Source organism: Pteropus medius, unplaced genomic scaffold (assembly GCF_902729225.1).
Source record: "Pteropus medius unplaced genomic scaffold, Ma_sr-lr_union100, whole genome shotgun sequence".
Lineage (NCBI taxonomy): Eukaryota > Metazoa > Chordata > Mammalia > Chiroptera > Pteropodidae > Pteropus > Pteropus medius.
In genome coordinates, this window is record NW_024349800.1 from 21,668,337 (window position 1) to 21,740,425 (window position 72,089).

Here is a 72,089-nt window from a genome sequence, read left to right on the forward strand (position 1 = left end):
GGCTAATTAAGACATGCCAGTGAAGGTTCTGGCTGGCAAGGACATGAAAAGGCTGAGAACCAGAAAGAGCTAGGAGAGGGGAGGAGAAGGTGCTGAAAAAAAGTGATTTAAGAGTTAGAGGGACATTAGGCTGATTCTGGTTGTCATCATTCCAAAAAGTATTGGAAACATGCATGTGACGTGTTTGAGATTATGAAAGTAGTGTGCTAGGAAACTGTGTGAATCCAATTCCCAGGAGCTAAAAGGCACCAGCCAGCATAAACCTCCAGGTAGGAAAAAAGCCTGATTCTTGTTCAGAAACTATTGGTTTAACTCACATACCCAGACCATCCACCACAGATGAGAGTAATGCAGTGGACCTGCTTGCTTCACTCCAAACTTCTGAATTCACTCCTCTGCAATACTAGGGCACACTTAGTATAAAGGGACCCTCTCATAATTAAACTTTAGTCTTCAGTCAACCCAAGTCAACAGTTCAGCCTCTCACTGGGCTAAACTCACGTCACTGAAACTGCTTATGCAGGGGACAAACTGTTTTTCAATACTGACTTTTCAAAAATAAGAAATCCTTGAAAGGCTAATGAAATAAAGAAGGAATGAGAAAGGAAGAGAGGCGACACAGAGACAGAAGAAAGAAAAAAAGAGGAGGAAGAAGGAGGTAGAAGGAAGAGGAGGAAGGTAAACAGGAAGGAAGAAAGAAGGGAGGGAGAAATAAATTTGATGCTTCAGTCATAGTATTTTCATGATCTTATAAGTCTCCATGGGGAGGTATGGCCTGAGTTGAGTAGAAATTGATAGCAGACCCAAGAGGCAGAAAAACAAAGATGGATGCAGCCTTTCTCATGGCCACTCGAAGGTTCTAGCCTTGAGTGCCTTCTCCAAAACCAAATAGCCTCTCTCTCAGTGTTCATTAGCTTTGTCAGATACTGCCAGGGCACTACCTCTGTCAGCTAGATCTTTAGAGTATATGTACTTGGAATCTGCCTGGAGTGCTGGAAATTAAGGATTCCAGCAGCACAATTCTGGTTTTAACAGAAACATGAATCCTCTATGAATCCCAACTTTCCTGTCAAAGGAGGATCCTGTGTAAGCTACTATGTTTACGTAGTTATATCAGGCTTCTTCCAAGAGAGCCAGAGTGAGTTAACAGCTCTGTAAATATAAAAACTAGGGGCCTCTGAGGGAGAAAAAATCCTAAGGGATGAAAAAGGATTGAATTTTTTATTATGTATATTTATACATCTATAAGGGGGTTCTAACTGTGCTAATCTCTCCTTGTGCCAATCTCTATAACTGTTACCTTTAAAACAGTCCCTTCACCTTATACTTTCTATCATGATTGAGCACATGTGTTTTGAAGAGTAAGTCCTGGAAATTAACAATAGAATGTAAAAAGCAAATTGTGATACTCATTTTATCCAGAAGCTGTGATCCACATAACACACAATGTAGTGGTTCCATGAATAGGCTTCAAGGTCATCAGATATGGGTCTGAATCCAGGTACTGTGGCTAACCAGCTACATAACAGAGGGAAAGTTCTATAAGATGGCTAAACCTCAGTTCTTTATCTGTACAATGATAATAATAAAGAGCTACCTTATAGGGATGTTTTAGGGATTCAATAATTTAAGCAATATTTATTATGATGGTGACTACTAAGTCTTGCCAGGTCTTGGAAGCCCCTGTGGTACACTGGGCCAAGAGTCTGAAAGCCTACTTTCTATGCCCAGCTCTGCCATAAATTAGCCATGTGGCCTTCGTTTTGTCCTTTCGCCCCTAGGTTTCAGTTTTCCCATTTGTTAAATAAAAATCTTCAACTAGCTCATGCCGGACTAGCTAACTGGAAATACACTGATTCTTCTGCGAAATATATTCTTTTTGAAAGAAGTTGGAGAAAATTTTTATCACCATGGAGAGGTTACGTGGGGGAAATGATGACTCCTGGAAATCTCAAATAAATAGGATCTTGATAATCTTCTTCAAGGCCCAATTAGACATGAGTTAGACATTCTCAAACTTTTCCCAAAGAGATAAGTCTAAACATGGCATTTCCAAAATATGTTCTCCATATCCACCTTACCTGCTAGGCCCTTGACAGATGCCTCCCACCAATTAGTAGTTGCTAAAAATTTGATACAGCACCACCTGCCCCCATTCTCCCATCCCAATGAGCCAAAACCTCCTGTGGAACTGGTTTGGTGAAGCTGCTGGGTGGGGAAGTTCATTCCATCAGTACAAGATAGTTCAAGGAAACCACTCAGGTCTAGCATTAGGTGAAAAGTAAAAGCACTTAATAAAAGAACATGATTTGGACAGAATTCCAAAACTGACACAAACATCGTATTTCTCAATGATGAGAAAAGGATGAAATCAGAATCTCACTGGGTGTGGTACGATAAGGTGGGAGAAACAGAGATACTTTCTCTGAGGCTAAGAGCTCTAGAAAGCTGATACAGGGCGGGACCATGAAAGTGGATTCTTCAGACCTGAAGTGTAGATTCTCAGTAAATGCTTACCAGGCAGAGTTCGGAGCCTGAAATTTAGCTCTCTCTATAAAAGTATGCAAGACGAAATAGTTCAGAAGTGATGATTTTGAAAACACTCAAGAAAATTGTAATGAAAGTGTACCTTGATATGTATTCTTGTTTTAACCTTCCTGAGCATGTTAAATCAGAGATCAAGAACTAGCAAGTAATTTACACATTCATCTGTCCAAATTCCTGCTTCCCTATAGGCAAAATTTCACCCTCAATTACCCATAAAGAACTGAAACTGTGAAAACATTAAACTGAAGGTACATGGTCACACTTGCAGTTAACAATAAATAGCGGAGGAAGTGGAAGGTACTAGGGTTGATGTCTTATAAGGGCTCTTAATTTCTGCAGACTTCTTGGAATCATTTTGGTAATTACCTGAAAGAATTAGTATCAGTTTAGTTCTTCCAGGCACTAGCCAGGATCAGTGCTTCTCAAACCTGAGTATGCATCAGGTCACCTGAAGAAGCTGTGAAAATGCAGACTGGTAGAGACCCCAACCCCAAAGATTCTGAGTCAGCAGGTCAGGGGTGGGGCTCGAGAATTTGTAATTCTAACAATTTCCCAGGTGATGCCGCTGCAGCAGATTTGAAGTCTAAATCATTTCTTGAAGTCTGTTTCATTAGATCATTTCTTGGGGTCTGATCTTTGCATCTGGTGGCTGCATCGGTCCAACTTACTCCAACCAGGACAGAGAGGGGACAACTTCCCATGCATGTGATATCAATTCTGTGGCCAGTAGAAAGAGGTCCATGGCATGATGGTATAAGCAGAGTCAAGGAATTGATTCAATTCAAACACACCAGCAAAAAAGGGGGGGAAATTATGTATGTGTTTATCGGCTTTCAGAACTCCAAGAAATCTACAGACTAGCTTTGCCTCAACCCTATGCTGAACCTTATGGGGCTTGGAGTAGGTACTATTCATATCTTAGAAATAATACATGGTTTCTATAAATGTCTCCCTCCTTTCTTCCTTCCCTCCCTCCCTTTTTTCCTTATGGAATCATTTAATTAAAAATTTAAAAACAAACTAAATTAAATTGACAAAATACAAGTTGGAACACATATCAAGGCTATTTCCTCCGAAGGCCACCATTCTGCTTTTTGAGCTTTTTCCTAATGTAAAGAAATGGAGGTCCATCTTGGAAGTTTCCCAGCATCCTTTACAGTGGTAAACTCCTGTGGCTCAGGCCCTGACTCCACCCCATCATTAAGGAGGACTTTAGGGTCTGGCCAGCACAAAGACAAGGACAGCCATGAAAGTCAAGGTGGGGGGAATTATCCATCTCACTGTCAATGGCGTTCATCACTCCAATGCTTCAAGCCCTATATACACACATCATTTTGCGTGATTTATGGCCCTAATTAGATCCCAGTGGCAGTATTCCATCAGCTAACAATGCATATCCTAATCACCTTTTCCTCATAGAAATGATTTCCTTAACTTTGCATGCATAACTTCACAGCTTTTATTTTAAAAACTCATGTTAACAGCTTTCCTGTGGTAACCAGTAGGGGTGCTATGATAAGAATCTAATTTGCTGTAAAAATGACTCATTTGTCAAATAAGCATTAAAATAATTGTTCCCCTTTTGACTGTTACCCTGCTGTTTCCAGTCATTTTCCAAAACTAAATTATTTACTCATTTGAAAGTTCAGCTGTGCATATTTTAATTGATATTCCCTCATAGGACTCATATTGTTAATGACAATAATTAACCCGAAAAGGCTGCTAAATAATTATGCTGGAAAGATATGAAGTATTTGCACAGAAAGTAAAATCAGCATTTGAAAAACTATCAAAATACAAAACTTTCATATTTTATGGTAAAGCACGGTAATAGTTCATAATCAAATTAAAGAGAGGAAGGGAAAATGTAGATTATATGATTTGATGCAGAATACTTTATGTTTTCAATATAGAAAAGTAGTGTAGCTAACAAGATTACTCTGTCATCTCAGTAAGCTCCCAATATTACTATTCTAGCTGGCAATATAAATTGTTCTCCAGCATTTAGCATGGCTTGGAATGGGAGCAAACTAGCTCTTAATAGTAATACCTAACACATATCCACTGCCTCTCTGTTAGATAAATCTCCCTGTGATGGGTTCAACAAGTTCCACATACTTCCAACAGAGAGAGAAGCAATAGACAGATTGTACCTTTTCCCCAAGAAGGCAGCTGTCTCTCAACTTGCCAGGAAGTTCTCAGCAGAAGTGGCAAGTCCTTATTTTCTGGGACCCAAAGAGAATAGAATCCAAAAAGAGCTACTGTCACTGGCACCTTGTCAAATTAGACAAAAAAGGAACCATCAAGAGTCTTAGACTTGTTAATATGCAGTCTTCTCTGGCAAGTCTATCAGGCTTCTAGTCCCTAGAATCCTATAAGGCTGACATTCACACGGAGCTGGCTGGAGACCACTTACCCAAGTGGACAGTTAGGTCTTCTATATTCCTAGGAGTCTTAAAGGAGGTCAGGACAAGGCTATGTATGTTTCACAAATGCTTCTGAACTAAAGCAGAGAGCAGCTTTATAAAGCCACAGAAGTGCTAGGACTTCAGTTAATGTCTCCATTGGTATATTGGTATATGCTTCTCATATGGCAAGAGCAGCCAAACTGGACATCAAAAAATGCCTTTGTCACTGCTTCAACACCCTTTATTTTTACCTTATAGTTGATACCACTGGTAGCATAATAATGTTGTAATAAAAGTGATGATAATTCTTGGTATTTATATAGTTCTGTTTATTTTTGCGCACAGGTGCAAAGACTAATGCTAATGGGAGGCAGAAGAATAACTTATGAATACACAGCCATGCGCAACTTCCACAAATATCTCATGCAAGCATTGAATACTTGGAATAAATGGATAGGTGAGTATGGTGCTAATTATGCTGCCATCAAATAAAATTGCAACTTGCATAAAGAACAAGATTTAATTTTAATATATATCTAGATTGTTCATCTGTCAATATCTGTATCTCTTCTTCAATGATTATTCTTTTCATAAACATTAATTTAACAGCTACTCTGTCCTTAGCACTGGCAATACAGTGGCCAAGAGGGCAGACAGAGGCCCTACCTTCAGGTTGCTTAAATTCTGGTAGTTAAACCAAAGAGTATAAGTAAATTTATTTCTAGTCAAGATGGTGAAGAGTGATAATACTTACGATGCAGTCCCTCTCTCCAAATCTGTAGAAATAACAAAGTCATTTCTGAGCTCAATAGTTAAACATTCCTGAACTAGAAATGCAAAGAGGTGAGCTTGGCTAGAGCAACTGGTCAACTGGACTCCAGGCCTGGAAGCAAACGTGGGAGCCAAGAGTTTAGTTCCATATAAAATGAGAGGTTGACATTAGGGACTGAGCTGAGGCTCCCTACTGATGAAATGAAACTGAGAGTCGGAGTGGGAGACTACTTCCCTATTTTGCCTAGCTCTATGGGTGTGGATCTAAGGAGCAATGTAGAGGCATATTCAGCTTTACAAACAAGAACTGAGCTAAGACATTCTCTGACTCAGTTGCCTAGACCTGCCACATTCCCAATATCATCTTAAGGAGGAGTACAAAATGTTATTATTATAAGATCTGATCCTGAACTTGGGGCAGAGGGAGCAAAGAGTAAGGCACAGGCAACCACGAACCCACTAGACAAGGAAAGGTAATCACGGAGAGAGAGAAATATAGTTGAGAGAAACAACTCAGAATGAGCCTATATTACAAAATTCAAAAAAATGAGATAGTGTAATGCTAAGAAAGCCATGAAAGATCAGCACTAGGAATTCATGTCGCATAAAATTGATTTATAGAACAGTATAACGAAGATTTTAAAAATAAGTATATTTAAGGTATTCGATTGAAAATGAAATAATAGCCTTTGTTTAAAGAGAGCAAAAAAATGTGAAACAAGAACAGGCATAAATAAGAGAACATTTGAGTCTGAAAAAGAACAAATTAGAAATACTAGAAATAAAAATAAAGTCATTAAAATTATAAAAGAAACTACATAGACAAGTTAAAATCTAGACTGAACATAATCAAGAGCAGGATTCTGAAGCTGGAAGATATTATTAAGGAATCTGTCCACAGTAAAGCACAGAGAGACCAAGGCAACAACATGAACGAACAGCTAAGGGATACTGGTTATAGACCGAGATGCTCTAACACGGGGGTCAGCAAACTATGACCCACAGGCCAAATCCAGTCCTTTGCCTGTTTTTGTTCAGCATGTGAGCCAAGAGTGCTTTTTCAACTTTTAATGGTTGGAAAAAATTAAAAGAAGAACTTTTTATGACATGCAAAAATTTAGATTTCAGAATTTATAAATGAAGCTTTTTGGAAAACAACCATTCTCATCTGTTCACCTACTACTTATGACTGTTTTCAGATTACGATGGTAAAACTGAATTGCAGCAAGGACAGAACGGCCTGCACAGCCTACGTATGTTCACTATCTGGCCTTTTATAGAAAAGTTTGTGAGTCCCGGCTCTAGCATCTCAGTTTAAGAAAGAAAAGAGGAAATGGCATAGAAGTTATATTTGAAGAGACAATAAGTAAGAGTTTTCCAGAATTAAAGAAAGCCTTGGTAGTGACAGAGATTTAATACTCTGCTTCTTAACTGTTCCTTATTTTAAGAATATTGATGGGCATTTGTTGGGCCATCACTGAGTTTTACAATCTAAGGTTCAGAGCCAGTTGTATTATTTCATTGAAGTGACCAATTAATTAGACACATCATCAATCCAGTCAACCATCTGTTGTTGGTTCATTGAAATGATTGTTAAATTTTGCTCAGTGGCATCTGGTAGTTCAAATCCTATAAATCTCAAAAATTCTCTAGGCTTCTACCCATCCATTTCACTAAATCTTTGCTCTCTCCTGAGGCATTATGCCATGCATTATCCTGCTCACTCAATTCCTTTTGCCAGGCATGCCCTTCCCCATAGTTCTTCACGTTGCTATCTTTCAAGTTGCAGTCTTTCAAGATTTAGCTAAGACATTATCTTGTTCATTCAGTATTAATTCGGCAAATATTTATTGAAGTCTGCCATGTAGCAGGTGCTCTTCTAGATGGTAGGAAAACAAAGGTGAACAAGAAAAATCCCTGCCTTCAAGGACCTCACTGTAGTTTACAGTCAAGCAGATAAGTAAAATACACAATAATAAGTGTGTAAAATCAAGAGCGGAACACATGAAGAACACATAACACTTTGGGTTAGTAATAAATGAAGCTAGAAAAGCAAACCTGAGTTCGATCATTCACAACTATTTTAAGTCTTACCAAGAAACCCGATAATTTTCCACAGGCAGAAGGGGAGGTTTTGAAAGGCATTAGGCAGAGAGTAGTGTGATCATATTTGAACTTTAGAAAGACAGAAAGATTTCTCCAGCAGCAATGAGGAGAAAAGCTTTAGTGGGTGCAAGATAGGCACAGTGCAGGCAGATAAGTTTGGCTGCAGGAAGCTGAAGGACTTACTATCTTACACCTTCCATTTCTCTGTGAAGTCAGATACAAGGTCATCTACTAAGATATATGAGAAGATGGTTGGCTAGGACATGTAAAGACGGGAGAGGAGCTTTGTCATAGCTGTCATGAAAAACAGAATAAAGAGATAAAGAGTTGACTGGGAAAGTAGAAAAAGAACTGCCAAACACACTGAGATTAGAGATCTTGAATTTTTAACAGTCCCATCTACTCAGCAGCATGGCACGGAAAAGACAGTGGATCCAGAACCCATATTGGGGATTTTACTTGGCATATGTGATAAAACGATAATGAGCCCAAGGAATTTAAGATGCATTCAAGAGAGTGGTTGAAAATGGACTATGGAACCAGGATGAGTAGGACACCAGAATCTAGAGAGTAGCTATGGGAGTAGTGGAAGCTGAATTTGGGAACTGAAGTGATCAAGGAACTGAGTGGCCAGGGTATTACTGGATCATCATGTGGATGATGTTTTCTCCCTGGATGATGGAAAATCTCGACTTAGGGACAGAGGAGAAGAATGAGCCAGATGCCAGTGTCTTCAGTGGAATAATGCAATGAGGAGAGGCAGAGGGCAATACAATGGATGGCATGAGCCTCACAGGAGGAATAGTGATTATACATATTATAGAAGCAAGCTCATAGCCTAAATGCGACCCTGAAGGCATCAAGGAGATGTTGATGGTACCTCCCAGATCAGAGTCATGTCACGTGGGGTGGTGGAAACCAGGTACAGAAGGAGCCACATGTTCAGAGAAAAGTCAGGTTTTTAGCTAACTAGGAAGTGATTGACGGTTTAGAAAAGAGATTCAGAATGCAGAAGGAAGAATTTATCCCAAAAGGGAGATTCTAGGAGGCAAAGTGGAAAAGTTTAAAAGGGAGGAACCTCTGGAGAGGTTGAGTCATTTCAGTTTATATCATTTATTCATTCAACAAATGGTTATAGTGCCTTCCAAGTGCCATGCCATATGTTTGGTGCTGAGGATGCATAAATGGAGAAGATGTAGATTCTCTCTCCAAGGCATGATTCATCCTTTTATCATAAGCTACATTGGAGCTCCTTTGGAGCAGTCTCCCCATGACGTCATGGGAGACTTCTGGGAGGCTTCCTAGAGACTGCAGTTCACTGCCAGTTTCCTGAGCAAAGACATAAGATGGTGGAGGCACTGACTTCATCAGTCTCCTACAACGGTTCTAGGGCAATCAGACAAATAAAGTAGCACAATCTTCTGACAACTTTATGTATAAATGCAAGAGAAGTAGAAAATCCCACTCAAGGTGTCCCAAAATCTGTCTTTACCAAATCCTTTTTCTAAGGTGCTAATAATGAGCAGAGTGAAGAAGCATGAACTTCACCATCGAAGGAGCAAAAGTGCTCCGTTTGTGAGACTGCCTCTTTCACCAAATTAAGAGTTCCTCAGAAGCAGCAGTTGTACCTTTTTTTTTCTGTACCTAAGTGCACTTAGCACAGTGCCTGGAACACAGTAGATATTCAATAAGCATGTATTGAGTTGAAATGAACCAAACTGACATTTGTATGATATTTAACAGTTGACCAAGTAGCTTCACATTAATTATCCTAGTGTTATAAAAACCTTGCGAGGTAATCATTCCCATAGCTCTACTTTCTTGAATACTCACAACCAATTAGAATCAATCTAATTATTTCCCTCACTTTACAGGTGAGAAAGTTAAGTGACTTGTGCTGGGTGATACAACTAAGCTACTGGTGGAGAAAGAACTAAAACTCATCAAATCCTGGGCAGTTTCTATCATAAAATGTTGTAGCCCACGGGGAATTAACTCCTTGGTGGTCAGTAAGTATGAGAAACAAGTAATAATTATGTTGTGTGTTATAATAGCACTGATGATATAGCAATGATAATATATTCCTCACCACCTTTATCACCATCACTCTATCCTATGCCCCTCTATCCTATACCAGGCTTTACCTACACAATCTCCAATATAAAAACCTGTAAGATACCTATCATTATCCCATTTAATAGGTGAAGAAACTGATCATCAGAGAGGCTAATTAATTCAATCAAAGTCACAGAGGAACAAAGAGACATATTCCAGTTCCAAATTCAAGTCTGTCTGTGGCCAAAGTCTAAATTTTTTTCTGCTACTCCATTCTGCCTTACAAATCATCCCAAGTCATCCCCTGAATTCTGTCTTGCCTAAATTTTCACCCTATGTGTTCTGAAACTCATGGCCAGAAAGAATTTTGGCAGTTTTGTGATATGAGTACCGAAAGTCAACCATACTTACTGAGCACTATTCATTATTGAGTGAGAGGTAAATAAGAAAGTGAGGGAAAATGACAACAAAAAAGATATTCATTCATTATTTCTGCCTTTCATTAGATATTCGGTGAGTTTTCACCTTGCGCTGGTCCATGTTCTAAGCACTGCAACAAAGAAGGGAATGCAGCAGACAAAAATCCCCATCCACATGGAACATCTATCCCAGCAAGTTCTTGTCCTCTGTCATCCATAATCTGGTCAGGGGAACTCTTCCCACTCATACAGATATGTTCCTGCCTCTGCAAAGGACACTCATGCTCTCAGGCCCCCAGGTCTTGAGGAGAGGTAGGCCATCTTATAATCTGATCCTTCACAAAAGTGTCCAGGGACTGGATTTTATAGGGCTACAAAATTGTAACCGCACAGCCACTTGAGAGAATTTGCAACCATCATTTCCGTTAGTCATAGGGTTGTGCGTATAAGTAAAGAAAGTAGATGGTGAGCGATCCTCAAAACACTAAGGCTGAACCACACGTGCTCAAAAGATCCACTGCTCTACCAACCTCAGCCTCAAGTTTACTGTGTGCTGAACTAAGGGTTATGTTGAGTTTGTGCCTCTCAACCTCAGTCATCAGAAACGGTTGTTTCCTTTTAGAAGGGTTTTGTAATGCTGCCCACTCCTCCTCCCACAAGGCAGTCCTCCTCATTGCCAAGCCTATTTTTATGGTCTGTCTCCAAAACAAGTGCAAAATAGTGTTGGCCTCAGATGAGCTCTCCTTCTCTCTGGCCACTAGAACACCATCTGCAAGCTGAGTGGGAACAGTAAACACTGTAGGTTAAGTAACTCATTACTAATATTTTCCTTGAGCTCTGAAACTTTTTAAACAAACAACAACAACAATTGTATCATAATAACCTTCCAGAGGTTAAGAGCTGGCAGGTGGTCCAGCTTGGTTGAAATGCAAACCAGACAGCTGTTTGATTATAAACTGTTGATTCTTATGAATATCTGGGGAAAACTTCTTGTCAGAAAAAAAAGGGTCTTCTTTTAAAAATCCCTAATGAAACAACACATAAATGTCAAAATGACAAAAATAAGGAAGTGTGTCATAGACTAAGCATTTTAATGTCCTTTCTGGCTTCCTCCAGAGTGTATTCTGGATCTAGCCACATTTAATGGCACAGAGTCTTAAAGAGGTGGTACACAGCATGAATTTTTATGACCCAAATAAAACTTGAAGAGGGTTACTTTCTCTGCCATAGTCAGTGTCCTCTGCAGATGTGTAGAAGGCTCACGTTTCAAATCAGCCACCCACCCCAGCATTTTACCTGGACCTGGAGGCTATGCAGAGTGCACACGTGAAGATGTAAGGAAATCCCGAGGTGTGTAGCATTATCCTGTCTGTCTCTAAGCCATTAAGACGTTGCAAGGATTCCCTAGGGAAGCCTTTGCAAAACTAGAGAAAATTCCAAAGGCTGATAAAATGGTTTGAAAATGGCAGATGAAAAGTTTCTAATCAAAACCTTACCTTAGTACCACACGGCCCCACAGATTGATGGTTATGACCGTTTTCTCCCTTGATGATAAAATGGGGGAAAGGAAATCACTCCCTAAATCAGGATTTAATTACTGGTCTATTACATTACAATCAGAAACATTTCAGAAAGCTCAGAAAAGAAAACAAACTTGAACCATTTTATACTGAAATTTGCAGCAAGTGGTAAAATGCAAAAACCTTAGGAATCCAAGGAAAAGCAGCAATGGCAATCACCTTTTTAATTTTAATAAAAGAGATATCAGGAACAAAATTGAAAAGTGTAGTAGAGAGAATCTCGCAGCTCCAATTTAGTTAAGCAATAAGTTAGCAGAAAGGTGAGATCGCAGAGTGTGGAGGGGAAAAAAAGCTTTTTGGTTCAACCCATGTTTGAAGGGATTTTCTGACATGACCATATAAGGAAAAGGTGGCCATGAGCTAATCTCCAAAAGGATGGGTAGCAAAAAAGAAAAAAGTGGGGAAGCACCAAGATGCTTATGAGGCTTTTGACACTTTCTGTTAGTTTGGAAAAAGAAGAATATGAGGCTAATAGTATTTCACCCTGATAAAATAGAATTCAAAGCCTTTTGGGAGCTTCTTATACCATACTAAAAGTAGACCATGGCTGCTTCACAATTCCTGGAGGCTCTGAAGGTGAGACAAATATAATTCAATAAACATTTATTGAGGGTCAACATACAATGTATACTCTGCTAGGCAATGTGGAACTACAAAAATCAAGGCAGTTTTGACCTCAAACAGCTTTCTATCCCCAAAGAAAGAAAACTATCTGACTAACTGGAAGATAAAACATAAAGGCATGAAGATTCTTTCTCTCTACTTCATTAGCATATCTGTTATACCTATTTTTATTATTTAATTAAGGAGCTTCCAAAAATTCCACATGGGAGAGACTTTGAGCCTGACTTGAAAGTTTGAGGTGGATGTCAATCACGAAGCTTAACTCTAGAATAAGCTAAGAAGCATAAGTGCAGAGAGTAAAAACTGATAGTGAATTTACCTAGTCACTGCACATTTCTTATGTTGCTCCTATTCTTTCTAAAACTCTTAAATATAAGTAATTAATGCCCCTATACACATTTTTTTTTAGAGTTTTTATTTTTAAATATATTCATATGGCTTTCTGTCAGTAGCCTAGAAATAAGCTACTGCAGGTATGTCTATCAGCTAGCTATCATTATTGACAACGTAGCCATAACCCTACCTCAAGAGGGTTATCCCCCCGTGATTCTCATCCTACACGTGCAATAAAAATGTACAGTTCAGGCTCTCAAGCCTCATTAGTACACAACGATGATATCTGCATATTTGGCATTCCTTTCAGTACCTTCCTCATACAGTCTGGTGAGCACCCGGGCTCCATACTGTTGTTTGTTTGTTTTGCCTTTTCTACTCTCACTGCCTTCAAGCTCCTCCCACCACATGGCTTACCTCCCACTCCATCAGGGCCATGCTCTTATTGAAAACTATTAATTCTTGAGATTGGAAAGACTTCAAGGAAAGTTCTGCTGCTGACCCAAGGAAATGTATCTCTATTAGTTTTCTAGGGTTGCCATAACAAAGAACCATAAATTGGTGGCTTCAACAATAGAAACTTATTTTCTTACAATTCTGAAGCTAAGAGACTAAGATCAAGGTGTCAGCAGGACTAGTTTCTTTTTTCCTTGATTTGTAGATGGCCATCTTCTTTCTGAGTCCTTACATGGTCTTCCTTCTATGTGTGTCTCTTTCTTTCTAAGGACACCAGTCATATTGGATTATCACTTGAAATGCCTTATCTTCAAATACAGTCACATTCTGAAGTTGTATAGGTAAAGACTTCGATATATGAATTTGCAGGAGGATACAATTCAGCACTTGACAAGACCCAAGTCACTAAATTTCTCTGATTATACATTTTCATCTCTGCAGAAAGTGAGTCTTTGGAAGATGTCAGTTCTACAAGGCCATGGATAGACAGTTGCACTCCTACAGCGACGGGCTGTAGGAGTGCAACTGTCTATCCATGGCCTTGTAGAACTGACATCTTCCTATGGGTATCACCAGCCTGTCTCAGGGCCTGATGTCATTCATCATCAAATAAGGCACGACAGTTACCAGTTAAGGAGTTGAGATGCAGAACGGTTAAGTGATCTGACTAAAACCTTTTCAGTTAGTTGAAAAAGGAGGGGATTTTCTGACTTCTGATACAGAGTCACACATAAATGGGTAGAAGTAAGCTAACGTGTCATCTTTCAGGTGTAAAAAAAATGAATTTAAACATCAATTTCCTAGATATAATTAATTCCATGATAAGTCATCTAGCTGTAGACTCAAGATTTCTTTTTCAAAATATTTTTTTATTTTACCCATCCCTCACCTCTCTCCCTTTTGGCAACCATCAGCTTGTTCTCTGTATCTATGGGTCTGTTTCTGTTTCATTTTGTTAATTCATTTGTTTTGTATTAGATTCCACATTCAGTTTAAATCATACAGTATTTGTCGTTCTCTGCCTTATTTCACTTAGCACAGCACTCTCTAAGTCCATCCATGTTATTGAAAATGGCAAGATTATTTTGGCTATTGCTAATAATGCTGCAATGAACATAGTAGTGCATATATATCTTTTCAAATTAGTGGGGTTTTTTTTCCTTTGGATAAATACCCAGAAGTGGAATTGCTGGGTCATATGGCAGCTCTATTTTTAATTTTTTGAGAATTCTCCATACTGTTTTCCATAGTGCCTGCACCAATTTAAAATTTCACCAACAGTATATGAGGGTTTCCTTTTCTCCACATTCTAGCCTGCATTTGTTATTTGTTAATTTTTTGACGATAGCTATTCCGACAGGTGTGAGGTGGTATCTCATTGTGGTTTTGATTTACATTTCCCTGATGATTAGTGATGTTGAGCATCTTTTTATATGTCTGTTGGCCACCTGTATGTCTTCTTTGGAGATATGTCTATGCACATCCTCTGTCCATTTTTTAATTGGATTGTTTGGATTTTTTGTATGAGTTCCTCATATATTTTGGATATTAATCCCTTACTGGATATATCATTTTCAAATATCTGCTCCTATTTAGTAGGTTGTCTTTTCATTTGTTGATGCATTCAGTTTAAGATTTTTATTTTTGTAGTTATTTTTTCTATTAAAGTGTATTCCACTGGGGTTATCTAATCAAATCACTGTGTTAAAGAGTTTAGCTAATGTTTTGGTGAAACAGGACATTTTGACATGATCATTTCAAAACAACTCAAACTGTTGAAGCACTGTTTTTATTACCAAGTTATATCTGCAGCAGAAACCATGGATCTTCACCCCGTCTCTGAGCCACACCCCCGACAGGATTAGAGGTTGGGTGAGGCTCAGAAATGAGATGTGTTCATTGTATACAGTATATAAAACAAAACAAAACAATTTCTTAGGAGGAAATGTTATGTTCTTTCATTTTTTTTTTCAAAGTGCAAATTCTCCTAAGAGGAACAATAATCCAAGCTATTATTAGCAATTTTCCCTTTCATATTAATAGGCTCTGATAGAAACAGAGGAAGAGATCTGAAGTTACTACCTAACCAGGGGAAGGGTATTCAAAGAAGAACGTGAAGAAAAAGGAGCAGAGCATGAAGATCCTCAGATTTTAACTCAAAAATCTTTCTTTCATCTTACGTTTCCCAAGAGTCACCCCTTATAAGGCAATCAGATAGAGGAGTGGGAGAGATTTCATGGTAGTCAGCATCCTTAAGCCTCCTTTAAATCATCAAATTGCTTTTGAGAGGCATGACTTCTCTTCTCACGGGCACATTTCTTTTTCTTTCTCTTTTTATCTTCCCCTTCTCTCCTCTATTCTTTGAGCCAGGGGTTGGCAAACTATAACCAAGGGCCAAGCCCAACTGCCACCATTTTTTATAAAGAAAGTTTTATTGGAAGACAGTTCAAGCCTATTTGTTTATGTGTTATCAGTGGTGGCTTTTATATGCTCCAATGGTAAATCTAAATAGTTGAGAAAGAGACTGTATGAACCTAAAATATGTATCATCTGTCTCTTTACAGGATAAGTTTGCCGACATCTACTCTAAGCTATGGAACCCTAACTTCAGCCTTTCTGAGCTCAAAAGATTGCTAAACTTTCATTTAAACTTGCCAATGAGAATAAAGTCACTACCTAAACAGGGCAAAATATGGATTCTAGAAATTGAACTAAACTCAGGTTCAAGAGTGGTGCCTGCTGAGAGTGATCCAGAGTCAGGTTCAGCTTGCAATTTTTTGAGAATTCTGAAATGGCCTAAAACTTTTCTTCTAGGCACAACATAACCAGAATTACCCAAATATCTCAATTAAGGATAATAATGACTCTTATCATTATATACTTTTCATGTGCTAGGCATCATGCTATATACTTTGCAAGTAATATATTATCTTCTTTAATTCTTATATCAACCTTAGGAGGTGGGCATTATGATTATCTACATTTTATAGATGAGAAAACAGACTTAGAATGAGTAAGAAACTTGCCCAGGATCACACAGCTGGAAAGTAATGGAACTGAAATGCAAACTGAAGCCTTCTCAAACAGAGTCCAGTCTTTAAAACCACTAAGCAATGTTATCCTTAGCCAGAAAACTGAAGTCTGCCACAGTGTCAAGTCTAGAATCTGAAGGGCTCCTGAGAAAGGGCTGATCTTTCTTGCTTGGGCTCAGACTGCCTAGAGAAACTGCTGTGAAAGACACAGGAAGGAGAGGAATCTGTCATCAAAATCCTGAGGTAACTACTTTTAAGAGACTTCTAGTTAAATATGGCAACCTGACCACAGACATGTAACCTTCCTTCCTCTTGAGTCCCCACTAAAACAATGATAAAGGAATAAAAAAGAATATAAGTCCTCAAGGACAAGGAAGCAGGAGAGGAGACATCAGCAGATAATAAATGTAATACATTTTATAAGGAAAATATATTAAGAAGGAGTGGTGACCAATCTAGCTAAGCAGAAGAAGTCAGAAGCAGAAGTCTCTGCAAAGGGAGATACCACAACAGGAAGAGAATGATGATCCTCTATAGAATCCCTAAAAAGCATAGGAACTAACGGTGCTAGATATTGCACAAAGCAGGGGTCAGGTTCAAGTATAACACATATTTGGGGGTGGTGCATAAAAGTCTGCATATAAAGTGGTGATCTCTCTAAATTTCTTTCCTCACACCACATAATCCCCAGGCAGGAGACTGTAAGTGTATCTTTCTAAAAGGAATAAACTAAAGAGGTTTCATTCATAGGGATGGAGTAGGACAAAGAAATAAAGATTAGAGGATTAAAGAAGCTTGTGGGGCCAGTCGACTAGCCTATTTTACTTGAACTGTCTCAGAATTCTTACAGTGAAGTGTATGTCCCACCCTCAGAATTCCCACTGACAGACTCTTTGCTGGAGATGGTAGCCCAGACTTTCATATGATGATATGTGGGGCATTCTCCAAGGAAAATATTACTTTTTGTGCAGTGATGTTACAGTGAAGCCTACTGGTTAACAGGCCCACAAAGCTTTCAATCAGCCCATTCTTAAATAAGAACAGATATTCAAGGATTACCAGATTTGAGGAAAGCTCCAAAATAAAACAGATAAGAACAAACCAAGAGAAAAGAAGGAACCAAAATGAAAAATAGATAATGTAGAAACAAAACAAAGTTTCACAAACTATAATTAACATCCTCAGAGAGATAAGACAATGTTACATTAGTAAAAACAATTAGATACTATAGTTGAAGAACAATCAGAGAAAAGGATGAGTTCTTAATAACTAAATAATGATAAAGCTTTTTCAAAAAATCAGTACATCTGGAAGATAAAATTATGCAAGCCTCCTAAAAGAATATAAAAAAAGATGAAGTAATGGCAAATAGGAGAAAAACAGAGACATTGAAAACAAACCTGGTTAATCCAACATCTAATTTATAAAAGTAATATAAAAAGAAAACAAATAATGGTGATAAAAATTATCAAAGAGATACTATATGAAAATTTTTCTAAACAAAAATTATGAATCTTCAGGAGCCCCACACTCTTAGAGCCCCAGGTGAACATGAACTATCCAGGAAAAAAAAAAAAAAAAGATATTTTTAAAAGACTTGTACTAAAGCACATCATTGTTAAATTTCCGAATAAGAGTAAGGTGAAAAATTCTAAAAAGATTCCACTCAAAAAATCCAGGTTGCATGCAAAGGTATAAGAATTAGAATGACATAAGACTTCTAAACAGCAATAAAATACAAAATGGCAATGGAATGAATCCTTCAAAATTCTTAGTTAGAAGTGATTTTCAACCTCAAATTTTTTATGCAGCCAAACTAAAAATCAGTTGGAACAAAAAGGAGTAAAGACTACCATGAAAGACTCAGCTATAACTTCCCTGCATTTTAAAGTTCCCTCTATGCTTCTTTTAGGAAGGGAATAAACTAAGAAGGAGAAATATTTAAGGAGATCTTGAAGTAGGAGATCTAATCTAAAAGAATGGCAAAAGGAAGTCTCTGTTATGGCGGCTGTGCAATAGCTGTGCAGAAGGGCTCTAATTTTTCTGAAACGAAATTGATTAAATGATAAATTTAAACTTTTGGGGGAAACAAATAATTAAGAGATGTATAATAGATCTGACAGACTAATTGAAAAAAACTAAAATTCAGCAGTAATCTTAAATGCTTTAAACCAAATATTTTTAGCTCTCTGACTTTCAGATACGTGGTAGAATTGCTCTTCAAAGGTATCTTGTGGTTGGTGGAGCCATGTAACTACTTCTGGCCATACGAATTGTAAGCAAAAGTGATGTGCATCACATCTGTGCCAGAGCGTTTAAACGCCAGTTTGTTACCCTCCAGAGCACTTTACTTTTTGGATGGAAACTGACTAGGTTCAAGACAGCAGTTGCCCCAAGAGGCTAGGACCCTTAGTGACTATAATGAATAGAGTCCCTCCCCCATCTCTTTTGTCAACCCATAGTAGACATACAACATGAACAAGTAAAAAAACCTCTGCTGAGCCACTAGAATGTTGGGGTTGTTACTCAATGAAATCTAGCTCAGACAAGTACATAAAAAATTCATACATGTGTAAAATTAGGGTAATTATCAGACTCATAGTATACTACTAATTCTACAGTGATAATATTTGTATCATTGTGATGACAGAAATTCTGACTAATTAAAAATTTTGATACGACTATATTGAGGTTGGAAGAAGAGAAAGTAAGCTTGGTGGTGGTTTAAGAAACGTAAATCATTACCTATCAAAAAAAAGCCAATAGATAATGTATAAAACTGATAAATCAAAAAATAAGAGTTAAAAAATGTCATTTTAGCAATATAGAGACAAACACCAGAAGAAACAGTTTAGAGTATGGAAAGAGGTAATGCGTAATGGAAGTACTGGAAGTAAATGAGAATAAGAAAAAGGGACTGCTCTCTCTCCTATACATTAGAACATTTGATTTTAACTATATGCATGTACCACCAGAACGAAATGAATTTTAAGAATGATTCCAAGCACTTAGTTCTATTCGATATTTCTATCTTCAAAAGAGCTGAGTATTAGGTTGAGTTCTCCCCTATTTGACTGAATTCATGCCAAAGAAGGCAAGTTGTGTCTTTTCTCACCCGATCTCTTGAGCCTTCTCCTGCCCTGGTGTTTCCAAGGCCCTGGAGTAAGGCGGGGGTGGGAGGAGGTATATGTCAGGCCTGAGCAAAGGTATCTGGACTCCCCTGGGAGGGCAACAGTGTCATCACGTCTGATTTATCTAAAAAATAAACCCCTTGCAGAACCAAGCCTGGGATTGCTGCTGGGAATAAGGTAGAAGGAGCCACACCCTTTTCTGGATGGATTATAATGCCTGACAATACAACAAGCCCTGGTCTGAAATTAACTCCTGGTCTGAGAGTTCCGTCTTTGTTCACAAGTTCACCCATAAGTAAATATAAGGTCGGTCATGGTAGGTTTTCAACAAGACCTACCCTTTCAGTGGACTGCATCTCCAGTGAGGTAAAACCTCAAGGTCCAAACAGCCCAAAGTAGCCCGCAAGACCTTCCAATCTTCCCAAACTTCCCCCTGGGCTGGATTCAGTCTCTGGAAGAGAAGAGTGCTTCTCTTTACTCATGTGAGTGAAAACAGCAAGGCTCAACAAGCCACCCCAATAAATAGCTAGAAACACTCCAAGAATTATACGTTGTCAGGATGGCCGTTATTTCTTCAGTAACGATTGAAAATAGAAATGCTAGCCTTACAAGATGCTAGAAACTGTTCTAAGTACATTATGCATTAACCCATGTGGTCGGTATTATTATAATCATCATTTTACAAATAAGGAAACTAAAGCACAGAGAGGTTAAATATCTTGCCCAAGGTTGCATGACTAGTAAGTTGCAGAGATAATTCAAATACAGCTCTCACTGGACCCAGGGTCTAAAGAGAATCATTGGTAATATTTGGAGGAAAAATCATTTTCCAAAATTCCACCTCAAAATTCTGCACCAGATAGAGTAGGGGCTGCTTTTCAAAGATGCCGTTGTTAGTCACACTTCCACAAAACATAGATGTATATGTGAAACAATCATTCCCCACTGCATAGGTCTACTATTTATATGGAGCTATTTAACTTAATTACAAATAATTTAGGCTACAGATGGGAGCAAAGCAACATTAAGGATCTTGATTTTGAAACCGTTCTTAAATAGCTTTTAAAATCTAGGAGGCAAAATTGTCTTTCCAAATGGAAATGAATGTGTGACGCAGTGAACTTTTAAAGTTATTAGCATCTTTTGCTGAGCCCTCATCTATTTCCTTTGTCATTTATGCAATGCATAGTCTTTAATTTCAGCGCTATGATCAAAGACATGAAACTTGAGAAGCACATTATTAAAATCAATGGCTGTATTTGGTGAGAAACAGCAGTGATGTGATGCTTGCTTCTCACCTACGACAAGGGGAGACCAGACTCTCTTATGGTTTTAGGCAGAGACCCCCAGCCCAAGCTCTAAAGGAGGAGTGCGAAGTCACACACACACACACACACACACACACACACACACACACACACACACACTTACTTCAAGGAAGGCTCAGCCTCACCCATCCATTCCACCGTACCTGTGAGGGCTCCATTGCTGAATGCAATGCCAGGAAACATGTTTTTAGGAATTCAGAATATCACGTTTCATAATTTGATTTAAGTCAATTATCCCATCCCTCCCTGGAACAGGCACAAGCTCCAAAAATACAAAATGTAAATGGAACCAGCTGCAGCAAAAGCCGTTTGCCAGGATGGATTTCAGTCAACGTAATCAGCCTCCTTTTGGAAGCACATTATTGTTGAGACCCAGAGATTGTGTGAAACACTTCCAGTGTCCTGGGAGGGACCAGAAAGGTAACCAATTATGGGAGGGGAGAAATATAAGGAGCTAATCTTTTCTGTCCTGACCAGCTTTTGCCCCAAACTCTTAGGAAAAGTTAATTCACTCCTTTGGGGGATCCTGGGAGACAGAGGTCGTTATTTGCAGCCTTCAAACACTATCCTTAATTTATGGATATTTACTAAACCACATAATCTCCCCGAGTTATCCCATTAGAGGGCTCAGCAGAGCCGAGGCCTGCAGCCCTGGGTGTGAAGATCAATTGTGAAAGGTTTTGTGAGTGTGTGTGAGAGTGTTTATTAAAGAAGGCCTGAGTGTACTCAATTATTTAGGCTCCCGTAATGGTACCCAACAAATGGATCCCATGCGTAGGGTTTGGCATCCTTCCATTGAAATCCTTCCCTTTAATTGATTTAAAATGATAATTCAATTAAAATTATTATTCTAATCAAACTTCATATCTTTTTGGCAGGTTCTATGGGGGCCTCTGCCCTCTATGTTATTTTAGTATTTTCTTTATTTATTTTCTCACCAGGCTGACTTTGGCTCTTCGAATCTTTAAAAATTTTATGTCATTGGGTAATCATTGCACCTTATTGGAGCTTTCCACTCAAGACAGAGGAAACAAGGGAAACAAGATATCCTAGGAGATGTTGTACTTTGAATTTTAACCAAGTGGGAGCCAAGAAATGACTGAGAATATATAAAAATGTTTCACTCCATTCCCAGTCACCTAAAATGAGGACATCAGAGCAGCTGGCCAACCTGTTAAAGCTGTGAGGGGAGGATGAATGATAGTCCCATCCCTCTCACTCCTGTCTTTTTTTTTTTTTTGATGTCTTCACTTTTTTCCTAGGGGCTGTTACACTCTTAACATGTATAACCATTGCATCAGATCTCAGGAATTCTCATATAACTTTTCTAATTTTTGAAATATTATCATAATAGCTATCTCATTTCTTCTACACAACTATGTTGGACAGTAGGTAGGGTAGATCCTTTCAGGGCCTTTTTATAGATGAGGAAAAAGCAACACAGAGAGGATAGGCAGCTGTACCAACACCACATAGCTAATACTGGAAGGGCTGACTATCACTTTTCAATTAGAGAACCACACAGTCATGTGAGTAAGTGAAAAATAAACTACTTTTGTAGTTGTAACTTTTTAACATTAAGAAAATTTGCTAAAACATTAGGCCACCATTATTTATACAATGGCCAATTTTTGTTTTAAAAAATATTTGTCCTGAAAAACCTAAAGACTCAGGTGCATTTTTGCCTGATGGATGCCATCCTCTCTACCTAAATCCCCGATGCCTGGGAATCCAGCTGTGACCTCTTCCACTTTGCAGCCATGCTAATGAGCATGTGAAAAAGACCTATAGTAGAAGAGACAGGCCCCTTTCTACTGCTACTCTAAATTGAACATTGGACCAGAAGTCTAGAGATTTGATTCAATAGCTCTGCCACTGATGAGTAATGTGACTGTGAAAAATCTTTTTTCTCTCTCTTAGCTTCAGAGTACCCACTAGACCTTCAGATTCTAGTATCTACTCTTAGCCAAAAAAGCCTCGACTTTTGAGATTGCAATATTAATACAATTTAAATATTATCCCTAAGAGAAAAACTGGGCTTTAATGAAACAACAGGCCAGTCTTAATTAGTACCTTCCTGGCAAAAATTTAAACCTCTTGATCCAAGGTAACTCCTATTTATCATCATAAGTATACCTTTTTTCAAAAAGATAACTTTACAGTACCTTTGAAGGAGTATAAATTTAGCTAACTTACAAGTGGCAAAATAAAGACCGGGAGAGATGTCTTGAGCATCTCATTCTACACCTAGAGGCAGAGCAGAGCCTGAAAATGAAGAATGGGAAGGAGTCGTGGCCCGCAGAGGCTGAATGGGAAAGCCAAGAAGAAACCTGCCTGAGGACCGGGGCTCTGCGTCCAGACCTCCGGCTACTGGGTTATGGTGCTTCTCTTTAAGTCCTGCTTTAGGTAGAGCCCATTTCAGAACTTACATTCAAAGCCATATGGAAAAATTGCAAGGAGGCAAAAGAGCTGTGGGAAAGGTCATTAAAACATCATTCAAAAGGAAAGTAGGTCAGACAGAAAGTTTCTTCCAAACCTCATTCCTTTCCAAATTACTTCTCTGCAGAATTATCCATGTTAGGTGAGCCACCTTCCAGAGGGAACCCCTCTCTCCAGCACAACTGTATGAGTTAACAAATTGAAAATAAATTATATAAAAACAACTTTTATGTGTATATATTATATGTGACCCAGCCCAAATTGCAAGTTAAAGAAAACCAGTTTCATAAAGTGTACGATTCTCTTCTTTTACTCCTTTTAAATGTCCAGTAAGATGAAAAGTAATAAACAAAAACAAAGACCTTTTAAGCAAGTAATTGAAGGCAATGGAACTAAATCATCTCCTAAAACTGTTTCTATCCACAAATCCTATTCAATAAACAGTTTCTACTATAGGAAAACATTTGACCAGCTAGCTAGTCTTTTAAATCCTGAGTGTATCACCTGGGGAATGGGCAGAACATACAGAGTCTTAAACTGGCCTGCAGGTTTTCTAGTTCAGTAGTTCTGAGAAGAAACCCAGGAATATTCATTTTAAAGAAGAACCCAGGCTGATTCTGATGACGCATAACCCAAAGGCCAGATTTTCAGAACCACTACCTGGACAGTTACCCTTGAAATCTAACTTATTAGTGATCAGTAAGTTTACTTGTGAGTGCTGTCTTTTACTAAGATTTCTTAAACTAGTCTCTAATAGAATACTGGTTGAGAGGAATAAGCATTGGTCTAACGGCTGGAAGGCCCAGATTACATTCTCAGCTCTGTCACCAAAGAGTTGGATGATCTCATTTCTCCCACAGTAAAATAAGTTAATAAATGTAGTCATTATTACGTGGAGTGATAAACATCACAAAATAAAAATCTAACTTCTCTTTCCTAAACAATGAAAATCAGCAACAGGTATGATAATCTTGTTTGGGGGCTTTAGTCCCCTTTCTGGACTTGGCATTGGTTTACATGGCAGATATTGGGAGAAAATATCCAAATCTGTTTAATGCAAATGGCATTCTCAAATACTCATTCTGAGTAAAATCAAAACACTGAACAAGGAATGAAAGAAATAAGACATGTGCCCTTACCCCTCCATATGAACAAGAGTTAAGTTCTTGTCACACAAACATCACCAAGCTTCTAAATAAAGACCCCAAACATTTCTAATATTAACCATTGATATAAAATGTGAGCTACATAAACACTTAAGAAAGATTAATTAAAACAAGTAAGACAATGATTTTCAACCGCTTATTCCAGTTCGGGGTGGTACGTGGCCAGGGCCTATCCCAGCAGCTCAGGGCACCAGGCAGGACCCTAACCTGGACAGGACGCCCTTCTAGTGCAGGGTCACTCACACATCTACACTCACTCACGCTGGGACAATTCAGACATGCTGGTTCACCTCATGTGCACATCTTTGGGGTGTGGGTTGAAACCAGAGTCCCTGGAGAAAATTCACACAGACATGGAGAGAACATGCAAACTCTACACAGATAGTGGCCCCGGCCAGGATCGATTATTTTTCTCAACATTCTAAAGAAATGATGTTGAACAAAACAATGTCATTCAAGGACCCACTGCACTTTCCCAAAACACACACACTGACAGAGTTCCACCGTGCAGCCTGGACAGTCATTACAGGATGTGAGGGCACAGAGTGTCAGAATGATAAACGGGGTGCCACAGAAATGATTGGTTTCAACAAGACAGAGATGTCTGAAAAGCACATACCATATGTTTCACAAATTTGCTCATCCCTGGGCATAAGAGATAATTCTAATTATCCAAAGTGCATAAAAGATATGCAGGAGGCCAAAGTCACTCCTATTCACCAGCCAGATGAAGTAAACCAATTAAGGCCTAGGCAGCCTGCTAAAGAGAATCCGAAGGAAGTACAGACATCCAGCTCAATGTCTTGGTAAAAGGAACTAGATGAAGGGCTGACAGTCTCTCTTCCCTTCTGGGATCTGTAGATCTTTTATTACTGTATTTGCCTACCCTAAGGCTGTTCACATATTAACATCTCTAAAATTAGAATGCATCTTACAATTAAGGGTATATCATAGTTTAATTGATAACTTGTTTTTCCTTCCTTAATGGAACATAAAATAATGGCATATATTACATTTGATGACACCTCAGATGAAATGAAATATGGTGTATTGGAAGGGGGGTCATAATACATGGGAATATAAAAGAACCCTTTCCCCATCAAGTGTTTGTGCAGTCTCTAAGACTCCAAGGCACAGTGGTTAAGCTTGTGTGGCTACATGAAAAATCTTGTCAGAAAGGGAAAAGGCAAGGCACACCTATTTATTTTAATATGTCTTCAGCTATTTTAAAGGGTTTTTTTCTTACTTCCACGTTGGAGGTCCTTCTATCAGTTTGGAAGAGTGTTCCCCTCCCTCAGTTCCCCAAACACACCAGTAAAATTTTAAAGCTTAAGAGTTTTCTATGTAGCCCTCTGTTTCTGTTAGATCAGGGAACAGCCACTGAAGAAGGAAGGAATGCTTTCAGAGTGTCACTTACACCCCAGAGGCTCTGTACCACCCACGGTCTTCCCCCGCTACCTCTCAAATGGATCAGAGCAGAATTAAATATCAAAACTCACTCAGATTCTCCCAGTTTCTCCAGGCCTTCAGTCCAGACTTTGCCACCTAGTGAGGAATACGGCTTAGTTGAACTTTGGGAATATAAAATAGAGTTGCTATTGGTGCCTTGTCAATCAACATCCAATCCTACACAAAGGCAAAACATGCCACCATGTGTCTGCCACATGTAGAATATTACTCAGTCACCTTGGAGGGAAGGAACAATTTGTTCAGGGAAATTCTTATAGCCGACACTCAGGGATTCAAGTGGGAAAAGGAAAAGAGGAGGATCAGGAATGAATTCATGGCATATATTAATGTAACTTTGACCTCCCCTGTCTTGACCATCCAAGTATGCATGGGGAAGAAAAGGAAGGGAAGAGGACAGACAATAAAACATAAAAAGGAGAGAAGTAGGCAAGGATGTTCTCTTCTGGAAGCACTCACAGGGGTACAAGGGAGCACATTCTCTAAAAGCGGCACTTCTTAAAAAAAAATTCCTAAGGTTCTATGTTGATATCATTACTGTTAAAAAATACAGGCGAAAAGACATCAACGACAACAACATGAAAGTGAGGAGTAGCTAAGAGAAACCTATGTAAGAAAACCTGGAAGTAGAGTAGGCCTTTTCTCCTTCTCATAAATAATGCCACGTGGCAGCCATGACTCTACTTAGGGAAAATGGCTTAGTGAGGAGCCAAGAAATGGTGATAAGAAAGAACCTGGTGGTCATCCAGGTTACCTTCAAGGAGTTCATGCTGAGCCAGGGGAAAAAAAAATCAACAATCTATTAGCTACACTAACTGGGTAACAGGAAAAATACATTCATAAATATGTGCTGGCCCTCCAGTGAATATAACAGATGTCTCTGTCTCTGTCTCTCTCAATTCGTTGTCCTGAATCAAGTCAGCTGGGAAAGCCCTAAAGGAGGATGACGCCTTTCTGAAATCCTACCTCCCAGTGTTATTTCCCTTCAAATTACATTTGGTCATATCTACAGAGTATTAAGACACTCGTTGATTTATCAAAGGAACTCACAGAAATGAAACAATCTTCAAAATGAGACTTTAACATATGCAGTCATCCCCTATAGAATAGCTAAGACACACAGAGGAACCTGAATATCATTGTTCTAAATTATCTGGAATAAATTGCCCAAATTCTCCCACTTAAGGCATGTGAACATGGTTCTTTCTCTGGGGATTGTGTGAGAAGCAAACACACCTTTACTTGTCTGATCTACTCCTTGGTGGGTTTTTTTTTTTTCTTAGATAACATTAATTTAATGCCTTAAGGAAATTGCAGTATGAAGTATACGTGCCAGCACCATTAAGAAGAAAGGTGTTTGTTTGTTTGTTTGTTTGTTTGTTTGCTAAAGAACTGAGTGTGGTATATCTTATTTTTTTTAATTTATTTTTTTAGTTTCAAGTATACAGTACATTGGTTAGACATCTATATAGTTCATAAAACAATCCCTCCAATTGCTCCTTCCCTCCCCTGGCCCTCAACCCAGCCAACACATTAATGCTAACTGCCTTCCCTATGTGGGGATGAACAAGCAATGTACCTTCATCAAAAAGAGTATTTTTCTTCTCTAGCTGAAAAAACTGAAGAATATCTTACATGTGTAAAAATCTTATACTAATCTAAGCAATCTCAACTGTTATCACATTTGATGCTCACAGGCATTAAAGCTCATAAATAAGATGTGCATTTATAGTTATCTTAATACCGCCAAGCAGACCAGCAACGGTTCTGTAAACATTATATACCAGTTGCTCATAGCTTCAAATGCTCTTTCTCACCATCCACTGTCCTACCATTCCCACTTCCCTAAAGCTTTTATCCCCTCCTGGCCAGTTCTGCTTTTTTTCAACCTTTATTACTGTTGCTATTCATGTAGGTATTTACATTTCTATTGTCTATGAGGTTCTTTATTCATAAAATGGTAGGTCTCCTTCATTTTCTCTTTTTTCTTTCTTTTTTAACTCCTTCTTTTGTACTCCCATAAACTTAATCAAATGGATGCTCACATATTTCACAATAGATTTTGATTTGTTCTCCCTTCACAACCCCCTTCTCTTAGCCATATCCTTTGGTACCTATTCTTATTTTCCTCATGATTTGTGTATTTACTTGCCCTTCCTTGCCCTGGTTCTATTTCTGTTGCCACAAAGATAAGTGGATGTTACTCTCAAGCCTTCAACTTCAAAAATGGAAATTACTAATTTGTACAAAGAATCCTTAGAAAATGCTGCTTCTTACAAACTCAGCCTTTACTCTTCACCCAACTACAGGATTTTAAAGTCAAAAGTCCAACTGTCTCATTTAAAAATGAGTAAATAGTGATCTGAACCCAGGTCTCATCAGCTTTGGTCTTTGTAACATATATTGATATCTGGCCCAGTCATATCTCCCATCTAAGTTTTATACTCATAAATTACTTGACATTGTCACCTAATAGCCCAAATATACTTTGGACTCATTCAAACTCCATCACTAAGCTCCTTATCCTTCCCAACTCCTCCTCTCATCCCAATGCCTGTTCCTCTTTGGTGAATGTACCGTCATCCGCCAGATATCATCCTTGATTTGGGTGTCATCCTGACGCCGTTCCTCTTTCTCCCTGCTACCCCCAGCTCATCTCTTGATCTGTTGCTTTCTCTTAAGCCGCTCTACCACTGGCCTAGTTCAAGCCTCCAATAGCTCTTAATTGAATAACTACAATAGCCTCCTAAGTGGCCACCCTGCTCTCCCTCTTGTCCATGTCCAACTGCAACTGCATCTCCTTGAAGCAGCTAGAGGGAGTTCTCTAAGATAAAAATCTGATTATGACACTACTCTGATTAAAACCATTTACGAGCCCCATTGCCATTAAGGGAAAGTCTAGACTCAACAGAGTTACAAGGTGGTCTGTGTTTTGGCCTCTCCTTATCTCTAAGCTCATCCCTGGCTATTCTCATTTCACATTTCAAATCGAACTTCTTTCAGTCGCTTGGATGAGTCATGCTCTTTTCCTCCTTCAAAACTTGCACAAGCAGGGTTTGTCCTCTTCCACTTTATTTGGATACTCACCAATCTTCTATTCATCATTCTGGTAGCAACTTTAGAAATCTTTCACCCCAGATCTTTGCACAGCTCAGGATCATTTATAGCAAATTCTGCTCAGATGTCTCCTTTTCAGACAGTCCTCCCCCACCAGTACACCTCACCAACCATCACTGTCCATCTTCCCACTCTGATTCATTTTTCTTCATATTACATGTCACAAGGTCATGGATTATACACACATATGCTTATTGTTATCTCTTTCCCTCACCACCCTCACCCCCAACATTAGACTTAATTAAGCACCATGAGAGCAAGGATTGACTGTTTCAGTCACCGCTGAACCAGTGCCTAGTAAGCACTTAATAAATATTTGTTAAATGAATGAATATTCTTGATGTTTAACATAATATCTTGTTTATATTAGTAGCTTAATAAATAATTGAGGGAGGGATGGTTAGAGGGAGGAAGTTAGGTTAGTTAAAAGCTTGGGAGCTGATCATGGCTTTCATTTTTTCTTTCTACAAAAGTTGCTACATCTTCCCCTTTCATTGTGTTGTTATTTCATCATTTTTCTCCTATTAGCCATTAAAAACAATTGCCAGTGATCAATCATCAAATTTAACAAAGAATCCAGCAGAGCAGTGAAACCCTTCCAGACTTCTCCAACTCATTTCTTAAGCTTAGACGCCTGCATTGAATGACCAATTTCTGCATCTTTGATTAAAATGCAAGAATTAGTCCATAGCCTTGCCCCCTCCTCTGTACTTTTCTGGGAAACAATTACATAAAGAACTTCTATTCTCTTCTGTTTCTCTCTATACCATATCCTAGGTCCCTGTGAGTGTTGTGTAGGTAGTATCATCCTTCTTTGAACTCTTGTCCAGCATCACCTGCAGTGTAGATATACACATCTCTAGTCTGTTCTCTGATTAGTACTATTTTTTCCCCGACTTAGTTCTCCTTTATTTTATGGAGATTATTAGCTTCCTATTCTGGATTTCCTCAGAATCTTCTGGTTAATGATTTTCAGAACCTTCCTACTAATGATTTATTTGAGAATCCTGCCTACTAGACTGAAGTTTAAAGGCCTCATTTTCTTTCCTTTTTGAAACAAGAAAGTGTGCTTGCCAACACCCAGTTGCTGATCCCCTCAACCAGTCGGTCAATGAACACTGGCAGTGACCTGCTCTCTCATGTGCAAGAACATAGAAAGGCATCTGCTCCAGCCAGGAAATTAGAATTCATTCAGAGCAGGGAGGTCCCAGAATCTGTTCATTCACATCGGGCCTCAGTTCCTTCCTACTGATGTTTGTTCTTCCTTTTACAGCCCCAGCATCGTTCCTTTTGGCAGAAGAGCTGAATGTAAAACAGGACTGATGGAGTTTGCACTGCACTGGTCATTCATCAGCAGTACCCTGGTGCTGCCAAGTATCCAGCCAAAACAGTTTCTTTTCTTTTTATTCCACTCTTGGTTTTAAATCCTCTTCCTTCTGCTAAGCATTTTTGAAAGCTTTAGTTCACTTTGAGCTTCAGCTTTTGGGCTTTTTTCAATTTTTTTCATTCTCTGTCTCTGTCTCCTAGACATTCTCCTTTATGCATCCCTGGTTTAGGGTTTATTCTTTTAAATTTTGCACAATTTTTAAAAATCTGAGCTCATCAGAGAAGGACCTATGGAGCCAACCTGAATTCTAAAGGTTTCTTTCCTTTTTCTCACTTAAATCCATTCCTCTAAAATCACCAGAATAGTATCAGGGTGGAATCAGGACTGACTTAGCATAGAGCTTTTTTTCATTTACTGTTAAGGTACTGATTGTGAACTTGATTCATAAAATATTGTAGAAAATATAAAAAAATCAAGATGAGTGAATTTAGTCAAAATCTAGCCCACTAGAAATAATCATCACTGATATTATAAAGTATATATTTGCAGGGATTTTCCCCTGTGCATTAGCCAAAAAAAAAAAAAAAAAAAGGATCATTTGTTCATCCCATTTTACTGCTTGCTAAATTTACTTACCATTCTACAGTGGGAATCTTTCTGTGTCACTGAATATTGTTCTACAACATTTTTAAAGACTATAGGATTTCATAATCTATATAAGTTTGTATCAATTCAAAAAATGTCTATGATGAGACTTAGATTGTTTCCAACATTTGGATTCAGAAACAACTGTATAATAAACATCACTGTAAGGGAACCTTTGTGCATATCAGTGATTGTTTCTTTAGGATTCATTCCTAGAAATGGAATTGCTAGGCTAAAGTGTATATGAATAAAATTTTGCAGATATAGATCAAAATCACCTTCCATAAAGGCTTTACATTCTCTGTAAATTTACACTAATTTACATTCCTTGGAAATGAACACGTGTACTTACCACATCCAGGACAATAGTAGCTATTAAAATTTTTTTAAAATCTTATCCAATTTTATAGGTGATAAATTACATTATTTATTGCGTTCAAATTGTATGTATTTAATTACTAGTAGGTAATATTTTCATATTTATTTGTTTTATTTTTCTGCTTTTGTTATCTGCTCATTTCCTTTGCATATTTTCTTACTTGAGTAGTTGCCTTTTTCTTAAAATATAGGTATTCTTTATATTAGTAGACCTATCATAAATATTTTATTCTTAGTTTTTGCTTACTTTTAAAATTTCATTTTTATGGAAAAAAGTCTTTATTTAGTAAATGAAATTTATTATTCTTTTCTTACATATAATCTACCTTTGTACCGTACCGTAAATGTCTTCCCCACCAAAAGATGATTTTTTTAAAAATATTCAATGAACATTTTTTTTCAAGGATGATTTTTCTAAGCACTTATATTTTCTTTTTGTACTTTTATGGGTTCTTTTTTCTACTTAAACATTAAATTCACATGGAACTTAATTTTGTTTTTGGCGTGAGGTATGAGATCTTAAATTTTGCCCCAAATGGCTAACTATATGTTTCAATACCATTTATTAAATGATCTTTCCTTTCCCAGTGATTATGTATCATACACAAATTATTATATTAGGTATATTTTTGATTATTCTCTCCTGTTAATTTGAAAAGAATTGCCACTTTCACTCTTGTCTTGTTATTCAGAAATGAGGTAAGTACTTTCATTTATCAATAAAAGTTTGCTGTTTTTCTCAAATAAGTCTAACATTTCTCATAAAGTTTGTGTGAACACATTTTATCTTTCTGGTTGCTATTATTAATGGAATTGTTTTTCTCAATGTATTTTTTATTGAGTTATCCTAGTATACAGGAACTACTGGCTCTTGTGATATGCTTCAGATCCTCCTCTTTCTTGGTTTGTATATTCATTTCCCTAGCTCCTAGGTGTTGATGGATGACAGACTGAAGCTGAGTCCCTCTCTGGAATTTCCCTTAGCAGGACACAGCTGCCTTGCCCAAAGTCACACTCCTCCCCCAGGCAGCCCATGTCTAGCGACTGGTAGGTTAGGGGTCTCCTTGCTTCAATGCAAGGAGATTCTCAAGAACTTGAAGGCTCCCCATAGAAGTGGATGTAGTTATTGTGGCAGCTGTATCACAGTCTAACACCTCCCTCCACTCCCCCTAAGGTACTGATCCTCAGAGCATTCACCAATAAACTTCCAGAGTATACACATCCATCTCAGAATCTATTTCCAAGGGAACCAATCCCAAGACAACTGTTGTCAGGAGAGATCTGAGAAAGAAGACTGAACTAAAACGTCGTTTTGGAACTGGATCACCTGCTAACCAGCTGGCAATGAGGATCTCATCCCTAGTTGTGTGTGGAACAGTGAACACTAGAGGCTTCCTATAGCAGTGCAATTGCTAAACCTTTTCACCAGTGACAACCTGGGACAGGATATTCTGGGAAGAATGCACTGGCAGATGCAGTAGCTTAAGGTTTGAGAGGTTCTGAGGAAGTACTAATTACAAGGACAATGGAATCTAATGGCTTGCTGAGTGGCACTGACACACTGGAGAAAGACCAAAAAAGGCTGAGGGTAATTAATCACGAATTAAAGGCTTGGTGTGAAAATCAGAAGACCTCCCTGGCAGCATGTAAAGACACTCTGATTTCCGATCTCCTGGGAGATGAGGGTGTTAAAGATCAAGCCCAAGACTTAAATATAAGAGTAGCAAATCTCAAGAGAAAGTTGAATTCTCAGACCTGATAAGTCCGCTTCACCAAGTCCACTTCCCCAAGGTCAGGACCTTGATTGGTAAGGAGTAGAAACCTGAGATCTGAGATGGAACATTTGAGTCAATACACTTGAAAGCCTTTATACTGCAGGTCTCCCTGACCTCTCCGAGCCTAGAGAAGTGGCCACTTTGAGCCTACAGAAGTGGACCACTGCTTGCTATTAGGCTAAGCACCCCTTTGCTTAAAGATGACACAGAAGCCTCTGTCCTGCAAAGCAACATATATCCTCCCTCAATTCTTCTCCCACCTTTCCTGCTGGGCAAGAGAACAATATGTAGGGTCAAGTCACAGGGTAACCTGCATGATGATGTGCTGGGCCTGCAAAGGAAGGAGAGAAATTAAATGTCCCAGAACGCTGTAAGACCGAGCCAATATAAACTGATAGGAGCTTGGAGCACATGTATGGGACTAGATGTTGTGGGTGCTGGAACAAGAGTAAGCGCAGAAGTTGGGCAAGGGAGAGTGTGTCAGTATGAGAATACTATCCAATAATAAAAGGTCTAATTTAATATCCTGGCCAGGAAATAGTACTAAGGGACTGCTAGGTTTGCTCTTGGAATATCAGAGAAAGCCTACTAAATTAAGTAGAAATGCTAAAACTGCCTTAACAGATGGTAGTGCCAGAAAGTTCACCTGATTATGATCTACAGTAGGGTCCAGAGGATAGCTCGTTTACCAAAACAATAAGGCAATAAGGCATGGTCTGGTGAGAGGGGTTGTCAACTGCAGGCCAGAGCAGAGGAAAGGAGATGTTGCTACAAAACTGGACTCTCTGGTAGCAATGAAGATGATAGAACCAAACTATAGAGGCCTGATAGTGATACGTAACTGTCAAAAGCAAGAAGGGCACATGAACACAATGAGCTGCAAGATCCAAGTGGCAACCACTAGGACCTGACTCACGCAGATCTATGTAGATGGCATCCTTATAGGCAAAACAAATGGGCAGCCAGCCGATAAGGGTATTGCTCAATCTAAATAATCAAAGAAATCATGGATGGATGATTAGGAAGCCTAGGGCAGACACCTCCAATAAAAGGCATGATCCCTCAACTTCAAATTATACTATAAAGCAACAGTAATCAAAAAACACAGACACACGGACCAATGGAACAGAATTGAGAGTCCAAAAGTAAATCCATATTTATACGGGCAAATAATTTTCGACAAAAAAAAAGCCAAAAACGTACAGTGGAGAAAGGAAAGCCTCTTCAATAAGTGGTGCTGGGAAAACTGGAAGGCCACCTGCAAAAGAATGAAATTAGACTGTTGTCTATCATTACACACCAAAATTAACTCAAAATGGATTAAGGACCTGAATATAAAACCTGAAACAACAAAATGCATAAAAGAAACATAGGAACTAAACTCAAGGACCTTGGTCTTAAAGAAGATTTTATGAATTTGACCTCAAAGACAAGGGAAGTAAAAGCCAAAATAAATGAATGGGACTACATCAAACTAAAAATCTTCTGCTCAGCAAAAGAAATCGTCAACAAAGAGACAACCATTTCAATGGGAAAATATATTTGCAAGCAACGCCTCCAATAAGGGCCTAATATCCAAAATATACAAACTCACACGACTCAATAACAACAACAAAAAAAACAAACAATTCAATCAATCAAAAAATAGGCGGATGACCTGAACAGACACTTCTCCCTAGAAGACATACAAATGACCAACAAATATATGAAAAGATGCTCAACATCACTAGCTATTAGAGAAATGCAAGTCAAAACCACAATGAGATACCATCTCACACCTGTTAAAATAGCTGTAATCAACAGGACAAGTAATGACAAATGCTGGAGAGAATGCGGAGAAAAAGGAACCTTCATACACTGTTGGTGGGACTGCAAATTGGTACAGCTACTATGGAAAACAGTCTGGAAGTTCCTCAAAAAACTAAGAATTGATCTACCATATGATCCAGCAATCCCACTGCTGGGTATTTACCCCAAAGACTTGAAAACTCATATCCAAAAAGATATTTACACACCGATGTTCATACTAGCATTACTCACAGTGGCCAGGACATGGAAGCAACCAAAGTGTCCTACGATAGATGATTGGATAAAGAAGCTGTGGCACATATATACAATGGAATATTACTCAGCCATAAGAAGAGATGAAATACTGCCATTTGGACAACATGGATGGACCTCCAGATAATCATGCTAAACAAAACAAGCCAGACTGAAAAAGTTGAAAATCACATGATATTACTTATATGTGGGATATAAACCTAAAAGCAACAAATGAACAGGACAGAGAATCAGGGACGTGGACAACTGACTAGTGGTTACCAGAGGGTAGGGGGTGGAGAAGGAAGGAAGAGGTAGATGGGGTAAAGGATGTCAGATATAGGGGGCTAGAGGGAGGGTGAAATGGGTAAAGGGGATCAAATAAATGGTAGCTGAAGGAAACTGGACTTTGAGTGGTAATCACATGATAGAATATATAGATGTCAAACTATAATGTACACCTGAAAATTATATAATTGTATTAATCAATATTACCCCAATTAACTTAATCGGAAAAAAAACAATAAAAAATAAAAAATAAATAAAAAGGCAGGATCCCTTGCCCAGTTTCTGAGCTTGAGCTACCTTTCAAGCTCAGAAGCCATTAATTCAAGGAGAGGCTAGACACTCAGAAGGAAAGACCCTGCAACACCAAGGCAAGTATGCATAACAATTTCTCCAATCCTTCCCTAAAGAGACCTACAGCAACTTAGTCTAGTAACCATATACTGGGGAAAGTGGAATAAACTACCTCTTCAAAGACTGCTGAACAAAAGGTCTGAGTCGATATCTGGGCACAAAAAGTATCCTCATGGCCCCATTAGAGTTGTTTATAGGAGCCAAGTAATAAATGGAGTCCTGAGCCCAATCTCGCTTGCAGGCCCACAAAAAGCAGTGGGTCCACAAACCCACCCTGTGAAAATGTCCTTGGATGCCAAATGTATAAATAGAATGGACATACTTGGTAGTTGACAGAACCCTTACATAAATTCCTTGGCATTCAGGGTAAGAGCTATTGTAGTAGGAAAGGTCAAGTGGAAGCCTGTGAAACTTCCTCCTTTGCAACAAAAAAATATTTATGAAACACTATCATGTCCCAGGGAAAATAGCAGAGATTACTGCCACTCTAAAGACCACATCATGATTCGGGATGCAGGAGTGGTAGTGCCTATTATCCCCATTTAATTCACCAGTCTGGCTACTACAGAAACCAGACAGATCCTGGGGATGACAATGGATGACATCAAACTCAGCCTAGTTATAGTTTTTATTACAGGTGCTATACCAGATGTGGTACCTTTTCCTGAAGAGATCAACAAGTATGTGGTATACAGCCATTGATCTGGGAATCCCTATCATCAAAGAATGATCATAAATATAGTTCTATTTACTTTAGAACAGACAACAGAATACATTAACCATCTTGCCCTATCATACTGTAACCTTAGGAAACTGGATTCTAATGGACATTTTTCAGAATATCACACCAATCCATGCTATCAAGCAGGATGAGTAAGAAGTAACAAACATGTTGGAAGCCTTAGAAAAACACATGTCCAGAGAATGGGAGATAAACTCTATAAAGACTGGGAACTTGGTCATATCAGGGAATGTTTTAGGAATCCAAGAATGCCAATTCAAAATAAAGAACAAAATTTTGTATCTAACACTTCCTATCAATAAGGAGAAAATATAATGCCTTGTAGTACAGGTTCTGGAGGCAGCATTTTCCAAATTTGAAAATATTGCTCTGATCCCCCTATTGGGTGGCATGATAAGCTACCAGTTTGGGATAGATCCCAGAGCAGAAAAGGTCTCTTACAAGGCAGAAACAAGTTGTAATGAAAGCAAGCCTGCCACTTGGTCAGTATTACCCGGCAGACCCTGTGGAATTAGAGGCATTGATGAGGGAAAAGGATGCCTTATAGAGTCTGTGGTAGGCCTCAATGGAAGAATCACAGCACAGCCCCCTAGGGTTCTGGAGCAAGGGCATGCCACCTGCAGTGGTGAAGTGATGTCTATTGAAGATGGTTCTATGCTACTGGCTCCTGGTAGAAGTGCAATACCTGATTATGAGACATCAAATGACCATGTTACCAGAACTGCTCATCATGAACTAGGTTCTGTCAAACCTAACAAGTAATAAGGTCAGGCAGTCTCAGGAGCAATTCCTCATAAGGTGAATGTTGTCTACCAAGCAGGGCCCGAGAACACAAGCAAGCAGCATAAGCAGGTGGCCTAGACCCCCAGTTAATTCACTGCTATTATACTAATGCCTCAGCCTCAGCTCACATCTATGGCCACATGGACGGGGTCCTTTAAGACTCTCCGAAGGGACCAAATAACAAGGAAAAAAAAGTTGAGCTGGGGTCACAGATTTGTCTGTTCAGTATGTGAGTGCAGGGTGAAAATCAACAGCTACCATACAACAGCCCCACTCAGAGGTGGCCTAGAAAGGCAATGGTACAGAAAATCCTCTCAAAGGGTAGAGCTTCAGAAGATGTACTTGGTAATGCTTTTTGTGTGGAATAAGAAGTGGCTCAAAATAAGAATATATGCGGGCTTAAGGCCAAGGCAAATGGCTTATCTGGTGTGTCAGGCAAAGGAGAGAAATTGGAAGATCACGAATGAGAAGAGTTTAGGAACAAGCATGAAGATGAACTTACAGAAGTAGGCATAAAATGTAAAGATCTTTACCTCTCATGTTAACTAACCTACCAGGGAGTGTCTACTGCTACAGAAGGACTAAACAAACAGGCAGAGAAAAAAACAGCTGGAAACAGGAGTGGCACCACTTACCATCACTCTCGGTGACCCACTTGCAGGAATTCATGATTCCTGTTCCTGAGCTCTATAGATTTAGTAATTCTGGGCCCCAGAGGAAAAAAGCTTCTACGAGGTGACACAGCAAAAATCCCATTAAACTCTAAGCTATGACTTCCATATAATCACTTTAGGATCCTCTTGCCAGAAAACTAGCCGGCAGTGAGTGAATCACTAGGATAACTGATGTGGTCATCAGGAGGAAATAGGGCTGCTGATATACATTGGGCCAGGGAAGAATGTTCTTAGAAGCCAAGTGATCTATTAGGGTATCTCTTGGTAGAACCTTGTCCGATTTTGTCAGTAAACGGACAACTGCACAGCCACTGCCTGAGAAAAGTGTGACGACCAGGGGCTCTGGCCACTCAAATATGCAGCTCTTAGTCATTGCATGTAAACACCTAGACCAGCAGAGATGCTGGACAATAATGAGTACAACTAGGATGAACAGTAGAGAAAGATAGTGAATACCAGTTGCAATCTTGAGATAAGACACAGAAGTAAGGGCTATAATTCATTCCACTTACCTTCCTCTTCTAAGGCTCTCTTTTTTCAGTAAAATCTTTTTTTATATTTATTGATTTCTTTTACGCTTTTGAGGTTACAGTTTATTTTAATTTATTGAGCTGAATATCTAGCCTGTTTATTTTAGTCTTTATTAATTAAAACATTTAAGATTATACATTTTTCTTTGATTATAGTTTTAGCTACACCCCATCAGTTTTTGTGTGTGTGGTATTCTCATTTCATATCTAAGTAGTCTAGAATTATAATTTTATTTTTCTTTGAACTAAAATTTGAGTGCTTAATTTCATTTTTTTAAATTTAACTAAACATTTCTCTTTAACAACTTTTTTATAAGGTATCTTTGTCAAACGTTTATACAAATTCAGTAATCTAGTATCTTTAATTTCTATAACCAAAATACTTGACTTAATGGCATATTGCTACACACAAATGATTTCTTAGGCCATATTTTTACCTTTTAGATTATCCGTGTTCCAGCTATGATTTCCTTCTCCATTTTTTAAAAAAACAACCAAATAGAAACTTCCTAGCACGTATTAGAAAACATCCTCCAACTTGCTACAGCCCAATTTCTCATTCATATTGCCAAGTTCAAACCTCAAACCAAGCTGCTTTACTGGAACTGTTACCACAAGCAAAACTCTTCCTAAACAAAGTTCCAGTGTTTTCTATACTTGCCTTTTCACTCACGAATAGAATGAACAGAGCCTCTGACCTTGACCTGCTTGATTAAAATCCACCATGTTCTTCCAGTAGCCCTTTCTCCTGATAGAACCTCCATGCCAAATCCAATTCTTCTCTGGTTCTGAACTATAAATTGAACTCCTTGCCTGCAGAAATATGGTATACTATAAATAGCATCCTTTCACTGAACTCATAGTCAGGGTTCCCACACTATATTGTCTCTCTCTCTCTCTGAGTAGCTGCTTTTTACCTCAACAGGGAGACCCAAGATTCAAGCCCAGTATGTTCCCCCAAAGGTTTATTCCTGTTGTTTCTTCTCCTCCCAGGAGCTGCACAAGTTCTTTTCTTCTGAAAACTCAGAAAAACAAGCCATGCCCCCATACATTTTGCTTTCTTTCTCTGTCCACATTTCCTATACTCTTCCCATTCTACACTGGGCCACAATTCTAGAACACATTACCTTCAAAGTCCCAACATGAATGACTGATAGCGCTCCACATTGCCACAACAAAGGACAGATGAGAATATCTTAGGGATCCAGCTAAATTCCTATAGTTCTATTCTTTAATCTTCCCATTAAGGGAACAAGTTGAGCCCAGCCAACGCCCAGCAAACAGGCAGCTGCCAAGACTTTAGTGCAAGGCAACTCACCATGATGAGCTCAAGTCAGATTCCTACAAGGGGCATACAGAGCCAAGCTGAGAGCCACATTAAAATGTCAAGGCCAGAAGACAGAAGCAGAGCCAATGTTCACATGGACTGGATTGGAATGGGAGCAAATTAGGCAAGACTGGCCCCCAATTGCATTGAGCATCTCCTGCTTCCCTTTGCTGATCAATAAAAATATGGTGTGTGTGGATGGTTGGTTGACTTAAAGACATATTGTCAAACCAAATATCTGCACCTTCATGCTAACAGATATTTTTCATTTGTGCCAGATTCTGAATGCCTTATACCTACACTCTTTTTCCCAGCCATACATACATTTCCTGCTGTATTCCATTTGCATCACTGAGGTATCTCATAGTTTTCCACTCACATACTTGGAGGTTCACTTGGCTAGCTTCATCTCAGTATGTACTACTGATTCACAGGCAAGCTCAAGAATAAGGTAAAGTATGTACACGAGATATTGTGCCCATCTTACAGATGAGGAAATAGAGGCATTAAAAGATTGACTTGTTGTAAAAAAATTAGTGGCAGGACAGCATCTGGGCTAAAATTTGTAACTCCTAAATTCTGCTCCAATTACAGTTACCTTAGAACTATACTGAAGAATACAGAATTGTGTTCATTCTCAACAAGCAACTTCAAATGGAAAGCAGTAGATTCCTAGCCTTCAGTACCTAAACAGTAAAATGGCACAGGCATAATCTCATCACCTTCTCAAATTAGATATATGTATTCTGCAGTCACGTATCCTCAGGCCACCAGTATACTTGCTTGTCAATCCTAGATGACTGTTCTTAGTTTTACTGTTTTACCTTCAACCAGCAGTATACTTCAGTCTTGTAACCTAGAGCTTCTTTTGATCCTCAGCCGATTTTCCAGTGTAAATATTAAATGTGTAAAGTTTCATAAATCTTAGAGAAGAGTAACAGTGACCAGAGTCCCTAGGAACACCTGCTTTGCTCTATTCTCTATGTTCGACCACACGGGCTCCTTAGTCCCTCCAATATTAGCTAGGTCTCTTCCACAGTGCTGTGCAATTGGCAGCAATTTCATTTAGACAGGAGGGAAATTTTTTCTAAAGTTAAGGGTATAAGGAAGAGAGGCAAAATCAAGCTTTGGTGTTGATCTCTCTTGTGTTTCAGCAATATATTATGACTATGCATACACACAGCCCAAATGCTCTGCAGGGCTACCTTGTAAATGAAATGTACCATACCTTTGTGCATACAGAAAGGATGTGTGAAAGTGCACACTTCCTGACAAGTCAGATCATTTGGACTCATTCTGCCCCAGCATAACTTCTGGCCTCAGGGATGCACAGTAACCTCTGATAATATACCTACAATTTTGTTTATGCCAATAAACACCCACTTTCTACCTGTTCTACTGGGGGATACAAACATCAGGCAAGGGAGTTCCGAGCTTTGAAAGCTTCTCGAGAGGATCCATTCTAGGACAGTTCACCTGAGACACTGATCCTAAAGTCACCTATTGAGGTTCCATGAGGAGGGAACAACAAAGAAAGCTTTTATTCAAAAATGTCTGGAAATAAGAAGCCCAATCTCCAGGAACTTATGAACAATAGAGCAAATTGAGATACAGACATATGAAAATTATGTTACAGGAATCAAGATGAAGACAGTATTCCTGTTTGTACCCACAAGCATAAACGCATAAACACACATACACACATACACACATACTCACACAGGGGCCTCAGTCTTTCTCTGACACGACCCATCCTATACACCACTGTTCATCCATGATGCTTCTCAATGTCATGCTCTTCACACTACTCTACAAATTGGAAGAAATCCTATTGCCTAGAAAGTAGAAGTGGCAAATTCCTAGCAAGAGGTTTGCAATGTTCTCCTCCCATGCCCTCCTGTTTTACCACAGGCCTCTCACCTGCTCAACCCTATCTTAGTCTCACATTCCTAAAACTCAGTGTTCCGGGCAACCACTTCCATCAGATCATAGTTGGCTAGAAAGTAGAAATGTGCTTGCCATACCCAGTTAAAATTTAACTGCTCATATTTTGCTTGTATTCACTCCTAAGGCTTTGTTCTCTACTTACCATTACATATTGATTTATTCACCCATTGATTTGATATATTTGAACACCTATTGTATACTGTGTTCAGTAGGAATAAGAGAAACAAAATTAAAGCCAAGAAGTCCAGGTAGGAGGCCATATCAGGTGAAGGTGGAAAGCGGGAGTTTATCAGATGTGGAAAGAAGTTGATGAGTATGAATTTGGGCACTTTTTGTTGGAAATTTCTTTATGATAATTAAGTAGAGGTATCCATTAGGCATTTGGATAGAAAAGGAGAAAGGTATGGGTTCAATCTATAGATCAGGGAGTCATCAGAGAAATTGTGTGGGTTGAGAAGGCTGCCAAGACCAAACCTGGAAGCACACTAGACTACAAGGGCTGATGACAAGGTAAGAAGAACATCGAGGAAGGTCAGGCAAGTAGATGAGGAACTAAAGAGCATGGAGCCAGGGCATCTAAAGGAGCGAGGTTCCCCTTTTTAGAAGATGCAAGCCATAAAACATTTTTCCTTCGATTCACAAATTCTCTCAATGAAACAATCCAAAATATTTATTGCGGGCACACCTTGAAGAAATAACTTTTAAAAAGAGACTGTCCTCACCTTCAAGGACCTTGAGTCTTGGGGAGGTTTGCATTAATAGATAGAACATGTAAGCATCTTATTTCTCACCAATAGTGAGTAATGACTGTGGGTTGATTACAAACAAATTATTTAAGTTAATGACAAAAATGAACAAAACACTAGTAATGAATTTGCCTCAAGATTTTGATCTTTTAGCCTTTAAATATGTGTTTCTATATCTCAGCATGATATGAAGTCAAAAGAAATATTACCTCCTTGAAAGCATACACTGAGGTTTAAGTTTCCAGAACATGGCCAGGATCAAATGGAATGATTACTAAAGGCAGCTGAAAGCAATACAACTGGATGGACAGTCTGAACTTCGGTCAAGGAAGGGGAAAATGGTCAAAACTAGAGCAGTGGTGCCCAACAATTAGGTCAATAGGGTAAAGCAGGCCATCGACAGATAACCCAGCCAAGGATTAGAAATCAGGAAATGGGTGAACAGGCTGGGAAGCAGAATGAATTCAGAATGCAGTGGGGCGGCGGGGCAGAGGGGGCGTGGCGTGGAGCAGAGAAGCAAGGGTACAGGAAGAAGGCAAAAGTGTCAGATGGGCTGAATGTGGGGTAGATTTGTGGTTTAGAAATATGTCTCATGACCTAAGGGAGTGGCAGGACTAGATCAAAGGGCTAAAACATACCGGAGTCTACAGTTCCAGGTACAGCAAAGTCTTGATGAAAGACGACGGCTCTATGTTGTACTGACAACCAACTCTTCCTGCCAGTGTCAGCATCCCATTTGCCCCCTTTGGAGTCTCACATTGGCCTCTGATTGTGTCTGACTGTGACCAGAGGCAGCCTGTTTTCCCTTGTTTCCTAGACTGTAATCACTGTTGAAGACTAGGTATGGATGATATATTTCTAAATGTCTAATAGAATGTTAAGTGATTGGAATTTATCTACATAATTAGATAAGTAAATGAATAAAATAAACCGACACTTATGAGGATAGCTAAAAACTGGGGTCATTTGGAAATGTTTATTGAAGAGAGGGCATGGAAAAACAGAGGGTATAAAAGACCTCCCATGGCTTGTCCCTTTTATTCCTTTCATTTACCTTTAATTTTTTTTCCTTGCAGGTTAAAGCTGACTCCACATCTTAAGGGACCAACACAAGCCATCAAGTTAAATGATGTCCCTGATAGCTCTGTGGATCAATAGTTATATAGGCCTATTCTTCATCCGAGCTCTGTCAGGACCCAAATTATACACTGTACATGAAAACCACCTCCTGGATTTACTGCTCCTGCACCCCACAGCCGTGGCAGGTGGCTTATTGCCCTGCCTTTATTTCTTTTAACTAAGTCTTTGCTACTGATTTTTCAACATTTCCAAAGTGGCAAAGCATGATGTGATTAACCAAGTTTTCCTCCCTCCCACAAAACAGCAGTGATTTCCTTGACTTCCAAAAACACTCTTTAATGTCCTTTTTCTCTCACAGAGATGTGAGAAATCTTCATGTCGAAGGATACAGAATTGGCAGAAATTACAATAGTAGGAGGAAGCAGATAAGAAGTTGGCCATCTACAGTGGTTTTAATGCCCCTGGGATAATCTGCTAGAATCTGGACCATCAGTATTTGTGAGAGAGTGACTAAGGAACTGAACCCTCTAGTTCTACTTCTGATACTTGAGTGCTGGGTAAATCACCTCACCTCTCCATGCCTTGGTGCTTCTCTCTCTTAAATGGGAATGATTCCACTTCCCCATTACTCACAGAGAAGATATTCACCTAAATCAAATAGAGTATATGTGAAAACATTTCATACTCTTGGGAGGAAAGGTGACCTATAAATTCTAGGTTTTGTTATTTAATATTTCTATATCTCAAATTGATCTGATCTCATGAATCACTTTCTAACAAAATGGACTTGAAAGATATTGAACTGTTTTTGAGCTACCTAATCTCCCAATTGTGTCAGAAATCTAAAATTATAGCCTTTTAAAATAATGTGTGAAGCATGCTTCAAGAAATCAAGACTAGCTCTTGTCTGTGGTTAGGAGATGATATCACATGACTTTCTAATCAGTGTCCAGGGCAAAAAGGTACTCTAGAGGTCAGCATGGTAGTCAGATGAATGAATGGCCTTACTTCCATGAACTGCGATCTTCAAATCTATCTCAGTTTGACCCATCTTTCTTATCTTCTTGTATATGTTTTTGAGACATTTCTGTTTTGTGAAGAGCAACAATTTCCACTACTTTAATTATTTTAATAAATAAATAAACAAGATACCCTGTGTTCTGCCAGCCCATATATGCAGATATGGTTTCAACATACATTCTCAACATGCCTTGTGCTATTGTAAATATTTCATACTGTAGTGCCCCACTACTCATTTGCTGACCCAGTTATAATGTTTTGATAGCATTAGCTATTTACTTTAACAACAAAGAGAAAGTGAGGCATTCCTGTAATTTCAAGATAATTCTCATTAGCTATTATACTCCTGCATCTAAATATATCAACTCAATGTTTTCCACACCATTCCATTCTGACTTTGTATAATCAACACTTCATTGTGACCTGTCATTTTTAGTTCATCTTAACCAAAATTTAGTTAGCTAATCGAAAACACTTGAGTACCTTCTACTTCTAAATCTGACTCAGCTATAAAATTGTGGGGAAGCGGTCAGTGCTGCTTTTGTATTTCCAGGCCCAGACCACAGTTTTGTGGTCCTGTGTACAGGTCAATTTATAAATGTTTGAATTTAATCAGCATTCAATTCTACAATCTTTGCAGAAAATGAACTGCAGACTTTCACTGACTGTCCTACCTAGAAGAAGGATCCTTCCCATTGCTACTCACAGAGTCAATTTAGATCATTTTCTCAGGACTTGCTGGCATTGCCTGGGGACCTTAAAGTCTGGATGGGGTCATCTGGCCTCTGTTGAACTCCCCAGTGAGTGTCAGCACACAGCAATGGCCCTCATCTTTTCCTTGAATTATGCTGAATATATGCCTCATTTTTTCCTACCTCCCTGGATTGTTGTAAAACTCAAATGAAGTAATAGAATTAATAAGTGGCATATAGAGCATTGTAGAACTGAAGCTGTCTTTTCATATAAATGGGAGAGAAAAGCATTAAAAATTTAAGTCCATTGATGATGTGATGATGATGATGAATGATAATAATAATGATAAAAATAATAATAATAAAATAGTAAATGAATGTTTGATTCCATTTTTCTTCTATTTCTGGGTGGTCAGCTCTTCAGAAATACTGGCATACCTCATATTGATGAGTTCCCCATTAGTCCTCTATACTCAAAATATTTCAATTTTTGATCATGACCCAACCATGAGAACAGAATCTCTTTTCATCACTTGGGTTGACTTACATTCTTTGACACCCCACTCCAACTGGAAAGCATCTCTAAGTTTTGTATTCTGCTTAATAGCTACACTACTGTGCTTCTGAGATGGCAGAGGGCTCAAAGTTACCCATGCATAGCAAATGGCTTATGAAGTGATACTGGTCTTCATGCCTGATCTTAAACCCAAAGTCAGTGCTATTGAGTTTTATCCTTAAGGGATTCAGCCCACAAGCAGGATTACAATATACCAAGCAAGTCTCCCTGAAATAGTCACTGCTTTAGGAGCACAGCCTTTAATCTGAAGGTACTTTCCCCAGCTGAAAGCTATAATAATGCTTCATTCCATTTGGCAACAAAACAAAGAGCTGTAGGATTTATAAACTGACAGATCCTCTAATAAGTGTGAGAGAGAGATCAAATTTGCATTCTTTTATGTGACTGGGTGACACATCTCATCACCTATTCTGACTTTGGGACCTCATTAATAGCCAATTTGCACACAAGCAACTGGCACGATGACCCAAATCAATCATAACCATAATGGAAAATGCTCCATAGGACAATGACAAAATCCACCGGCACCCAGGATGTACGGATGTGGCAAGCTTTGAGAGTAACCTACCTGAATATGCCACCTCCTCATTTCTAAAGATTGACTCAGCTTGTCTGACAAAGAGGTTCGTGCCATTCCTCACTGGTCTACAAACATCCCTGACACAGCAGCCTGGTCAATTAAGGGAATGACTTCTCAAACAGATTGACTGGAGACAAAAGCCAGGGGTGTTTCTTGGTTTAAAAGGATTCATGGAAATGCCATAGTGGTAAAATGAGTTCCTAAAGAACTGTGTTTTGTGCCCATTAGACCATGTGTGGTTCATAGACATGGACTTCAATCCTTGTGTCGACATGTAAAGAGACATCCACTGGATGAATACTCCTGATCCTATGGGCCACCCTTTACTCACAAACAGTCCACAGATGGAAAGTGAAAACTATTGGCTCATGCTTCTGAGTTATAAAAGAACTATGAACCCTATGATTAGTTTCTTTTTCTCTCTTCTTCCTTAGACCAGAGGCATGCTGCAAACCCAAATGAGAATATCTGTTTTAAAAATGCTAATTTTCTTTAAGTGGGTGATCTTAAGGTCTAGTCTGGGGGGCAAAAGAGCATATTAGCAAGCCCATTTGGTTGTATATCTATGTAATAAAAGTTAACCACTCAGTTTCCATCTGACTGGCTCCTGTGTTAATCTTCAGTTGGCTCTGAATTCAGGTAAAGAAGAGAGGGGTGCTATTTATAGGTTCCTTCAAATCCCAGCATCTTCATTTGGTCACTATAAGACTTAGAGTAACATTAGCTGACTTAACAAACTAACTCCAACATTTCACTGGCTGGGAACAATAAACTCATGTAACAGTTCAATTTAGCAGCTGAGTGGCTATCCTCTAAGGAGTTAATCAAGGGCCCGACTCTTTTGATGCTCAGGTTGTGTTACCTTCAAAACAGGACTTCCAAAGCCATCATAAAGTCAATGTCATTATACCAAGAGAAGGGGGCTTGGAAGATGCATGTGGGGAGGATTTCATGAGCCAAGTCTGGAAATAGTACATAATACTTCTCATATTCCTCTGGCTAGATCTTGGTTACACGGGCACAAAGGGAGACTGGGAAATGTATTCAAATCATCTGCTCAGGAAGAAGAGGAAATGGGTTTGGTGAGCATCTAGCTGTCTGTGCTATAGCAGCAGTCTAAGAAAAACAAAAGATCAATTGATTAGGTTTCAGATCATGATCTACATAGTTACATTTGAATGGAGTTGCCTCAGGATGAAGGGTATGAGAATTTTCCAAATAATCTTTCTCTAGAGCAAACACTGTTATTAGACAACTCATTAAATGGTATGAAGATCTATTAGAGGCAGACCTTGAGACTTGCATCATCTACTGCAATCACGCACTTTGACCCCGCTAACCAATTTTGTGCCATGCCACCAGTACTGAGTATGCACAAGGTCCTAGAGCCCCTGCCTTCCTTCTGGACTTGAGCTTTTGCCCACCTTGCATTCCACTTCCCATCCCAATCATGGCTCCCCAGCTCTCGACTTCTTGCTTCATCCCTGCCCATGGTGTTACCCCTAGGTATCATCTCGGTTCTGATACTAATATCCTAAGTCCAATGATAATCGGCAATCACTCCTCAGATTGAGGTTTTTGGCCACTGAAGCTGACAAGTCAGCCCATTTCTGGTCTGCACCACTGGGCCCAGCCTCCACAACAGCCCACAAACCTAAAGAGGTTTTCTCACCCTTTATAGGAGTAGGACATGCATACTTTAGGAAAATATGTTGTTTACGACTTACAAAATTCCCACTCAGCCATATTATGAATTTTAACTGCCAGAAAGCATTCTACATACATTATCTGATCCAAACCTATAATAGTCCAAAGATGTTGGTATCACTGTCATCCCCATTTTAACAATGAGGGAAATAAGATTTAATGAAGCATAGTATCTTAGGAACAGCACACTGAAGGACTTCTATTTGAACCCAATTATTGCTGACTCCTAAGTAAAAGCTCTGAAAAAAGGCACTGTGTATAATAAGTGGTGATCAGGCTTTAACTGAGACAGAAGTACCCTAGGTTAATAGCAGGTTTCTGGATGATAGCTATGGATGTTGATCTGGTCCTGGGTTACATAGATCTCTCCCCGAAGAGACAACTATTAAACAGGAGTATTACAGGCCAGTCTACTGACATAGAAGCCCAGACCGCATTGTTTGCGAGTAACCATAATCACAGTTCTAGACAGTTCTGATTGGCTTCACTGTCCTTGACCCTTTGGGAGGTATGGTTGTTTTCTCTTGGTCCAAATTACAATGTACTTTCTGTTTATTAGTCATGACCTGATTTTTCTGACAATGTGAGGAAATTTTCTCAGCCCCAAATGTCTGCCAATGATTTGTGGGTGGCAGGTAAGCATATTAGCAAGCTACACTTAACACAAATTTCATTGTCTTTCAGTAAAAGGCAGATGTTTGCAGATGCCATGAATCAAACTTTATGTCTGATTGATGTGATGTTTGCAGAAAACATCTTACAATACTCTCACGTGTTACTGGGAGCTTCTTGAACTAGGTTATTTGCAAGTCAGAACCTGCTGCTTTCTAGTGAATTGTTATTTATGTTGCTTCAGTAACCTCCTGTTCAGATATGACAACAGGTTGACAATCCCATGGTTCATCTGCTCCATTTGGTTCTCTCACAATGACAATGTTGCAGCCATTCGGTATTAGGAACTTTGCAAACATTTGCCAACAATTCAATCACACATCATATTTGAGAAACACACTCAGTGAGAGCTAATTGGTGCTATTGTCAAGCTCACGAACATTTTATTTGGTTTTCCTGGAATTACTTATCTTAATTTTTCAAATACTGAATTTCCTTCTATTTCTGTAATGTTTTGAGTACTGAGTTAATTTTTGTGTGCATTCGTCAATTATTCCCATCAACTTATCTTCACTTAAGTCACTCAATTTAAGATACTAATTAGCTGAGCAATTTTATTGTTTAGTCTGTCAGATCCATGGTTATTTTTATACCACATAAGTCTTCCCAGCCTTTGGTGGCTTTGCCAAATTTCTGTCCCTGTTTTACTGCATTTCACTCTATTTACCTCTTTACTGCTATAACATGGATTAATCTAAGTAATTTTTCCTACTGCTGTAACAATCCAATAGTAAATGCTTTATGCAATTATTTTAGACCTGACATGTCATTTGGCCACTGAAGTAATGCTTAATGACCTAATTACTATAGAGTAGAAAATTTGGAAACTGAGATGTCTTTATTAGGTCAGGGTATAAAAAAAATCCAAAGCCATAATGAATGCAATTCTTATAAACAATCCTTGCGTGCCATGGTTTTCAAAAACTATCAGAATTCAGTTCAATTTTTACACTTTTATTTCCTTTTTTCAATGCTCTTTACCCTTATCCAAATTTTCATTCATTGGTCCCAGATGTGAGCTTTCATATCTGATGGCATATCTATATCTGATTCGATAACTGCATGTCTCTTTACCATGGCTAGTCTCAGATTTACCACATTTTACTCACTTAGCCTGTATGTCAGTTCAAGATATTTGGTAATAAAATGTGCCTACCTTGTAGGTCTGCACATCATCACCTCAATTCCCAACAGAGAGGTCTCCAATAACTGTGCATTTACTGGATCTTCCTTTAATCCCCTCTCAGCAATCTGGCTTGAGTGGATGACTGACTCTGTCAGCCATAATGCTTCGGACAGTCACAGCTCGCTGGGCTTGGGTGCATCTTCAATCTCTGGTTCCAGACCATAGGGCCCAGCCAGCTACTTGCAACTATTTCCTGCATGTAAGGCCATTCCTGAGTGATAAGACCATTAGTCTCCCCAAGGACTCACCTCTAATTCTCCTTTCCCTGATAAAGTGACTACTTTGGCCCCATGATGAACTACTAAAACCTTAATGGAGTATCAGAGCCCCATGAAGTGACTGTGGCACAGCTTGCCTCTCATGCACAAGGACACTGAGCTGGGTTTTGAGAGGCTTGTAATTAGTATAATTACTTTATTTTGATTGCTGAGGTTAACGACATGGGCAATGCCCAAATATATTATCATCAATTGATGAGCTGGAGTTTTAAAAATCTGATTATATGACATGTGTTTAGCCATATCACCCTCTGTGTTGCTTTTAGGGAATTACTAATGACTTGGTCCTTAAGATGCTTATATAATTTTGCCCATAATACTGTACCAGGTATGAGCAAATCTAAAGAAATGAGCTCCCCAAATATTCTGCCATGTGGGTGTGTCTGTGCTTGCATGAGTGCCATTGAAAATGGCATCCAAGAGAGTAGGAAGCTCATCATTCAGTTGATCAGGAATATGTGAGCAGAGTTCAAAATATCTTTGTGATACAGACAGTTCTTTCCTATGTTTCTGCCCAGAGGGAACTGATAAACAAATGGTTCTTAATTGGGTCACTTTGGCGATGTCAAAATTTGACAACATTTTGATAAACATTTTTGGTTGTCACAACTAGGAGTGGGAGGATTATGTTACTGGCACCTAGTAGACAGAGGCCAGGGATGCTGTCAAACTTCCTATAAGGGACAGCATAGCTTCCACAATGCAAAATTGTTTGGCTTAAAATGTCAATAGTGACAAGGTTGGGAAACCCCAGGTTAGACAAAAAAAAGAAGACTTTAAAAGGTTAAAGAATAGTACATAAGGATTATCCAAAAGAAGCAAGCTCAAACAGTTCACCCATTCAAAATTATTCAACGAAGACTACAAAAGTTTCAAAAGGGTAAGCTTCATTTGTTGAAGTATCCTAAAAACTGAAAGATCTCCAATGTTAAACATTCCAGGCATGCTGAAAGCTCCCTGAAATTACAACTTGAACAATCTGCCTTTATTCCAGTACCAAAGACCCTTTCTCTCATAAGGAAAGATAAGATGATGAATTCTCCATGCCCCTACCCAAGTTATTCTACACTTATACCAGGATTCCTTCATAAAATCATGCTGTGTGTGAGACAGCCAACAGGCAGGATTTAATTGAAAGGTGATCATTACCCAAGGTTATAAAACACTACCCAGGGTGATCAAAAATGAACGGCTAGCCTTGTATTACAATTTGACGCATGGTGTAATTTACATTAAAATAGGTTATTGTGACTCTTACCAAAATTATCTCTTCTTTGTGCACTGCAACTCAAGTAAATGAAATAAAAATTAAGGTTAATTCTTAACAGTTTAAAATGCAATACTGCTTGGAGGTGAACTTTTAGTCATTCAGACCTTAGCAAGAGTAGTTACAAAAGTTTGATGGATTTCTTATGTCTATTTCCAATGACTATGAGGAAGGTAAAAAGATGGAGCTACAGATGAACAGGTCCTATAATCATCTGATCTTCAAAAATTAAGGCATTTGTCCAGGGAGGTTCAAGAACCCCAAAATCCTGGTTTCAGTTAGCCACATCACCCTGAGAGTGGTCCAGAAACCTATACACACAGAGGACAATGATGAGAACATCTGTCCTTTATTAAAACCCTGGGCTTTGGCCCCAAACCCCAAGGTGACTCTCAAGCCCTGGTGAGGGTGAGCTCTGCTGCCTGCCAGAACTTATCTTGGCTGGACTAAGAAGGCTGAAGTAGCTTTCTTCTCCTCTGAATTTAATCTAGTTTCCACTTACAGATTTTTAAAGGAAGTTGGAATGGGGGCATCTCTTCCACAGTGGGAAGCGGGCACATCTTACCTCCGGTCTCCTAAAGAACAGAACATCTAAAGAAAGACTAGAATATACAGGGAGAAAGAGAAACAGACATATGGACCTGACCAGGCCTGCCTCCAAGAACAGCAGGTCTTCATGTGCTCTGTCTTACCTCTCTAGAATCTAGGAAGGAGCTATATTCAGAAAAACTAATGGAGTAGTTACCATGAAATAAGCACATTTACTCCACTGTAGATAAGGCTCTACCTCTTAGAAAACGAGACTCAGTGAATGCCCTCAAGCCTGACAAATCCACGCACAGCTAAACCCCTCCTACTTGAGTGTGGGATCCAAGTGAGGTGGGGGGACTGTAACCTCTCTTAAACACAATCAACTGAAATGCTTACCAGGGGCTTTGATGGAAGTGTGAAGGAATGAGAAATCAAGTTATTCTTGGTTTGTGGCCTTTAAGAGCAAACAAGCCAAATGGAGACATAGCAAAACCAGGAGGCAACATGAGAGTTCAGAGCATCAGGAAAATAAGATTAAGGGGTCAGAAAGAAACACAGAAAGTGGCTGTGAGAGAGCCAGAAAAATAAGTTTTTGCAAAATCTTGCTTAGACCAACCTAAAGTCTGAAGGTCTTTTCACCTCGATAGCTCAGTCACCAAGGTAGAGCTGCTCTCCAGGGATAACCCCTCACTCGACCAGATTTCTTACAGAGATGTCCACCCACACCCCGAACTTCTTAACCAAGCACCAACAGTTCAAGTTGCCGCTTGGGCAAATTTAAATCATGCTATTTTATATCATAGCTCCAATCAAAGTTGCCTTACAGAAGATTCCAGCCTGCAAACGGAGATTGCTGAGATATTAAGATAACCTGAAAGACAGCCACCAATGTAGATTTATGGCCAAAGCTTCAGGAAGTAAGTCTGACTGCAGCAAAAGGTAGGTAGGTAGTCTAAACAAGTTGACAGTTTCTGCAAACATTCAGAACCATTATTTGAGATTAACTGCACAATTATGCAGACTCCACTTCAAGATGCTGTGCAGGTTAATGGTGGAAAGGGCACGTACACTTGTTTAATATTTCCCATGGTGCCACGCTGGGTTGGGTGACAGAAGAAGGACCGCAGTATATAAATACAGGCATTCCTATCTACCAAAAATTTATTTCCAGCTACTCTTGTTGGGTTCCAAAGTTGTGAACAAGCCCACTGCTGGACTAATTTGAGATTAATGGGTACTCTGCTAAAGAGGAGAGGGACTATGATATGGCCCCAGAGCAACTGACTAGAATGTGAAAAACAATGGGCTTAGAAAATCCACTGAAATACACACTGCAAATGCTCTATCCCATTTTTATTGTTGAGGATTTTTGCCTTGTGTGAGCTTAACTGGGAAAATATGCCTTTCTGGTATGTCTTTGGGAGAGAGAGTCATAGAAGGATGGTCAGCCAAGATTAAATCAAGACTTGTGGAATTATTGCATTTGGGCTGAAAAGAGTTAATTTTAAAGACTTTAGGTAAAAGTGTTTGATATGAACAGTAGTTGGGGAAGAGTTTCCGAAGTAAATTTGCCCGTGGTATGAGGACACAAAGGCAAGGCTGGCTGCTACTCAACAGGAAAGTAACTTCAGCTCTCATCATTCCTTCAAATTGAGGCCAGTCCTAGGAATGTGTCCACAGCCCTAAAGATACACATTTGTGGCACAAATTGAATGGGGCACCTTGCTGGCAAGTCATGAAAGTAACTGGCCACCCAGCAGAGCTTGTCTTTGAATTTCAGAACTTGCCTTTATCCTTCTGTCCCTCCTCCCCACCACTATGTTCTGTCTCATCCTAGCTCACCTGTCCTCTTCCTCTTTTCTTCTTTGTGTGTCCTGGACCTCCCCTGTGGGGCTGATTTGACAACAGCAGCCAAGCTTTAGCTTCTTAATTTGTTTCTCTTGGAGTTTCCCATTATAAAGCTTTCAGGACTTTTACCTCACATTATAATTCTGATTAAATGGCTCCTGCTCTGACTCCTTCCTCGACTTGTTATAAGAACAGAGGAGTGTTGGGTTGTTCATGTCTATAATGGGCTCAGAACTCCCTAGAGGGAGGTTTTATATTTAAGACAACAAAAATAACTCTCACTACAATTAATAAAAGAAAAACGAGGCTCCCCACGTAGAATCTCAATAAGACTCTAGTATATTAAACATTCAGGAAAGAGATGTGCTGAAGACTCAGCCTGTTATGACTCAGGAGGGGCACCATAGTTAATGGGGCTGGGAAGCAGATGACACTAGGTGAAGTTCAGGGCTGCCAGTTGCCACAGCAACTTGAAGTATCTCCAGCAGCATTCCCATTCCTATGTTAAACACACACACACACACACACACACGCACACACACACATTCTCAAAGCAGAGAGGTGACAGAGGTCTGATCAGCTTCCCTCTGACAACCATCCTCTAACTCACTGACCTTCTCCCCCATTAGGTGTAAGGCTTGGGGAAGCAATTCTAATAGAGTCATTATCTTATTTAACCTTAAGATTGCTCTAATACAGGGCATTTTTTTCCCCAAACAATAATGTAGCTTTGAAATGAGATAGACCATGGTTTGAATCTAGCCTCTCTCTATTATGCTATTTCAGTGATTCTGACCAAGCTGCTTAAATTCTTTGAACCTCAGCATGCACTCTTTTAAATCAGTATTGGTTGCTAGTCAGTTCTTTGCTGGATAACAAATAATCTCAAAAATTCAGTATCTTAACAAACATCGACTTTCTTGCTCACAGGTCTACCAGTAGTTGTTGGCCGGGGTCAGCTCTAGGCTAGGGGTTGGGTTCACATGTTTCCTGATTCTCCTTGGGCCAAAAGCAATCCAGGGAATGCTCTTCTCATGTCAAGCCACTGGGACACAAAGGAGGCAAGCCAAACTGTTCAAGCACCCCTAAAGTTCCTGCTCGGGTCATGTCTGCTAAGACTTCATTGGCCAAAGCTGTCGAATAACCTAATCTAATGTTCAGTAGGAGGGAAGTGCACTCTATCACCCTTCCTCTCATGAAGTCTTTGCAAAGCCACAGAAGGAGTGAAGAACTGAGATCCAATCTTCCACAACTGAAATAACTATCACATAGAGGTGTTGTGAAGATTAAATGAGAACAAAATGTGTAAGGAAAGAGTAGGAGCTGAATAGATAATAGCTGTTATTATGGGTTAACAAATAGTGTTTCTGATATCTATGCCTATCTATATGAACGTTCCAAAATGAGACTGTTAAACATTACTTTATTACCCTTTAATGAATTTTATTAACTGTAATTACTAAAACATAGACACAAGCTTGTGTTCCCTGTCTCTGTGTAACTCTGATGATGCAAGTAAGCCAGGATAAGCTACCAAGAGGTTTACACAAACTCAGAACATGAAGATGTTTGTCCTTGGAACCCCAGGTTCCCTGTTCTGAGCAGCCCCTTCCAATTGTTCCAGCCTTACTTAACACTACTCAGTCCTATGTCCTTGCCTTAATTAGAAACCATTAGTACCTCTGGAAAACTGATGCCCCTTCTCCCTGTATCCACATAGGGCTAATCGAAGGGCAGTTATGGTGGCACAGTGGCTAATTTCTACGTAGTCTTTTCTCATACAAATCTCTGTTTCCACTTCTTGTAGAGAAGAGCCTTTCAATGGGGGAAGGGAAGTGAAGCGGGATGATCTCCCTCCTGCCTCATTTTACATATATATTCTTCTACCTCCCACCCATGCCTCACAGGGAACTTCAAACCAAATTACTTAAAATATAGGGACCAGTAGAGTTAGCAAGGACATAAGAGGTTTCAGAAGGTCTCCAGGGATGCTGAGTCTTGGCCCTGAAATGATTCTTGCTTGAAATGGCCACTCCATTACCCCTTAGCTAGACCCAAGTCATGTTATTTGGACTCTTTAGGACTCCTTTGTAGCAATGATAAAATGGAATTAAAAACACCTGCCTTGAAATATCACTGATGGGATCAGATGATATCATTTACTACTGAGGAAATATTTATTGAGTGCTTGTGTGTGCCAGGTCCTAAGGATGAAAAGCATGGCTACTTCCCTCCAAAGTTTATAGGGTAGTCACAGGTACATAGAGGGAGCTCAGTAAATCGTCACTATTATTATCATTTACATTTATCTGGTGGCAATATGTGAGATTTTTAACAAGTGACACAGTACTAGAACTCTTATATAGGAATGACCAGCAGTCTTAGAATTGTAGCAGGTGCTGAAGGCCACCTACTATGTCAAGATCATGGTGAGTAATGGCCGGGTGGCCTGGGAGTTATGATCAGGGAGGCTGTGGCAGCATGGCCACACAGGAAACTCAGTGCAGCAACTATTTACCACCCAGTGAAGAAGTGTTTTAACATTTTAACAATTGATATGGTATTACTGAAGATATTCTTATATTTTATCTTATAAAATACCATATACTTTCGATATTAGATAAAATATCACAGCATATACTTTTGATATTTATTTTTTCTAGCTAAATGTCATAATAAAGGAATAATACTCTCTTATATATGTTGCTTTTACTCACCAATGATGCAAGGAAAATTTACCCTGGGTGAAACTGATATTTCAGTTCCATCTCTAAAATGTACATATGGCATGGCCAAGGAGGACCCGTCCTGACACAGGCATCGAAGATTCCTCCCCAACCACCAAATATGGGCCCAAAGCAGAGTCAAATGACTCCAAAGACAAGGTTGAAGAAAGCACTACTGTGTCAGGTATCGGGGATTCCGAGACAGTGTGTTGGATGCTTCACCCTCCCAGGGGCCTCCTATCCCACAAGGACTCATGTCCTCAGGAATGACTGAAGCTTCTCTGAAGTTCTCAACAAATGATAAAGAGGGGTGAGAAGTGCCAGCTGCAGGAGAGAGGGGACATGTATAAGAGATCTGTTAAAGAACAGAGAAAGGACCCTCCGTGACAGTAAAACAATGGCTTGGGATAGCGCCAGGCTCTGCCAGTACCATGTGCTTACTTGGCAGCACTCACCCCTCCCCCCAAAATACTGATGATTAACATAAACAAAGTAACATTTCAGCAAATGAAAAATATTCCAGTCAATGAAAAAGTGAGGAATTGGAAAATTTTCATACATAATGGAGAAGATTATTCTAAGAATCACAGTAATGGTATATTCTTAACCTAATTCGGGCTTAGGGTCATGGAAGTTCAGAGTTTAAAGAAATTGTTCAGTCTATTTAATCTGGAAAACTGAAGACCAGTGAGGTAAAATGTCTTGTACTAACTGAAGACTCTTGATCCTCAACCTAGAGGCTGGTTATATAATGCTAACAAATCTTTCTCCCGATTGCAGAAAACAAGCACACACACACCAAAGAGAGACACTGAGGAGTAATCAACACATCATGAGACAGTCATTCTTGGAAACAATTTGTGATAAAATATTCTCCAAAGAATATACAAACACAGATATTTAAGATTATTATTCTAGTTGCCAAGACAACAAAAGAATAAAATCGCAGAAAGAAATAACCATGAAATTTTCCCCCAAGTTCTACACCCAAACCACACTGAGACTAAGGGTGAGATGCCTCTCATGTTAGGACTGTTAGCCTTAGGAAGGCACCCAGGACAAATACATATGTCTCTGACCACAAAAACCTGGGCTGCCCACAACATAGAAGTACTACAGAGCAAAAGTATTCACTACCAGTTTGCTGCAGACCAGAGTGATCTGAGAACTAATTCCATTAACATGTGCCCAGAAGATCCATAAGGAGGAAGCAATCCAAAGGCTAACTGCAGCGTTCATTTTAACAGCACTGAGGTTTGTATGCATGTCTAATCATGGGATCAGCAAATTACATGCCTGGTGCACAAACCATGTGACCTTTCTTGGATTGTGGAACAACTGAGTACATTTCAGAGAAGCCCTAAAAATGGAAAATTCACTGAGCGAAAGGCCAAGATGTAAAGCTGTTGCATAGGGCAGACGAGCATCAGTGATGAACAACATGCTTTTGAGCATCTCCAAAGCCTGGGGCTGGCACTGGAAGAGAATTAATTCCTTCCCACCCGCCCCCCGCACCCGCCCCACCACCACCACAGTCACTGCAAAGGAAACTGCATTACCTCTTTAATGAACCGGCAGCCCTCAAATGACGCTCTAGGTGCTCGTCATCAAAAGCAGACCAGAAGTTACAGAGGGGAAGCAGGTTGGGAAAGGATCTCCTTCCAACCCTGTCTACTTGTCTGTGCCCCCTGCAGGCTCTGAGAATGCATGGACTCAAAAGACCTTGAGGACCTTGAACATTTAAAAGCCCCAGTAAGAGACTAATACAAATTAATTAAATTGACAAATCATTAACAGGGTCACTGATGATGAGTGAAGAAAGGAAGAGCTAACAGTAACACATCATCCTGCTCTCTCCTTTGCATGGCCATGGTTTCCATACCTCTCACCAGTGCATCATTATACACACGCACACGTGCATGCACACATGCACGCATGCACACGCGCACATGCACGCATGCACACACGCACGCACGAGAATTAGCAATTTGTGGTAATACAAAGGCTTGGGCAAGATTAAGTCCTAGAATTTTAGTAATAGGCTATCTGGAGAGATGCTAGAAATATCAGGAAATAAGACTATACTGTCTGAGAAGCCTCTGACCTGAATTATAGAAAAGAAATGTTAAGAAATCCATTCTCCAAGAGAATCCCCTGGAACTTAAAAAAGACCTCAACATACAAATGATGTCAGCAATATAGAAACCTTTCCTACTCTTTCTAATGCTTCCCAAGGATATACCCTATGCTGATTAATTTCAGAGAATCTAAGAAGACAGGTTACATGAGCTCACTAGACTCAAAAGCAAGGCAGTATTTCTTTGGACATCAGTACCCAGTACATAAGAGGACTTCTTAGATGCCTACTGTTGGGATGGCCCACCCACTCCACACACCCATCCTACAAAGATAGTTACTCCCTCAGGGCACGCTTCTGCCTCTTACCCGAGATTAGCCAGAGCTCAGTAGACCACCACTATTATCATTTACATTGAACTGGTAGCAATGTGTGAAATATTTAACAAATGGCACAGGACAAGGTTCCACATATAGGAATAAATAACAGCCTTAGAGCTGCAGTAGGGTACTGGATGCTGCCTCTTATGCCAGTACCATCCACCCAGCCATGTGACATATACAGTATATGCCAGGCAGTTATTGGCACTAGGAATATACTCCACCCATGTTCTTCCTGCAATCGTCATACAGCTAGCCCTAATGTTGAACCAATCAGTAAATAAATATTGATCCAAAGAGCACCTGCCATATGCTAGGGTATGTCCTAAGCACTTTTAGGGAAATGATGTAACAGATGCTGACTGTGCCATCAAGAAACTAACTATTTAGTGGAGCAGCTGAGACCACACAGCAAAGGAAAACTACACAAACAGCAGAATGAAGAGGTCCCCAGTGAGGAAAAACCACTGAATAATTTCATGTGCAGAGGAGGGAATCTGCTGTTCAGCCTACTTGGGCCTGTTAGATCTGGGGCTTGGTTAAAGATGGTTTTCTGAAGACAGACTTACAGCCCTGAGCAGAAATGTAAAAAGGGGAAAGAGAAACTAACATAGATTGAGCACAGTGACGGGCCTTCGCAGCCCTTACTCCATGCAATTCTCTCAGCAGCAATTTATGGTGAACTTTTGTCATTTCCTTAGACTGCTCAACATCCAAGTCCTCTCTGCTTCTGAGAAAACTTTCGCTGTCTGGCATAAGAGGGTGTCTAGTCCCTAGCATGCTTTAAATGTGGAGTGAGTGGCACCAAGAGAAATGGACCCAAGAGCCATGCAGTATCAGACATTGGGGTGTCATGCTGTGGTGTATTCAGAGATGGCAGCATCTTAACTGGACTGTTCCTTCAGCTGCACCTTAGCTGAGGTTCTGGCTGCTCAGCTTCCCTTGATCTCTACCCATTTTCCAATCCTTGCTCCTCAGCCTCCTCCTCGATTCTAGGAGTTATTTGATATCCTTCTAGTGAATTACTTTTCTGCTTAAGTTAACTAGACTCATTTTTGGCTGCTTACTATGAAGAACACTAATACTCCTTGATAGAGGCATCATTCGCTGAATTTTACAGATGAAGAAACCAAGGCTCTGGGATGCTAAGTACACAGCCAATTAGTGGCAGGGGTAGGGTTTAAGCTCAGGTCTTCTGACCTCAAACCCAGAGACGGTTTCCTCTAATTGCTGTGTTGAGATGCAGAAAGCATGCCTGGTTCTGTTGCCCAAAAGAAGTTGATTCTCTTCCTTGCTGGTATCTGCTCTCACCTACATGGACTTCATTCTTGGGAATCTCTTCCACTTTCGCCAGGCTTATAGTCTCATAGCCATAAACTCAGTAAAAAAGGGAGAACTATTTTCCCCGAAAGATTGAATGAAAGTCTTGGGTTTGATTCTCACTGAACCACCTCAGTGGCCAGGGATGATATACATTGCTGGCCAAGCCTGACTCACATGTGTTGCACACTCCTCACCCCAAACTCCAAGGAGGTGTCAACACCACTCAAACTTTATAGGCTGAGGTTGGTGGAATGATAGTTCCCAAGAAGAGAATCACAGTATTTTACCAGAAGAAAGGTGAATGGATATTGAACAGCAAAAACAACAGATCACTGGCGTCCACTACCTCGACAGTGTGGACGACACTCATCTTTTCAGCCCTTCTCCACACTGCAGTAGAGCCTTTCTCCAAAACTGAATTCTGCCACCCACCTAGCAATCACAAGCTCTCTCTTCTTCCTCCCAACTAAATTTCTTCCAAATTCTTTTATATATATTATAATGCTAGAAACTTAAATTATCCCCTTTCGTGGCCTTTGCATTTTAAATAAAAGCAGCAAATATCTCTAGAGGCCACTGTGAAAGTTGTATGTTAAGGGAGGAAATTCAGAAAGTGTGGAGATTGACTGGCTCATCATGGCTTTACCAGTCCCCTAAAGTCATTATCACAGAGGTAGCCAGCTACTCTGGTCCAAGTCAGTAGGGACTTGGTCCTGGATCCCAGTGCAGAAATTAAATACCAAAGTATGTCCAAGGGAGAGTGCTAGGGGTCAAACTGCTAAGGAAAATCATGTCCAAGCAGTCCAAGCGAGGTGAGCATTGAGAGCTGGAGCTTGCAGCCAAGGGATTAGAAAGCCATGGAAGACACAAGCAAGGAGCAGTGAGAGGCGCTGAGTGGGTTGATGTTGGAGACAGCAGGCAGATTGAGAGGAAATGTCTTTGTTTCCTTTGGTGTGCGTGAGGGCGGGCTGGCTCTATATAAGAAACTAGACTAGACTGAACAGAACCTTGGCCTTCATGGAAAGCCAGCCCCAGGCTTTGCCCAGTTTACTCCTTGGCTCTAAATTTTTCCTCTCTATCCTGACTCAGTTTTTCCTAGAACTGAGCTTGCACCTAGCAGCTGATCTTTAGTTGAAACTGCAAAACTTCAATATTTACCAAACACCAAGTGTTAGGCTGGACTTAAGCTAGGGACTGGTGATACACAGATGAAGTAGATGTCATTTTCAACCTTGGAAAAATTTGCTGAGGGTGGAAGCAGCAGCTGACCTTTAAAAAAAATGATGATAGAATATTAGTTCTATAATAGAAGCTTACATAAGGTTTCCATAGGAACTCAGGAAAGGAGGAATTAACCCAAGTGCCCTTCAGATTGTGGGAGGAAACAGTGGGTAATGAAGGTGGAAGGCAGGTTGGGCCTGATCATCCATGGGATGATGATACAGGTTAAAAAAGAAGAAGCAACAGAAATTAAGGGTTGAATCAAAAAACAGTTCACACTGTGATTTAAAGTTCCTCCCTAGAGCGTGAACCCTCAGCTTCGTAAGCCCACTGCTGGCATGGGGTCTTCTACCTAAAGGGGGCCCAGTAAATGTTTGTGAATTAAACAGTGAACACTGCTTTGCCTTTGGAACAGAACTGTAGACCTGAAAGAACAAGGGACACTGCTTCCTAAAACATTATCACAGCCTTTAATTTCTCATTATGACTCTCTGAGCAGTTTAATTAATAATTGCTATGGGAAGAGGAGAGCAAAGTGATAATAGCTATTGGCCAAAGCTATTGCTGAATTGAGTCCAATTATGAAATGAACAAAGCACATCCAAAAAGAAGCATGAATTTCAGGAGTGAAGGAAGGGCCTGGGTGCCAGAAGCTCTGAGAGATACTCTTAATCTAAGCATCTGTAGGGTGAGGTGTGCTCAAAATAGGAAGGGTGGAGAAATCATAAACATGAGCATTTGTCAGAAAATGATTCTTTTGCCAGGGTCTGCATTTCCTAGAAGGGTAGACATTGCCACTGGACCCCCTTTCCTCCTGACCAACAGCACAGAATAAACTAAACACAGAAGAAGAAGAGCAAAGGCTAGAACCATCTTATCCATGGTGCCAAATGCCCAGGATGCCATCAGCCCCAGGGCCCCAGCACTTGTGAAGTCAACAAATCCCCATGAATTGATGGCTCTTTGATTTCTCCTTTAAAAAGCAGTACGATCATGTTTTCAGAAAGGACTATAGGACAGCTTACACATAAAGAACCTAAAAAACACTTGTTGTATGAATAGTTTGGGTAATGGATGATTCTACTGCTCCCTGGGAATAATCTGTATATGTGGCCTGTCTCTATCAGGGATCCTCCTATGCTGTCTTTTTCATGCATACTTACCTTTCTGTCCCAGCTGACTTCTCTTTACAAACCACCACTTCCCCATGATACAGGTGTTCAATTTTCAGTTTTTGGAAATTCATTACACCCAAACCATAAATATAACTAATGTTTACACTTTCTTTTATGAAGAACCTTTTATGATTATAGAATCCTGGGTATCAGGCACCTAAGAATCCCTAAACTTGAATCATTGTGGCTGGAGGTTAAATAAAATCTAAATACATAGGTTCTGATTTTTTTTTTTTAAGGAAAATGTGTAATTTATAAAACCTTATGCTAAAGAAGAAATTAAGAAATGCAGGCACACAATTCCTGTAAACACTGCAAATAATAATAATCTGGGAAAAAAACAGGCTGAAGAAAGGAAATTTTTTAAATACTAATGATGTCTAGGACTTGGGAACTGCTTTACTCAAGCACTGATTGGGATAACTCTGTACTTTTAAAGTAGCTCCTTTAAGAAAATCCCTTCTTTTCCTACCCCCTACAAAATGATGTTATCCTGAGAGTTACATGATGTAAAGGTGACATTCTGTGGCTGAACCGAAGAACTGCAATGATTTGATGCAAATGCCCTGGGCTTCCACCTACCTCTGCCCTTCAGGTCTTCATTAACTTGTAGGATAGAGGGTCAAAGTTAAGTTAATGAACTATTTCTTTACATGTTACAGAATGAACTGCAACTAGTTTTCAAGTGTGAGCCTATCTGCTTTCTTTGCAGCTGAAGATCTCAGTATGCACAAACTGCTGTTAATTCCTCCTCCACTAGAGGCACTTTATACAGCAGAAAAAGAGGGAGAGTTGGAATCAAAAACTAAGGTTCAAGTCCCAGCTTTGCTCTCCTTAGACGGTGTCTTGCCCTCTCTGGGCCGCTCTTCTCATTTGTAAATTATGAGTGGTCATGTGTGCCATCTATAGACCATGAAAAGATGTATGTGGAAGGTGGGCAGGGGACAGGGGATAGAGGGACATGATATGCAGTGGAAATGCTGTATGAAGACATACAGTTTTCCACTTCTTAATGGAAAAGCATCTTCTTTCAGACAGAGAACTCAATCCATTTGCAGTATCTATACCTGCGAGGTAGAGTCCAAAGCATCCTCACCTTGTGCCTTTCACAGGTCTCTCCAATCTTCCTGCCTCCATTACTGACATTACTGGAAATGTCTCAGGAATATCATGAAAATACTCTTCCTCTACAGGAAGCATGTTGCAAATTCAATGTCTAGTTCACCTCTCAGGGTATGGGTTTTCAGGATCAGTATACCCCCAACTTTAAATTCCAAGCCACAGGGTGACATTTACATCATCCGATCGTTTTCTGTTTGAAGGCCAGGAACTACCAAAAGCTTACTTGGCTAAGTATTTTCTGCATTGTGCATGCTTGCTTAGTCCTCCAGCTAGTTTTATTTTGACAGGCAGAAGTTTCATTTTCCAGATGTTCTGTGGGAACTTAGAATTTTTCTTTTGCCCCTCTGAAGCAAAAACCAAAACCACTAATAGACTGCAACTCTAAATAGATTAACTCCCAACACTACCTGGCTCAAATTCATCTTTGTATTGCTATAGCTGTCCTTTCTTCTATTCTACTTTTTTACTTTTATTAGATTTCTACCTTCTCATCTATAAAAGAAGAGAGAAGAAATTGCAAAATGATGTGGAGACTAAGTATCAAAACCTATGGCTTACTTTAGCCTTTTTCCTTCTTTTGTGAGAAAAGCACAAAGGTACATTTGGGGTAGTACAGAAAAAGAGAGCAATGCATCGATTGTAACCTGCACTGAAATAAAAGTAAAGTGAAACAGTATTTTCTGAACACTAAAGATAGATGAAGATCTAGAACCTAGGGTGGAGAGAGATGCTAGAATAGTGAAAACTGATAAGAAATGTGCTGATTTTGCTCTTATCTGTTTTCTTGAATATATAATTTTTGGAGTTTTCGATTGCATTGAGAAATTTTCTCCATCTTCTAGAAGATGCCAAAAAATTTCACACTCAGGGGTAAACAAACAGCTGACAACCCAGGAATTTTGATAATGCACTAACAGAAGTAGCCTTGTAGCAGCGTGCATGACTGAAGAGTTTCAGAACTTCTGGTCCCCTAGCACTGAGATGTTTTTCCAAGTGAGTAGAGCTGACATCTGCTTAGAACAGAATCAGATACAAGTGATCAGTTAGAATTCATTTTACAGGAATCTGATAAAGACCAGCTGAGGGCAGGCCTGCAGTGTCCTGGCTCTGAGGGTGTGCACTCCCTGCACCTGCAAGCTCCAGATATTGCATCTGTGTCTAGTGAAAACCAAAAGCCTAATATTTATGCACACCTTGCCGGACATTCCTCACTGTAAGTCATGCCTTAGAGGTTATAGCACACAGCTCTAATGCTTTATAAAATTCCAAAGGGTTATCATGGAGTTCAAATGTATTTGGACAGGTCACTTAGGCTTTACGGGTCATACAGTCTCTGTCACAATTTTTGTTGTAGAGCATAAATAGTCATGGATAATATGTAAACAAATGAGTGTGGCTATGTTCCAATAAACCTTTACAAAAACAGGCAGAAGACTGACCTTGGTCCATTTGCTAAGTTCGCCAAGTGCTATATAAGAGAATACAGGACTTCTCTATAGGAGAAAAGAGTTTCTACTAAAGCAGGGGTTTCAATTGGGGCACTTATTTGGTGCTTCGCACATTCTTCAGATTCACAGAGCCCATTTACCAGTTGGGGACATCTACAGCTGCAGGTAACAGAAAATCAAACTCAACTTTTATAAATAGAAATTTCTTATTCTCATCTAACAAGGAGTTGCAGGGTTAGACGGTCGCTGCCACTGTTCTCTTTGCCCTCCCTCACTGCTTTCTTGAATACGGACTCTTTCCTCCACTACTCACGACCTGCTGACTAGTCATCTCACATCTACCAGATGGCTGATGCTCCACAGAACATCACATTTGAATCTGAGGAGGTAGAAGAGCAGAAGGATGAAAGGATAAGCCAACCGTAATTTTCCCTTTCTTATCAGAAAAGGAAAGGTTCCCCAAAACACCTCTAACCTAGCTGATAAAAGATTTCTACTTATATTTCACAGGCTAAAACTATGGCACGTGGGTAGCCACTCCTTGCTGAATGAAAAGATGGGAAATCTAGTATTTGTTTTTCTAGCCCTTAGAATCTAAAAGGGAGAGGGACAAGGATATTGGGGATGAGAACTGAGACAGCCAAACTATGCCTCCGGGTGTAGGACACTGTGATAAGAAATGCATCCTAAGGCAGAAGTTTTGAAAATATGCTAACTAACCATGGAGAGCTGTAAGGGAACCCCTGGTGAGAAGGTACTGTAGGTTGCCTGTTAGGGGAAAGCTTGACCACAATGGTACTCATGCTTCTAATGGGCTTTATCGATGATGGTATTTTAGTCATGTTAATAACGATCTATAAATCAATGTTCCTATTGCCAATTTGTGACTTTCCCCCATTATAGACCCCAAAAGGATTTTCTACCTGTGGCTGGATACCATGACAGCTAACACAAGTAACCCTCTCGGCCACCATAAAAAGCATTTTATCATAGAAAAGAAAAGGCTAGACATAAAATATTATATTGTATAGCTAAGATTCTAGGGAGGACTTTTGGTGACTGGAAAGCAGTTATCCAAATATTGGCAAAGTATCAGGGTTAATTTACTGATTACATTTTTGACAAGTGGTAGGCCTGACATTTTAATGTCCACAAGAGTTTAGCACTTTGGTTTTTAGTCCTTTACCTTGAAAATAGTATGACACGTGACTTCAAACCACAATCTCATAGTTTAACTCATATTAATCTTCAGGCATTGCTTTTCTGTGAACTTTCTAATAGCACAGATTCAGAAGCAACCTTCAAAATAGTGAAGTTGTTCTTTGGGGGATGTTTGCTCTGTGGAAAACAGAGTAGTTAAATTAAAAGTAGGTAATTTTCTGGAAAAGTGATGGGAAAGAGATATCCAACCACACAACCATGATCCATGCACATGAAAAGCCACCATATCTGAGCTGCTTTCTTATTTTCAATGCAATGAAAATATACTCATGGTCATGAGAGTTTTGCAATTTGACTATAAAATGTAGATAATCGTAATTATCTATAGCCTGTTTTGGATAATGCCTTTTACTTTCAAAGTAAGTTACTATCATCTCATTTGATCTTTATGGCATGCGTCTGAAGTCTACCTGGAGTCAAAGGGGAATCCTACACAGAAAGGGAAAATTATTTGCAAGAGCTCACAGATTCATCCTGTGGCCTTGAGTCCGATGCCAATGGATTCTTTTTACTTGCAAAATATAGAAAATTTATTCAGCTCCTTTTCTAGATCATACTGCATTTCCAGGCCAATTTCTTTCCATTTTATGTAGCCTTTTGAAATTTTTAACTAAGTGCTGACCTTGCAATTTTTCACTAAAGCACCTGTTTTCCTTTCATTCTGTAAACAAATGTGAGTCTGAACTGGTTCTACCAGCTCTGAAATACCTGTGTTGGGTCCCCATGAAACTAATGTGCTGTCACTTTTAAAAATAAGCAAAAGTTGAGTCACTCTTCATCCCAACAACCCCCTTAGATTAAATGAACTCTCTCCAGTTTAGAAGGAAAGTGTGAAGGGGGGGTTCAGTTTCATGTCTCAGTGCACCCCCTCAGTGGAGAAATACAAAAGAAAAGTCCCAAGTAGGTAACAGGAGTAAGGTGAGGCTGGTTTCAGGGTCCGAGCCACACCTCAGAGACAAGCTGAGCTGAACCCATCAATGACTCCTTCCTAAAAAATGCGAATTGCTTAGGAGGAGCTGCCCTTCCCAGCAGCAGTCCTGTTTCTGGGCCTCAGGCTCCTAAGCCTGCTTTCCTGGATGGTGCTTTCTCTGTGCATCCAATCAGCTTTCTTTTGTCATGTTGGTCCATTAGCCCAATAAAGCCTTTTTGGCACATTAAAACTTAATTTGTTTAAGGACAAACAGTTGGAGGCATGCTTCTCAGGAGCTGGAGTGACAAATCAGAGGAGGGGCACATTGGCTTTGGGGGCTGGCGATTTGGCAAGTCACTGACTCTAAGGAGAGACCAGCCATGAGCTGCTCACTGTCAGGACTCCAAAAGGCATTGCCCTGAGCTCCAAGGTAGAGCTGTTTACCGATATGGCGATCTCTCCCCAGATGCAGTTGCTACTGCAGCTAATTAAGAGAACAATTAAGACTAAGGCAATCAGTCAAGTTCACAGACCTCAGTCATCTTCCCAGCTCTTGGATGCTGTGCTGCTCCCAGAGGGCTGAACCATATTCAGTCATTCAGAAAATGACAGGAAGAAGCTATTAAATATCTGAAAACCATAAAAACGCAATCATATTGTTCTTTAGCTGAGCCATCCACCAGAGACCAATGCCCAGCAACTTTAGGAACTTAGCAGTCCTTTCAAATTCACACACTCACAAATAGGAAGATTAATCAAAAGCAGCTCAAATCAAAATTTAATTATAAGCTGAGGATGGGAGAAGCTGTGCTAGCCATTCACCTGCTTTTATTTATTTATTTATTTTGGGAGGGGGGTTTATGACTGATCAATATCCCTTGTATCAGCCAAATGCATGACAAAGTCCATGGGGTATCTTTAGAAAGGAAGTAACAGATTAAATATTGAGCTAAAGAATTTAATCTTCTCCTGGAAGGATTTTCAGATATTTGTAAAGGTAAATCCTATTAGAGGGGAACAGTCTCCATGTGCTAGATTATAGAGCCTCGTTGGGAGAATTTCATAAACACAGACACACAGTGCACTAAAACAAAACTTCTCTTAATAGCATAGCAATTGGATATCAGAAAGAAAAATGCCCTTAAAAAGAAAAATGTATGTGCGTGTGTATACACATTTATATATATATATATATATTTAATAAATACCTATTTTTTTTAATATATGTACACATATTTAACTTAGTAAACTTATTGCAGAGCACTCTAAGATTTCACCCACTGAGTACTGGCTTTACCCCTGAACAGGTGGCTATTCTCTTTGAATCTCCTCACATGAGAAATGGAAATTTCTGGTGACTTGAAGCTAAGAAATGAAACTGATCATCTTAGAAAGAAGCGCCAGAAACAATGTTATCAAAACATTTTTTATTAAACACCTACTATATGCCTCCTGAGGAATACTGAAGGAATAAGTAGAAAGTGTCGAGATATATGGGCATGGACTTTGGATTCAGACCTAGGTTCAAATTCCAACTCCCCACTTACTAACTACATGACTTCAAACAAGTCACTAGACCACCCTGTATCCTCATCTGTCTCGGGGTGTTGTTCAAAGTTTAAAGGAGATAATAAATCAAAGTTCTCAAAACAGGTCTTCAGTAAGTACTCAATAAAGCAGTGATGATGGTGATGATGATTTCTAATAGCTACCATTTGTGGTAGCTACCATATGTGATCTTACTGAATATTCATTACAACCTTATATTGTAAATATTATTATTATAGTCATTATAGAGATCTTATTGAATATTAATTACACCCTTATATAATAAATATAGTAAATATTATTAGTCATTGTAGAGATAAAGAATCAGATATTATGAGGTGTGACCTCTCACAGAGGAAGTAACTGGAAGTACCAAGTAACCCTTGCATTCACAAAAGGCTTCAATTTCAGACTGTAGTTTTTATCTTGAAGTGAGGTCATACTATCACAAAAACCAAGACTGCTGAAAGTGAGCACTTTTTCCTCTGGTTAAAGTCCAGGAGAATACGTCTTTTAGTGTACTATAAATTATCAATTGTTCTAAAATTTAAAATTATCCTGTGAATAGCAGAATTATAATACATTGTATTATGTGTTAATATTTTTCATTTGTCCCACATAAATATTTAAAATATACCATAATTTTTTAAAGCTATTTTGCCCTTTCATCTTTTTTTTACATATCAAAAGCCTCAAAGAAAAAAATGGGAGTGTCCTGAGTCTTTATTTACCTGATTTCAAGTTACCAAATGGACACCACTGAATCCAGAGTTGGGAAGAGATGTACAACAGGCAATAGTAGATAGTCTTCCACCATATAGATACAATAGTCTCAAGTATCCTCAAGACCATAGATAATAGTAAAGTGTAGTAAATTAATTAGAAAGAGATGATCTTGGAACATTTATTACCTTTGTTTTCTAATATAATTCATTTAATTATAATTTTACATAATTTAATGTTTACTAATGTCTGTGTTTCACAACCAGCTTGCAAAATTTCTGAAAATCTAACAAGAGGCTACTGTGTCCTATTAGGAACCAACTCTAGCATATCACTCACTCCATAGAAGATTCTTCATGTGAGCAAACACAAATCTTTCAGCAAGTGCATATAATTAATACAGTAACACTTTTAACAAGACACTTCTCAATAGTTCCATGAGTTCAAAAACATCCCCAGGTGGATTTCTTTATACAGAAGAGTATGTGCCTCACATCCAGTTCAGCTGAGTTCCCCAGATGATGCTATCTCAATCTCCTCAACAATATGTTAGTGCATGGGCACAAACCCTTGTACTGTCTGCTACATACCTTTGCTGGGATTGGCGGAGAATGAAAAATACCCACATCCACATATAGCCGATGCAATAAGCTGGGCTTCACCTTGTTAGCTCTTGCCGGACCCATCGCAATGTCATAAATAAGCTGGTGACCTCTGGTTGGACAATTAGAGGGCTAACTTTCTCTCATCATTTGGTGTTACAGATCAGAACACTCATCTAACCTCATTATAAAGTCTATTCAAGTCTCAGAAATTTAATGACCAACATCCATTCAAACCAGGAATTTTTTTTTTTTTTTGCATTACTGTTTGCTCACAGGCATACACACACATTCACTCTAAAGAAAGCTCATGTTTTAAGCTAAATATGGTGCTACTCTCCTGAAATGTACAATAGCTGTGGAATGAGATACTGTAGTCATTTCCTGATATAGAATGAGAGCCAAAAAATACATTCTTTTAAGACTAAATTCTGTATTGGCTATATTTCTACTATGATATTTTAGTGCACCAAGGTTACCATTAAAAAATTTTAAACTACCACCTCAAATATCTTTATAGGCAAACTACTACTATTGGAAAAGAATTTGTCCAATTCTTATTGCTTCTCCTTTCCATTTGAGATAGGTAACCAACTGATCCAAAATCAATTGCTCAGATCTCCACTGTGCCAAGGAGAAGCAAGTTCAAAGTTTTGCATTAATACTCCAAAATTTAGAAATGTCCACAATGGACAAATATTGTAGGAATTCGACAGTGTGGGGGAGGGGGTACAGAAGGCACTGGTTTTCAAGCTCTGCATTTTCCCTGAATAATTCAAAATAATTTTATAATAATTTTTTTCCAGGCCATTAGCCCAAAATGTTGTCCGATACCTATGACTATTTTGAAAAGGAAAAAGAAATTAAAGCAGGAATCAGCCCCAGAATTTAGAAAGATAGTTATGCCTTTACATAGTAGCCTTTTCATCTCTGTCAGCATTACAAATAGATTCTTTTTTATCAGAAGAACCACTGGTCTCTACTTGTAAGGTGCAATCTTCCTAGACAGGACCTTCACAGAAAAAAAAAAAAATCAATCTCTTGACTCAAATAGAATCAAGTGACCACCAAAGTTGCTTGTGAAGAATCTTCTTTACCTACTATTCAAAGAAATGTTGAATAAAAAGGAAGAAAGTAAAGAATGTCCTCTACAACAAAGAAAAGCATCTCATAATGGACAACAATGCACCTTTCCGTCCAGAATGGCAAAGATTTGTTCACTTATATTTTTAAATGGGTTGTTTAGAAACTAGACAGAGAAATGTCAAGCCAACTTTAAGTGGAGAGCCTCCACAAAGAGTAAAATGTTCCAACAATTCTTGAATAGCAGGGAGAAGGAAAGAAATCTTCCTACACATTTTTACTTATCCCTTTTCTGCCAAAAATATTCACACAGAAGCTTTCCGGGCAGCTATTCCTCTGAAAAATGAATTCTTAGTCTTCGCATTACATGCAAACCAATTTAGAGGCAGAAAATGTTAAGTCCAGACTATATTTAGGTGAACTGTTCATTATTGCTTTATAACCAAACACAAACTGAGTTCATCCACTTGTTCTGAAACTACTTAGATGTTTAACTGAATGCAATTCTTCATATTTCTTTCAACATTTAGAAACCCACAGGATTTAGAAGAATTATCTGA